At 35.7% G+C, this 72,089-nt stretch overlaps 2 protein-coding genes across 2 annotated transcripts; both read left to right on the top strand.

The window, feature by feature from the left end:
• Window positions 1-19,041: 19,041 nt before the first annotated feature.
• Window positions 19,042-22,555, top strand: LOC111916856 (RNA polymerase II C-terminal domain phosphatase-like 4). The gene is made up of 9 exons (XM_023912512.3): window positions 19,042-19,262; window positions 19,660-19,913; window positions 20,139-20,224; window positions 20,309-20,427; window positions 20,518-20,698; window positions 20,812-21,101; window positions 21,170-21,355; window positions 21,899-21,937; window positions 22,034-22,555. Exons 2-9 carry the CDS (start codon window positions 19,672-19,674, stop codon window positions 22,349-22,351), a joined length of 1,461 nt encoding a protein of 486 aa, XP_023768280.1. The 5' UTR covers window positions 19,042-19,262; window positions 19,660-19,671; the 3' UTR covers window positions 22,352-22,555.
• Window positions 22,556-45,350: 22,795 nt separating this feature from the next.
• On the top strand, window positions 45,351-48,191 carry LOC111916858 (GDT1-like protein 4). Its single transcript, XM_023912513.2, has 13 exons — window positions 45,351-45,697; window positions 45,782-45,850; window positions 46,101-46,160; window positions 46,414-46,461; window positions 46,603-46,688; window positions 46,773-46,809; window positions 47,035-47,079; window positions 47,166-47,234; window positions 47,310-47,354; window positions 47,447-47,508; window positions 47,602-47,674; window positions 47,784-47,861; window positions 47,972-48,191. Exons 1-12 carry the CDS (start codon window positions 45,677-45,679, stop codon window positions 47,853-47,855), a joined length of 687 nt encoding a protein of 228 aa, XP_023768281.1. The 5' UTR covers window positions 45,351-45,676; the 3' UTR covers window positions 47,856-47,861; window positions 47,972-48,191.
• The last annotated feature ends 23,898 nt before the right edge of the window (window positions 48,192-72,089 follow it).

Below are 72,089 nucleotides of genomic sequence, written 5' to 3'. Positions count from 1 at the left end.
TTATATACCAGGATACAGATCTAACAGATCACTACATCATAACAACATATACTAAACCAAGATATCAATCCAATGGGCTGGCCTTGGTGCCGACCTGTAAATACAACGAGGAAAACTAATCTCTCAATTTGAACACAGTCTGAATGAATCTCTGCTCCAACAACTGGCATTACTTGACTCCTAGTAATCAAAACATTTCCAATTCTAGATTAATAACAATTCCCAAAATACCCTTGGTTAAACTTGGTCAAAGGTCAAAAGTCAAGTCAACACCCATCCGAGTCAACTCAGCCGAGTTGACCCAGCCGAGTACGTTGGGCGTACTCTTCAGTACGCGGGGCGTACTCGCTAGTTGACCAGGCGACGGGGCTCTGACCGCGTACACGCAGCTTACCACCTGGTATGCCTAGCGTACGCACCTGGTCAACTCTTTTCCCATTAAGAGCTTATTACAGCAAGTCCTTATGTCGAAAGTCAGATCCAAGCCCCAAATAACGTTCTTGACCATAAAGTTTCCAACTTTATGGTATTGCATGGCCAAAAAGTGCTTAATACTAAAGATCTCAACTACTTAACCCATTAAGACCCAATAGCACTTGCATGGAAGGAAATAAGCGATCAAGTCCATATTTTTATGCCTCTAGGCACCTCAAAACGTCTGAAAGGACAAGTTAAATGGACTGGAGTAACTTATACTCAAAATACCCAAATAAGGGGACCAAAAAGGACACAAACTCCATTGCTAACTTATATTTATGCATAGAATCATCAAGTTCATAACTTTATACCTTAAAATGGATTTTGAAGGTGAGATGTTCCTGGATCTTGAGGGTCTTGATCTTCCAATATGATGCTTCTTTCTTCAACTTGCTTTAAAGGCACCTCAAACATACACTTTTGAGCTCAAAGGATCACACATAATGGATTAGGGTTGCAAAGGACAAAATGAAGGTTAGAGGCTGGAGAGGGAATGAGAAATGAGGAGTTAATGATGCTTAAATATGGACTAAACCCTACAAATTAGGGTTTGAGGATTCTTCACGTATGTCCTGCGTACTGGGTGTACACACAACATACCTAGTCCCGTGCATGTACGCTCAGCGTACACAACGTACGCCCATCGTACTAAGCCTCAACCCAAAATTACAAAAATGCCACTATGGGCCATTTTGCTAACTTTCTCATATACAAGGGCTAAATACTATAAGGTAGTGTTTGTTTTTTGTCTGCGGATCTGCGTGGCCTCTTCTATCTGCGCCGCGCAGACCACGCGCAGACATTAGCCTTTGCAGACTGTTTGTTTTTTTGAAGACTGCAGACCTAAAAATGTTTGCGTGCCCTCTTCTTGGCGCAGATGTGGACCAGAGTCTTCTAACATCTTCAGACATCTTCTAGCCTAAAAAAACATATATATCTTTATTTTTTTCAAGTTTTTTTTAGTTTATATTTTCTCCAACTTTGTTAATGATAACAATTTGAAAAAAAAATACAAAACTTAAAAAAAAAACTTTTGACGATACAAACATTAAATTTTTGACAAATTTATAAATAAAGATTTAATACAACAATAGTCGTTGAACTTGTTTATATAAATATGAAAAAAAAAAATCATAATAGATTCTTATATTTTTTTGCCAAATTTTGTAAAACATTATTTAATACAGCATCGTCAATTTCTCGAGAAAATATTTATGCTACGTTTTTAATGGATTTAATTGAAAAAATCGAAGTTTATTTCCATCCATTTATGTATCAAATTTTTTGATCACTAATTATAATGTTTAGTTATAATTTTGCAACAAAAGTTGTTGTTTTTTATCAAATATATACGTTAATTCATACCATTTTTATTTTTATTTTTTATACAATAATACATAAAAGTTGATCTAGATTCGTTAATTATTTATAACAAGATCATAAAAATATTAAAAAATCACTTTGAAGTTTAAAAAAATCAGTTTATTTGGATTTCAGTTTATTCTAGTAGCCCGCAGATGTTAAAAAAAAAACAATCTTCTTTTTTCAAACTGCAGACGTTTGGTCCACCTCTTCTACTGCAGAGGTCTACAGATTGTAGATATTTTGCCTCAGAAAAAACAAACAACACCTAAGTCTTGATAATAAAGGGGGAAATTTGACAATACCTCAACGCGGGGATGTTACAATTCTTCCCCACTTGAAAAGCGGGGATGTTACCCACATTCTTTATGAACAACGATAACTTTACGTCTGATGTTGTTTATTTGTGTTTCCACTAATTTATCGAATTCGGGCTTAAAGACACAATTACTTTTCTTTTCTTCGTAAAATTAGATTGATGTTTACATATTAATATTACATAGCCCAAATTTTTTTGGGCCCCATGGAATAATGATCCTTAGGTGGTCGCTCCTATCGTCTACCGTTTAGGCTGAGCTTGCTTGAAGGTGGAAAATGTTCATGTGTTTGTAAGAGGTTGGGTAGTCTTTAGATTAATTATTTCCATGTGATTGTTTCACCGACAGGGTTTAAAATCCAGGTGCATGAGGTGCTTCTAAACCTAACATCTCAAAACCTAATGCTTCAAAATCAATAGAAAATGAAAGGGGTGGTGTGGTCTAATCCTATGCAAGTTTTTTATTGAAGGGGAAAGGGAAGAAGGGTGTGGGGATGTCTTCTAAAGTTGGCTTGGATGAAGGAGTGATAAGGTTGCCGTGTGACGATTTTCTAATCAAACATATGGACAAATACAATCAAACCTTAGAACACTTGATAACAGTTACCCTATAAAACATTCCCCAAGTTATTTACGACCTTGTTACATATGAAGTCCACAAATTAAAATCAAGCCCAAAAAATGACATAAAAAATATTAGCCAGTATATTCCATTAAAAAAAGAATGGCTACACCATATATAGACATCATTCGAAGGCCCTTGTACTAGAAATTATTTAACATAAAAAATCTATTAATCTTATATATAACGTCAATAATCAAAAAATGAATTCTTTCTAAATTTCTATACTTAACCATGTATCTTTTGTCCGACAACTGAAAACATTCTTCCTCTATCATTACTCTTCCTTGCTTTATTATTATACCTTCTCCTACCGGACTTCTTTCCACCACCACCGTAGGCGGCAACACCATTCGGTATGAAAACTCCGGTGCCACCACCACCATTAGCCCACAAATTTTCCATCCAACTAGGGACCGGACTTCTTACGGTCTCCGACCAACTACAGTAGTTCCTAGCCACCGGTCTTGATTCAACACCACCATAAACCACCGGTCTCCGCCGTATCACCGCCACACCCTTCGTATACATACCCGTGTCATCATCATCTTCATCTGTAAGCGTCAATATCTGTCGCGTGAGTTCTTGATAAAACGCATTGTCTTCTGCATCAACCGAACTTGAAGAACCCGAATATAAATCCATGTATTTGTGGCGAAAAAAAGATGTATATAATTAAGTTATAAGTGTAGTTTAGATGGTTTAAGAGGGGGTGTATATATAGTCAAAATTAATGGGAATAAATGAATTATCGGTTTGGATATGGTCAACGTGAGTGGGTTCATGGAAGGTTGGATATGGGTTAACGTAAGTTTCCAAGTGGCGTCATTGCTTTATTTAATGATATCAAAGTTTGTTGAACCAAATAACAAGTCCACGAGACTTGGGCACGATGAAGGTAACATTTGTGTCATCATATAATATTTTTGAATTAATAATTAAAGTCAACGAAAAAAACACAATCTGTCCATACATTTTAAATAAAAAAATATATATGATATCATAGAATGAGTGTTAAGGGTATAACGAACGTCTTTTTGTAGGTAGAATTAGTAGATATTTGGAGATATCAAATCCCGAAAAATATCTTTTAGAATGTGAGTTGTGGACATTTCTGATGTGATGTGCAATAAAAATGAAATACGATAAAAACCGAAGTTTCTTGAAGATTTCAGTAACTCTTCCAGGTAGACTCTTACCAGAATCATTGCATAATATAGTTGCCTATTTGTCTTCAAGATTTCTACCGTTGTATAATGTGAGTTGTGAAATTTCTACCGTTGTATGAGTGAGCTGATTTCCATCTTTCATGAAATTTAATTACGTAGGTATATTAAGTTTGCTATTCTTATGTCATTATTTTATTATTATTACTACTATGAGTTTAGAGGTCATCCGATTTCTGTTAGGATTCTTGAACACTGCATTATAAATATAAACATTTTAGTCTTTAAAATAAATAATTAGTTTTTGCTCTTCTCCACTCTCCTATTGTCAAGTAAGAACCTTGGTACTTGCACATCATATTTTTTTTTTCCTACTATGGGTTTCCATTTATATTTTGCGTTCTCTAACGTTCTTATTTTTCTTCTTGTGTTTATCGTTGTTTATAAGAAACAATATCAATGTTGGAATAGTGTCTAAGGCTACAACTATATTAGGCAAGTATTTGACCCGGTTGTGCATAGTCCTTTTGGGTTGCCTTCACCATAGCAACTTGATAGGATGATTTACTAAGAGAGAATAAATATTATTAATATATTATGAGAATAATATAAAGAATAATAATATTGTTATTTGATTAATATAAGTCATAGAATTAATTAGAATTAATTTGGTGACTTAAAGAGATTAATTAAATAAGAGGGTATAAACTGTCAATTGTTTGATAGTTAAACTTTAGACTGTAAATCCATATTGGATAGGGGTTGGACGGATTCTAGAAGCTAAGGATAACTTAAAATCGTCCAAGGCTATCTAAGGAATGGATTAGGATTGCTTTAAGAGAAGATTATCCAATTGGGGTTTAAGATGTAACCCTTAAGGAGTCTACAAGTATAAATAGACCCTATGGCAAAGGGAAATCGGCACTTGATCTAAAGTAGAGAACCCATGGCCGAATTCCTCCCCTCTCCTCTCTCTCAAATCATCCTCCTTGCTATTTGGTGTTTGTAAGCCATTAGATGAGTGACAATTGTGACTCTAGAGCTCCAAGACAACAAGATCAAACAAGAGATTCAAAGGTATGATTCTAGATCTGATTTAGTATTGTTATTATTGCTAATTAGTCATTAGAAGTCTTGGATTCAAAGCATGTTTAATTAGAAAGCCTAGATCCAAACATTAGGGTTTTGCATGCGCACATAGGAAAGTTCATATGGCTAAAACCCATCAGTGGTATCAGAGCCTAACTTGGTTTCTATTAAATTGTTTCTTATTTGTTTGAAACTTGTGTGCAAAATTCGAATTTTGGGTTTCTATGTCATGAACTCGACGAGTCCCATGGTGGACTCGACGAGTTGGCCTGACTCGACGAGTCCAATTGGGAACTCGACGAGTTCGAGCGTCAGGAAGGGCCAGATTCGAGATTTTCTCATGATTATCTTATGGAAACTTACTTTAATCATATTAGATCAACCCTAATCCGATTTTTTGATATATATGACTATAATCTTGATCTAGTTAAAGATATTTATCAACTAATAAAGTATTTAATTTCCTTATATGATAATTAATTAATTATTTTGATTAAATTGGTAATTATCTTGCAAGAAATCTTGAATAAATCAAATATAGATAATTAGGAAATTAATTGTTAATTAGAATTATTTGTTATTTGATCCTCCATGTTTTAAATGTTTAAAACTTGTCCTCAAGTTTTGAAATTTGTATTTTGTGATTAAAAGTTTTAATTTAGACAATTTAAATTTCAAACCCTAGATTTTTAAAATGTTTAAAATACAACCCTATACTAATATAATATTACAAGAATAGTATATATACATGTATAACTAAAATGCTAGTCTTACCGTTAGTAGGCCTCATTCACGAAGCCGATCTATAAGGTGGGTATAAGGTTGCGGCCTATAAAATGGCGCTTAATGGGTGTACACTCACACCCACCGCTTGCTTGATCGGTGGAGGGTCGTTAGCCGAACGGGTAGGATAGGGCAACCTCATCCTCTCATTAAAAGTATAATAGGAAATACAAAGTAACTACACATATTTTAAATTTCCCAATCTTAGTTACTTTAGGAAAAGTGAATTGATGCAATCCCATGAAATTACACTTTGCACCCTTGCTAAGAAGTTAGTGGAGCGTGTGTGGTTTACCGGCACACTAATTGGTTCTAAGCAAAGGTGGCAAAGGGTGATTCATTGTTTATCATAGTTCGATGGAGCGTGTGTGGTTTACCGGCACGTCGAATAGGTGATCGTTACAATGAAGGCACCATGTGAATTTGCATGGTAATTCACACCCGCTTTGTGATCCTCGGTATCCCAGTCACAAACAAGAGGGGCATATCGAGATTTAAACATGCCATTGAATAGTTTCAATGAATCTCATCCGAACCTAGGAATTCTCAATACATTTAGGACTTAAAGTTATGTTTATATGGTGGAGAATTAGTGAATCGTCATTCACTTACCTTCATATTATTTGCATGTTAGATTACGGTATCCCTTTTCTAATATGTAAATATTGTTGTTGGATCCTAGCCCTAATTTTTCTTATTGGGTGATAATTAGGGATTCATAATCTAATCTATCTTTGTTTCTATTTGTAGATGTCGAACGCAAACAACGCTGTTGCTAGTTCTTTCACATTGATGAGCCTTTGTCAAAAGGTCACTTTCGATGGAACGAACTTTAGCGAATGGATAAGATACATTCGCACCATTGCTCGCTATGAGGATAAGGAGTATGTCCTCGATGAGAAGCTCGAGAAGATCAACCCTAAAATCGCTACTCCGGCTGAAATTACCGCTTTTGAAACTCATGAGCGCGATGCAACGAAGGTACATTGCATCATGATAGCCACCATGAACTCCGAATTCCAAAAGTCCTATGAGGACATGTATCTGTACGAGATGCATCAAGACTTATTGGAGAGATACCACCAAAACGCGAGACAAGAGCGTTATGAGATTTTCACTAACATGATTTCCGCTAAGATGGGTCATGGAGAGTCTCTTACCGTGCACCTGCAAAAGATGCAAAGGTATGTCGACCGCCATCGCAAGTTAAATGTTGACTTTGGGGAAGACTTGGCGATCGACATGGTGCTTCACTCTTTGCCTCCGATGTACAATCAATTTAGGATGACCTACCACATGAACAAAGAAGAGGTCACCCTAAGCAAACTCCAAGGTCTCTTGAGGGTCGCTGAGAGCAACTTCAAGGACAAGTCTGTTGCACCAACTCCCAATCCACTCGCTGCTCCTGTCTTGGCTATTGGTCAAGGAAAGGGAAAGAAGAGGAAGGCCTCGTCTAAGAACTATCGCAAGGTTAAAGCCCGAGATGGTGCCTCTTCTAGTGGGACCAAAGTTGATCCTGCTAAGCCCTGCCCTAACCCGAAAGAGGCAGAGTGCCACCACTGCCATAAGATAGGACATTGGAAGAGAAGTTGCCCAGAGTACCTGCAAGCCATCAAAGAAGGAAAGATCAAGCCATCTTTCGCAGGTATATACACAATTAAATCTAACGATTCTAGTCATGCTATTTCTTGGGTTCTTGATACCGGTTGTGGTTATCACATTTGTTCTAGTGTGCAGGGACTAAGAAGAAGTAGGGATGTGGAGCAAGGAAGGATCAATCTAATCATGAGGAACAGAAGATCATCGCCTGTGACCAAGATTGGAGTGTATTCTTTAGTGCTTAGGAATAATTTATGTTTAGATTTGAACAATTGTTGCTATTCGCCAGAAATGGCTAGAAACATCATTTCATTTCATGGTTTGTTTAGACTAGGTTTTAGATTTTCTTTTAATAATGAGAATGGTTCTATTTTAGCTTATCTAAATGGTGTCTTTTATTTTGAAGCTATACCATGTAATGGAATATATGAAACTATTATGATTGTTGATAACTTAGGAAATGATGTTTTGAACATAGATTCTTCCAATAGTATGGATAAAGCATCCATGTGGCATTGTCGTCTTGGACATGTCAACAAGAAACGCATAGCCCAACTCCAAAAGGATGGAGTGTTGGAGTCATTCGACCTTAGGGAAGATGACACGTGCGAGTCTTGTTAACTTGGAAAGATGACCAAGTCACCCTTCACAAGTACTTGCGAGAGGGGTGAGGGTGTAACAACTCAAATTTTCAAACAAATTTTTCTTTTTTAAAAATATATTTATTTCCATTCATTTCAAGACATAATTAGTGTAAATATTCTGTCAAATACAAATAGTCAAAATCCCAAGATCATAAAAGCAGTCTTCAGTGTGTATCGATCATGCCGGCGCCTTCCCACGGTCCTCGCTAGTACCTGAAATACATGCACAACAACTGTAAGCATAAATGCTTAGTGAGTTCCCCAATATACAACTTACGCACATACGCCTTTCCAGGCCCGACCTTCCGGTCCATGTGTCTCAGGGGACTTCCGTCCCTGCTGGGTAAACCTTCTGGTCCTACCCACGCCGACCTTCCGGTCCATCACACAACATATCGCCTTCCGGCCCATAACATATTGCCTTCCGGCCCATAACATATTGCCTTCCGGCCCATAACATGCATAGCACATATAACAAATAACTTACCACATATAGCATACATATCACATATCATATCCGACCTTCCGGTCACACAGTCAAACCCTTCCGGGTACAGTATAGTGAGAAGACTCACCTCGTAAAAGCTGAACGCTAGCAAATCCCGAAATGACTCGTGCACAACCGACGAGCTACAACCTCCCTGGAATATCACATATCTCATTAATACTTATATCTTCTAAGTGTGACTATCCCTAAGAAGTCAGACTTAGGTCAACTCTGGTCAACGGTCAACGGTCAACTCGACCGGACTCGGCGAGTACCATGGCGACTCGGCGAGTCTAGACGTCCTCCATCCTTCTGGGATTCCTTATCTACTCGTTGAGTATCCTCCTCGACCCGACGAGTTACTCCTGGGAGAATCGCGGGGCCACCCCGACTCCACTCGCCGAGTCTGAAGAACAACTCGGCGAGTCCCAGTAAATCTTCAAGCTACTCGCCGAGTCTGAAGAACAACTCGGCGAGTCCATGCCATGCAGACGAGCAACTGCTTCCTGAATTACGTATGGTCCCGAGATATACAACCATGGGACTTTCTGGACTTCTAAACATCTCATTACTGTGGGTATAAACGTCTGGGTAATAACATAATAACCCATCTAATCACTAAATGGGTTTCATAAACCCTAGATTCGTAAACACATCAAATAACAGAAGGGAATCCGAAATATTACCTGGAATATGCCCTCTCTGTGTCTCCAAACCGCAGAACTCGAATCCCTTGCTGTTCCTTTAGCCAAAACCCTTCTCCTCCTTGCCCAACAATTTCTTCAAGCCCTAATATCCTCCAATCTTGCTCTAGATGCCCACAGCCGTTTAGGGTTCCTCTCAATCGACTAAAGACGGACAATGACGGCCTATAAGAGCATTATATACGATCCAAAACCGAACGGTTAGGGTTTCTGCTGAACAGCGTCGACTCGCCGAGTCCATATCTGGACTCGTCGAGTCCAGTCGCGGACCCGCGACCAAGTCTGCGATCCTACTCGGCGAGTCTAGGCTCCAACTCGCCGAGTCCCCTCTCAACTCACCCCAAAAACATAATTAAACAATACCTGAGATTTCGGGCTGTTACAGAGGGTCTATTGGACCTAATACATACCGATGTATGTGGACCATTTAGATCAACCACGAAGGATGGGAACCACTTCTACGTGACTTTTACCGATGACTACAGTAGATATGGGTATATCTATTTGATCAAGCAAAAGTCAGAAACTTTTGAAAAGTTCAAAGAGTTCAAGAATGAAGTCGAGAATCAATTGGGCAGGAAAATCAAGATGCTTCGATCCGATCGAGGAGGAGAGTACCTAAGTCTTGAATTCCACGATTATCTCAAGGAGTGTGGAATAGTTTCACAATTGACGCCACCTAGGACACCATAATTGAATGGTGTGGCAGAAAGGCGTAATCGAACCTTATTGGATATGGTTTGCTCTATGATGAGTTGTGCTTCACTACCTATCTCTTTTTGGGGGTATGCCTTAGAGACTGCCGCCCATATCCTTAACCGAGTCCCTACTAAGAAGGTTGCCAAAACACCTCACGAGATGTGGACAGGGAAAGCTCCCTCGTTGGCACATATCAAGGTTTGGGGTTGCGAGGCTTTCGTTAGACGAGATACTCACGACAAGCTCGAACCTCGAAGTGAGCGATGTATTTTCATCGGCTACCCGCAGAAATCCTTTGGGTATCTCTTCTATTGACCGAAGGACAATGTTGTCTTTGTTGCGAGGAGAGGAGTTTTCCGAGAGCGAGAACTCATAGGCCAAGGAGACAGTGGGAGGCAAATCGAGCTTGAAGAGATTCAAGAGTTGATAGATGAAGGAACCTCTACCGCTGGCACTCAACCCGAGGAGGAAACTCCGGTTGAACCGATTGACGAATCCTTACCTCTTAGACGTTCCGATAGAGTTAGAGTTCAACCCCAGTTTTATGGTTTTCATATTACTACCGAAGGGGACACATATATTAGTGATGGTACACTAATAAATCTTGATGAACCTAATAGCTATAAGGAAGCCATAGCAGGCCCGAAGTCTGAAAAGTGGAAAGAGGCAATGGATAGCGAGATCCAGTCCATGTATGATAACCAAGTTTGGAATTTGGTTGATAATGTGCCTGGACATAAGACTGTTGGGTGCAAATGGATCTTCAAGAAGAAGACCGACGTGGATGGAAACGTACACACGTATAAGGCGTGATTGGTTGCGAAGGGCTTTACTCAAACTCCCGGAGTTGACTATGATGAGACCTTCTCACCAGTTGCGAAGATAAAATCTATTAGAGTGATGCTAGCGATTGCCGCATTTCATGATTATGAGATTTGGCAAATGGATGTCAAGACCGCTTTCCTTAACGCAAAGTTGGCTGAGGATGTTTACATGGCTCAGCCAGAGGGGTTTGTGGATCCGAAACATCCGAATAGAGTGTGTAAGCTTGAGAAGTCCATTTATGGACTCAAGCAAGCATCTCACAGATGGAATTTTTGCTTCAATGAGAAAGTCAAAGAGTTTGGATTTGTACGAAGCAAAGATGAATCGTGTGTATATGTCAACGCCAGTGGGAGTATAGTAAGCTTCCTCGTTCTATATGTCGATGACATATTTCTCATAGGAAAAGACATCCCGACTCTACATGAAGTTAAGTCCTGGCTCGGGAAGTGCTTCGCTATGAAGGACCTCAGAGAGGCTTCTTACATTTTGGGAATAAGGATAGTGAGAGAAAGAAGTAAGAGACTAATAGGACTTAGTCAGAACACTTACTTAGAGAAGGTACTAAAACGTTTTAGTATGGAAAACTCAAAGAAGGGAGAATTACCGATACAAAGTAATGCCAAGTTGAGTAAGACTCAAAGTCCGAGTACCGAAGCTGAAATAGCATAAATGAGCCGAGTACCATACGCTTCCGCAGTTGGCTCAATCATGTACACTATGACTTGTACTCGCCCTGATGTAGCCTTCGCTTTGAGCATGGTTAGCAGATATCAAGGGAATCCTGACAGAGCCCATTGGATTGCGGTGAAGAATATCCTTAAGTACCTTCGGAGGACGAAGGAATGGTTCTTAGTCCTCGGAGGGAGTGATAACTTGAAGGTGCGAGGGTATAGTGACGCCAGCTTTCAGACCGACAGGGACAACTACCGTTCGCAGTCAGGCTGGGTCTTTACCCTGAATGGAGGAGCAGTGACTTGGAAAAGTTCCAAGCAGGAAACCGTAGCTGATTCAACGTGCAAATCAGAGTACATTGCAGCGAGCGAAGCGTCGAAGGAGGCAATATGGCTTAAGAACTTCATCGGTGATCTTGGAGTTATACCTGCCATAAAGGAGCCCATAGAGATTTTCTGTGATAATGAAGGAGCGGTTGCCTTGACCAAGGAACCGAGAGATAATGGTAGATCAAGACATATCGACAGAAAATATCACTTTATTAGACATCGTGTAAAAGAAGGACAACTCGTAGTGAAGAGGATATCATCAGAAGATAACCCAGCAGATCCACTTACGAAGGGACTAAGTAGGGTTAAGCACTTGCAGCATGCTAGGAGTATTGGGCTGAAGGATGATATTAGCATAGATTAGATAGTAGCAGAAACGTGTAATAGGTAAATGTAATTAACATTTGATGATTAAATAAATGAGTTTTATTTATGAGTAATGTTACTATCTTATGTTGATTGTTTAACTATTGTTTCATTTTGCATGTTTTGACTTCCAGAATAATTGAGTTTATTAAGAATAATCGAATTATTCAAATTGTCCACAATCGTTCATATGTTGGAAGTAGATATGAATGAAGATTGTCGTGAATTGGTGCGTAGATTGTCTAAATGGTATTAGACATAGCAAAAGATTGATGCGACGTTCATGAGTGCTTATGAACTGGTTTTGAGCATTGGAATAAACCCGTGCTTGCTGGAATCACCTTATGGAATATGATATAAAAGGGTGATCGCAAGACGATAATATCATATAGTCTTAAAACCTAGATATATGGTTTGTTATTTGTTAATTGATTGTACATTGATAATGCGAAAACGCATCAGTAACTCGGTGTTATAAAACGCATTGTTGTGTATAATTGGTTAATGAATAAGTAAATGCATATAAGTCGAAGTTTATCTGTAACTTTTATCCGAAAAAGGTAAAAGTGATATCTCAGCCGCTCGATGATTTGATTTGATTTATGTGCCGGGCCCGGTCAGAACTAAATTGATGTGTTCGATTAAGTTCTATGTTGAATAAATCAGAGATCGAGAAACCTAAATGCTTGACTGATCATTCCATAAAATTGTCAGCATGATATCTAATAGAGGACTGTACGATCCCTTATCTAAAGGACAAGATTGATTAGATCAGAGTTTGACAGCGTCTTTGAGAGCTAGGATTGCAAATCGAATTGTACTTGTGCATATAGTTACTAGACTTATCCAAGTGGGAAACTGTTGGAATAGTGTCTAAGGCTACAACTATATTAGGCAAGTATTTGACCCGGTTGTGCATAGTCCTTTTGGGTTGCCTTCACCATAGCAACTTGATAGGATGATTTACTAAGAGAGAATAAATATTATTAATATATTATGAGAATAATATAAAGAATAATAATATTGTTATTTGATTAATATAAGTCATAGAATTAATTAGAATTAATTTGGTGACTTAAAGAGATTAATTAAATAAGAGGGTATAAACTGTCAATTGTTTGATAGTTAAACTTTAGACTGTAAATCCATATTGGATAGGGGTTGGACGGATTCTAGAAGCTAAGGATAACTTAAAATCGTCCAAGGCTATCTAAGGAATGGATTAGGATTGCTTTAAGAGAAGATTATCCAATTGGGGTTTAAGATGTAACCCTTAAGGAGTCTACAAGTATAAATAGACCCTATGGCAAAGGGAAATCGACACTTGATCTAAAGTACAGAACCCATGGCCGAATTCCTCCCCTCTCCTCTCTCTCAAATCATCCTCCTTGCTATTTGGTGTTTGTAAGCCATTAGAGGAGTGACAATTGTGACTCTAGAGCTCCAAGACAACAAGATCAAACAAGAGATTCAAAGGTATGATTCTAGATCTGATTTAGTATTGTTATTATTGCTAATTAGTCATTAGAAGTCTTGGATTCAAAGCATGTTTAATTAGAAAGCCTAGATCCAAACATTAGGGTTTTGCATGCGCACATAAGAAAGTTCTTATGGCTAAAACCCATCAATCAATACATTCTCTCCTAAAAACCATTAAACCTGATCGATATTTTCTAAACCGTTCACAATGTTTTTTCTAATCAAATTTAATCTTACTCTTTCATCTTATATTTTCCTCCCCTTTAATCGATTCATTCTTGGACTTCCCTAAGTCCTAATCGGATTTCATCCCTTTATGTATCCATAAATCGATTTTATCCTGAACTTGCTTCCATGAATCGATTTTCATCTTAAACCTACAACTTGTTATATTGAGTTTCTTCTATGTATTCTATGAAGTATAGTATTTCATTTTTGGGTCGTGACACAAGGTTTTCCCTATGACAAGATGAGAACTTTAATGGCTTAAGTTGATTGTGATAATGCACTCCATGCTTTTAGAAGCAAGAGACAAATTGATTATCTTGGAGGAGATGGAGTTTTTGAATCAACTATAATCCATAAGAATTCACTAAATAAGGAATTCTATTGGAGTTTTGGTCCATTTGTCCCGTCTATTTGTAACACTCGTTTATTTATTAAATAAATAAATAAATAAATGAAGGACTCGTGGCCCTAAAATAAATAATTATGTATAAAAAGGATGGTCTCAATGAGCTAATCGTCATCGTTTTAGAAGTTGAGGGTTAAAAGAGTAAGTTCCGGACCCAATTCGTAAGTATTAATGAGGGCGGGGACTAAATATTAACTTATGGGACTTAAATTGAAGAGATTTTAGAGGCTTAGGGGTTGAATGGTAATATATGGATTTCTGTTGCAAAGAATTTGTAGAGGAGGGGCTGCATAGTAATTATCGAGACTTAATTTGTAAGGGATTTCCATGGATTGGGGTGAAAAGGTAAATTTTGGATTAGTCTTGTAAAGATTTTAGAATGCAAGGGTTGTTTAGTAAAATTCGGAGTTATCTTGTTAAGATTTTCAAAAGGAGGGGTTAAATGGTAATTTATTGGCTTTGCTTTGAAAGAAAATAGGAGGGGAGGGACTAAAGGCGTCATTATGGGAATAAGTTTGGGATGGTATCGGGTATAAAGCTTTTCCATAACCCTAAACCTAGCTAAACCCTTCCAGCCGCCACCCCATGATGCTGCCGACCTTGTATCCCCATTGCCGGTTGCTGCCACCTTGACGAGTTCGAACACCAACCACCGACGTTGCCACCACGTCGGAGATGGAACACCATCGTCAACTGCCGATGACAGCGACCACCAGAAATCGCTGCCCTTCTCCTATTTGTTCCGCCGATGTGTCGCTGCCGGCGAGACCTTGCACTGCCGTGTTTTCCTTGGACTTAGAACGCCGCCACCACTTCAGTCACCAAACGTCGCAGCCTGCCCCCACGACGAGCGTTGTTGCCGCTGTTGACGTCCTTCTTCTGCCTTCCGTCGTTACCGTTGTCGTTCGCGACCACCACGGCTGTTGTAGTTGTTTCTAATCGCTACTACCCTTCTTCTTATTCTATTTATTCCGTCGCCATGTCCGCCGCTATGTGTTGTTGCTGCCGGAAAAACGCAAGGAAGAACCACCATGGCTGCCGGCCATGGTGGCTGCCACCTCAAGGACCGCCATAGCGGTAGTGTATGCTGATGTATGGGTTAATTTCGTGTGTGTGTGTTTATTTCCTTAGTGTGTGTTTGGCCGGAATTCTAGGTTCAAGGCACCACCACCACCGTGAGGTGGTGGCTGCCACCGTGTACCACCACCGACCACCACAAGGGTGGTTGCGGGTGTGTGTTCATTTAGTATAGTGTGTGTGTTTTTCGTGAGTTCATTGTAAATTGTAAAATTGGAATAATGAAAGGAAAATCAAACCACCACCTTAGGGTGGTGGCTGCCGCCACCGGCCGCCGTGTCGGGTGGTGGTGTGCTTAGTTGTGTTGTGATTTGGTTGGGTTGTTTGGACAAGGGACTGAAACCCTAATGGGCTCAAAGGAGCTCTAATGGGCCCAATGAAGCTTAATGGACTCTAATGGATCCAATAAAACCCTAATGAGCTTATTAAGATTTTAGTGGGCTTAATAGGCCCAATAAAGCCCTAATTGACATAAATTTAAGGCCAACAAATTGATAAGTGGGCTAATATTTGGATTGAAAAACCCTAATGCCAATGAAAACCTAACTTTAAGAATTAATCGGGTCATACACACGAGAATTATTTAATAACTTGAGATATTAAATAATAATCATTGGCAGGAATTAATCTAAGCAATATTGGACTTAATGAATTAAGTCCTTAATGGGTTAAGTAGGGAACTTAACCCTAATCATCTTTTTATGTGAAACCCTAATTTCACTTTGGTATATTATTGGGCCTTTATGTTGGGCCTAAATGATTGAGATAATACTGGACCATTCAAAGTCAAGCCAATGAACTAGAATAATTTAATGGGCCTGGGGTAAGGCCCATGTAAGGGGCTTGGGCCCAATTTGGAAAATTGGGTCTTAGATGGGCCATAGTTTGGGCTTTAATGATTATATGGTGTTGGGCCTTAGAATGAGACCATGTTTAGGCCTAGGCCCAATTTGGAAAATCGGGCCATGCGTTGGGCTTTGATTTCTAATTGACTTTGGGCCTATAGATTCGGCCTTGGGCTTGAATAACCCAAGCTAGGTGTAATGTAGTAAATACCCAAAGAATATACCTATGGTTATGTATTGGGACCCAATTATTAATTGGGTGTTATTTTGGTGTTGACAGTTCGGGAATCTGTCAACTAGCAACTAAGGTCGAGTCCGCGGGACTTCAGCAAGTGTGGGGTTGTGTCTTCGTGACTTTAGCAATGTGAGGTGAGTTACCTTCCAGTAGCGGTGGGTCTAAGGCCACAATGTCGGCCCACCAGTAGGAGACGTATGATAGATGATTGTCTCTGTGATATCATCTAGGTTTGTTACTACCTGATATGTTATATGCTAGCATGATATGTTATATGTGATAGTAGTAGAGTTCGGTTGTTAGGACCGGAGGGTAGTCAGACACCCCAGATACGTCTGACAGTATGTGATGTTATGTTTATATGCTAGCATGATCTGCTATATGAGTTAGAGGTAGTAGGAGGGGAGCAGTCCCCGAGTTTGGTTGTTAGGACCGAAGGGTAGTTCAGACACCCAGATATGTCTGATAATCTGTTATGTTATGATATGTGATAGTAGTAGTAGTAGGGAGTGAAATAGTCCCCGAGGTTTGGTCGTTAGGACCGAAGGGTAGTCAGCACCCCAAAATGGCTTGACATGGGTAGTCAGCACCCCAGAATGGCTTAACGTGGGTAGTCAGCACCCTAGAATGGCTTGACACGGGTAGGTCGGCACCCCAGATAGGCCGTACCAGGTAGGTCGGGCACCCCAGAAATGTCTGGCACTATGTATGTTATGTGATTGTGTGGTATGTGGTATGATGGGGGAACTCACTAAGTTTCGTGCTTACGGTTTTCAGTTTTGGTTTCAGGTACTTCGTGTTTAAAGGAAAGGAGCCGGCTTGATTGTAGCGCATCACACTATGGTTTTCCGTACATGAGATCTTTGGGATTACACTCTGATATTGTTTTATGATAACATGTTTGATTATTTCTACTTTGGTTTTGACATGACATAATATTACAAATGTTTTATTTCACTGTTGGTTTTAAAATGACGTAATTAAAAATGAAATTTTTGGCCGGTATTTTTTGGATGTTACACTATTGCTTATTATGGACCTTGCTCATGTTAGACCACCTTTGAATGATGATCAATGTTTGGAAGCTACATACTTTTTAGAGCCGGTCCAATCATTTTTAGTACATTGGGCAAAAGGAAAAAAATCCCTCAAAGACACAAGTATTACTTTTAGAGGCTTCCAATTTTAGGAGTGTTGGATCCTGTGCTCGCATCACATGTTCTTTGAAGAAAATCAATTCGAGACCATGGCTTGTTCTAGCATTAAATGCCGCAAAGCCATTTTGACACATTTGATGCCATCATGTATTTTGGTGTATTTGATACCATAAGGTATTTGGGTTGCTAACATTTTTTTTGTTGAAAGACATTTAAGTTGCATGCCATTCAATTTGAAGATTTTTACTTCTTTTAATGTCACGTATGTATTTCAGATAAAATCTTATTTGAGTAAGATATCAATGTATGAGTATGTATTTCTGATAAAGTCTTATTTGAATAAGATATCAATGTATGAGTGCACTCACGATACTTTAAAAATATTTTTTTAGGTACTTACATAAAACATAAGTTTAAAGTTTCATATACGGTGGAGTTTGAGTTATTTGGTTTTATCATCATTTTTCCACTTATGTTGTTCAAGAAAGAATAGGTGGAAACCCTTGTTGGGAAAAACCACAAGAGACTAGGCATCTTGTATATAAAGTTGATGGTGCCAATGATTTACAATGTATATAATAAAAATATATGAGAAGGATAAGAAATGATGAAATAATTTATTAACTAAAGGTTTATGTTTATAATGATTTACATAAATCCTAATAAGAACTATATAATTTTTAACCTTTTAAAAGTTAAAAAAAGAAAAATAATATCATGAAAAATACTAATTTGAAAATCAAGTAACTATTACCAAAGCAAGATGAAAATTGGTTTATACAACATGTTTAACCATTCAAAGTTTCTTTTATTTTAATAGTTTAACCATTGAAACTTTTACACCATGCTTAACCATTCAAAGTTTTTATCTTTTTATTTTAATAGTTTATTCTTTTATTAGAGATTTAGAGGTGTACAAATGTAGGATTCGATCCGATCCGTTTTTGCTTAGGTGTAGCCTCAATTCGATCCAATCAAAATTAGTGTCATAATCCAATCCCAACTCCCGCCAAATTCCGAATCAAATTCTTATCCGATTTCAAATCAGTTCCAACCAATTTTTGTTGAGTTTTATCATATTTATGCCGATTTTGGATCCATTTTTTAGCAAATCCGGTTTATAATCTGGTATAAAATCCAATTTTACCCATAGGATTACGATCCAATTGTAAACCGATGGATCGGATCTGATCCGATTTTGTAAAATTGATCGGATCGGATCTAATCCGGTCTTGTAAAAACTAGTTTTGAGACCGGATCGGTTTCAAAATCAGGGATCCGGTTTTCGTGTGGAACTCTACTTTTTTATTTATTTTTTGCTAAAACACACATTGGTATTTTTTTTAAATAAACTTTCCATAGTTAAAAAAATTCTTCTAATGGCCGAAACAAAAAAAACTGAAATATATCGATTTTTATGGAATTTAGACTTTAGAGTCTGTTTGGTTATTTGGTTGCCTTAATGGCTCCAAACTTATTTGGTTATGTGAGAAAGTATCTGGAAAAGAAAAACGTATTTCCCTAACCAGTTTTCCCTCTTCTCAATCTCGCCTCCATCAAACTTCACTGCCCTCTCCGACCTCGCACACTGCCTTCTACCATCGTCCCTCTGCTCCGACTTCGGCGGCGTTAGGGACAACCTCTGTTGTGCATCGTAGAACACTAGTATTTCAAAGACAGCTGCATCCTTCTCTCGTAAGTTTCCGTATACTGAAATCTATTTGTGAGATAAATATATCGAAGAATCACACCGTTAGTTGATTTGTTGAATGTGATGCTGAAGTTCCTAACTAATGTGCGAGTTATTTCATGTATTTGATAGAGTGTATGTATTGATGTACATTGAAATGCGAAGTGTGGTTTTGTGGTTTCGATAAAAGCCCTAAGAGAACGTTAATTGATGAAATAAGTTAAACTCAAACTATTAATGACGAAGAGACTGAAATCAGATTAGGAACCCTTTCTTAGGAAAATTAGCAGTGTAAAATAGATTGTTGAAACGATTTAGGGTTTTTTTAGTATTTGTATTCTCCTAATTCTATCGCCGATTGTGGCAATTTCTGATTTATGTTTCTTAATCTTAATTGGATAGGCTGGGGTTTAGATGAGTCTCATTGACGATGCTTCGGTGAACTCATCAAGCAGCGATGATTTTGCATCTTTTCTGGATGCAGAGTTGGATTCTGTCTCTGATACATCTCCTCAATCAGAAAAAGAAGAAGAAGAACAAGAAGATGATGATGAAGATGAAGATGAAGATGATGGCGACAACAATGATGGTGATGATGACGAAGATGACGACGATGATGATGATGATGATGAGAATTATAAGTACCTTGATGAAAGGTACCTACTGACATTGTTTTCCTCATCTAATCTTGCACCAAACATATATACCTAAAGATATGTAATATGTTTTCTGAGAGAGAAGGTATCAAGAGGCTTACTATCAACCTAGTGAAGCTCAAGTTTTCCATGGCTTATGATGCTTACTGAGACTCATGGAGTTATTAATTTATGTTCAGAATTTCAATCATTTGGGTTGATTTTAAAGATTTTGATCTTCCACAGGACAAAGAGGAGGAAGATTAGTGAATCAGAAACTACTGAAGAACCCAATGGTTCAACATCTCATACAGAACAAGAAATCATCTTAGGTATCCTATTGCTTATACATCTGTTTGAATTATGTTTCATCTACAAAATTTCTAACTCTTGTTAATTATTATTATGTTCCGAAGAATCAGTGAAGGAGGGAGCATGCACACATCCTGGTTTTATTGGAGGAATGTGCATAAAGTGTGGAGAGAAAAGGGATAGTGATGATCAGTCTGGTGTTGCATTTGGGTATATACACAAGGTTATTCTTCTTTCATAAATCACACATATCATTATCTCTTGTCATGAAGTTGTTGAATGTTTGTAACCAAGAAATCTTATAATATTGCAGGATCTTAGACTTGCTAATGATGAAATTGATCGATTGCGTGATAGAGATATGAAGAATTTGTTACGCCACAAAAAGCTTTACTTGGTTCTTGATTTAGATCACACCTTACTAAACTCAACCAGGTTTTCTGATATAACTCAAGAAGAAGGATACTTATTAAACCAAAATGATCCCATGCAAGGTATGATGACTCATTGACACTTCATATCCTATATTGACTTTTCTGTTTTCTTCAGTACAATACCGATATTTGTTAGAAACAATGTTTTGACTTTTGATACTTTATAATGACAGATGCACTGAAAGGTACTTTATTCAAATTACCCTCAATGCACATGGTAACAAAGTTGAGGCCTTATGTCCACACTTTCTTAAAAGAAGCAAGCAAGTTGTTTGAAATGTCTATTTACACCATGGGTGAGCGTTCTTATGCATTAGAAATGGCAAATCTTCTTGACCCTGGTAGGGTTTACTTTGACTCTAGAGTAATTGCACAAGGTGATTGCACCCAAAGACATCAAAAAGGACTTGATGTGGTTCTTGGGAAAGAAAGTGCTGTTTTGATCCTTGATGATACAGAAGTGGTAAGCAAACATATTAAAATTACCTTTTTGCCCCTACGACATAAAGTTGATTATATATTTTTTTTAAGGTATGGAAGCACAAGGATAATTTGATTGTGATGGAAAGATATCATTTCTTTGCATCAAGTTGTAGACAATTTGGGTACAGATCCAAATCACTTTCTGAATTAAGAAGTGATGAAAGTGATGTTGATGGTGCTCTTGCTACTGTTCTTAAAGTGCTTAAACGAGTCCACACTATGTTCTTTGATCCGGTATGTTGTCCTCAATTTTTGCAAATCATAATGTGTTTTGATAGAGTAAATTACTGCAATCGTCCCTATGGTTTGGTCAAAATTGCACTTTTGGTCCCTGTGGTTTGATTTTGTTATCTTTTTCGTCCCTTACATTAGCATACATAAAGTTAGGGACCAAACGTGCAATTTTGACCAAACCATAGGGATGAAAAACGCGACAAAATCAAACCACAGGGACGATCCGAGTCCAAAAAAAAGTTAGGGACCAAATGTGCAATTTTGATAAAACCATAGGGACGAAAAACGCAACAGAATCAAAGCATAGGGACGATCTAAGTGCAAAAAAAAAGTTAGGGACCAAATGTGCAATTTTGATAAAACCATAGGGACGAAAAACGCAACAAAATAAACCACAGGGACGATTCGAGTGCAAAAAAAAGTTGGGGACCAAAGTTGTAATTTTGACCAAACCATAGGGATGATTTCAGTAATTCACTTGTTTTGATATTTGAGAATTCGGTGTTCAAGTTTTAATGATTTTATTCTAACTTCACACAATAGGAACTTGGGGAGAATTTTGATGGGCGTGATGCAAGGCAGGTGAGATACTCATTATATTCAGTTATTTACTATTTTACCCCCATCACTATTTCCTATTTTTATTATTAATTTGTAAAATTGTTATTATTATGTCAGATGCTGAGAGCTGTTCGGAGTGAAATATTAAAGGGGTGTAAAATAGTGTTCAGTAGGGTTTTTCCGACACAGTTTCAGGCGGAAAACCACCAGCTATGGGTGGTGGCTGAGCGGCTAGGCGCCACCTGTACAGCTGAGGTTGACTCGTCAGTGACACATGTCATCTCCACAGACATTGGAACCGAAAAGTCAAGGTGGGCTGTTCAAGAAAAGAAGTTTCTAGTGGAACCACGGTGGTTGGAAGCTGCAAATCTCAGATGGGAGAGACAACCTGAGGAGAAGTTTCCGGTTGTCAAAGAAGTAAAAGAAAAACACTGATCTTTTTGTTTCTCTCTCATTTGACCAGATGTTGTTGACTTGATAGAGAGTTGTGGTTTTTGTTGGTATAGTAGTATAGGTGGTGGTTACTGGTTAGGTTAGAAGAACAAGATTAGAAATATCACAGTATCTCATACATTTTGCACCTGATTTGTCTGATTAAGATGTACAGGATTTTTGCTTGTCAAAAATGTTTTGACTCAATGGGCTTAATGGGTTCAGCACTTAATCTAGATAGCTATATATAGCTATTTTTGTTTGACTTAGTATGGACATAATGACTTAATGGGTCAAGCCAAAAAACTTGCTGTTTTTTCCTCACAATTCCTCTAATGTTAGAACTGATGAATATTGTAAAATTTGTTTTTTTTGGAATGTAATGGTAAACTAGTGCTTAGATGTTTTATTCATTTGGTCTAGAAAATTGATTAATGTTGTTAAAGTGATAAATTTTGTGAGTTTTATTTGTGAAATTTGTTTTTTAGAATGTAAAGGTAAAATAGTAATTTAGATATCTATATTAGTAGCATTACCCATTCAATTAATTTATGCATGGCTTAACGGGGGGGACAAAGACAGATTAAACAAAATTGGTATTATTAAATAATTGGAAAAATATATTAGTATATTATTCGTAATAATTATTGTTTGATTACATAAGTAAAGAAAATATAAAAATAGTGGCAAGTCTATAGAAAATTTGAAATACATCAGATACAATCGGAATTTAAGTCTATTAAAATACTTTAAGATTCCATCATAAATTTTATCAAACATTATATTAATATAAAAAATATTAATATCTTTAGTTGGGAATGTTGTCAGAGCACCTAACTTTTTTATAATGGAACAACTTTTTTTTTTTAATGGAACAACATACTTTGGAATTAGATTTCTAGTTATTCTTGAGATAGTAAGTTCCACTAATTATTGAAGACCCCTTTTTAAGGCACATAATACATACCCTATGGAAGGATTTTAATCTTGATCTTGATTTTGGAGTTTAGTTTTAATTATCTTTCAAAGTCATTACTGATTTTTTTCATAGGAAGAGTTTGAGAACTTTTGGTCTGAATGCCATGAGAAGAGGATTTGAAGTATACATATAACAAAAGTTACGACTTAATTGGATTTGAAGGCGCAAAACAACATATGTGCTATTTCTCTTAGCTTCTTCTGAAGAGCCCACATACCCCCAATCATCATTCTCAATAACCTTTACATCTTCAAACATACTTATATCTACATCACCACCTACATTATGTTAATTTGTTGGAAACCCGTCCATTTTGCATCCATTTCATCTATACATTGGAAATCAACCATATTTAATTCTATTTCATCTATGAGGTTTGACTCATCAAGTCATCAACCATGAGATCACTATCCTTACTCGAGTCATCATTGTCTTGTTCGGTTGTTCCATTTGTACAAATACATACCCTTCTCTCATGTTACTTTTACATGAGTTCTTCCCAAATAACACATTAAAATCTTGAAAACATTGTGCAAATTCTTCATCAAATCTCTCTTTATCTACCACTTGCTCAATCTTATCAAACATAGGGTCACTTCAACTGGATTAGGTTCAATTGCCTCATTAACAACTGGTTGATCTTCCGCTTCCAGTTGCATTGGTTCAGCTTGCTCAATTTATTCATATGTATATTGAGCATCTTTATTTGTGGCTTCTTGTCTATTAACATCTTTTCATGTACCTTCTTGTGTATCAATATCATCAATACCAATTTTTTGCTACAAGATGATGTTCATCGCCTAGACATTGTCCTTCTACACCTTTTTAATTTATCCCTCAACACCCGTGGAAAATTATCATGCTTAGTCACTCTCCTCAACTACCATCTCATTGTCATACTCTACTTGTAGACCTTCAAAAAAAGGAATTTCCTTACTCTCATCTAACTCTCTAATAATCATATGAGAGGAGTCATTAGGAGACATGAAATAGGTTAGTAAACAGGTTCTCCCATGCTCTATATAAACTTTTATATGCTTATTTGCAACAACATATTTAGATATGATACAAACATCATCATCATTTCCTAGTTCTCCTATCCCAAAATCCATATTAGCTCTATGTATCCTAAAATAATAGAAGTAGATGGCTAGGGGTATGTGATAACCTATTTCTTCCATTATATTGTCCATTTCATGGACTAAAAATTTATCGACGTATAATAGGTCAATGATGTGAAACTTATTCTTGTACATATTTCCTTCCAAGGAATGTGGTGAACTTACCTCTGTGATGTAGTTCTATGGAGGACATTATGGGATGACAATCTATCGAAGAACAAAAAGAAAAGGGTTTCAAAAGATTTATGTATTGATTCAAAGGTCTTAAACTCCAAATATATGTTAGTTTCTAACCCAAGAAATCATGAATGTATAAAATAAAGAAAAATAGAGGCATTACCATATATGTTCTCAACCTCGATGTATTGATTCATAGGTCTTAAGCTCCACATTGCTACTACCATCAGCCTTCCATAAAAGTTTACTGAAAAGCTTTGAAGTCAATTGGTTCGAAAATAGAAACGATAACTAGGGTTTGAAAAGGCAGAAGATGAAAAGACTTGAGATGAAATTTTAAGTGACAACTAGTTAATATAGGTGATCACCTTACATATCGGCCTCATAATCAATTTAGTCCATAAATTTTTTTTATTCAATTAAGTCCTAAAAACCGATAATAATATTAAATTTATCCATTTTACCTGGTCAGCAGGTCATCCAACTTTCAAAAATTACACTTTTGGCCATTTCAAATTTTATTACAAATTTGGACCAAAATTTATACTTTTAACCCAGTGTTTAAATTTTATTACAAATTTGGTAAAATATTTAATTTTTTGGTCTAGATTTTAGAATTTTGTTATGAATTCATCATAACTTTAGTTTTTTTATAACTTTTTTTTCTCAAAAAAAAATCGAATATGTTTTTTCTTAAAAAATCATATTTATATAAAAACGTATTTTCACATAAAAAATCTTATATTTTCTATATAAAAACTTTTTTTTTTAATTTTTTTTTATAAGAAATACCTATTTTTATTAATAGGTATTTATTAAGTACATAAATACATACAAATTCGTTTTTATAAAAAAAATATATACAAACACATATTTTACAAAAAAAATCTATACAAACACCTATTTTATAGTAAACGTGTCTGTGTGTGTGTGTATATATATATATATATATATATATATATATATATATATATATATATATATATATATATATATATATAAGGATAATTTAATTGTCTATAATTTACTTCTCAAATGATGCTTTTTTAATAAAATAAATGTTTGTATACATTTTTCTTGTAAAATACGTGTTTGTATAAATATAATTTTTTTAAAAATATATATAGAAAATATAATTCTTATGTGAAAATATGTCTTTTTTTATATAAATATGATTTTATAAAGAAAAATGTATTCGATTTTTTTTAAGAAAAAATGTTGCAAAAAAAACTAAGTTAGGATGAATTTATAACAAAATTCTAAAATTTTGGCCAAAAGGGTAAATTTTAGACCAAATTTGTAATAAAATTCAAGATCTTTGCCAAAAGCAAAAAAATTTTGGACCAAATTTATAAAGAAATTTGAAATCTAGGCCAAAAGTGTAATTTTTAAAAGTTGAATGACCTGTTGACCGGATAAAATGATCAAATTGACTATGATTATCAGTTTTTGGAACTTAATTGAATATATATATATATATATATATATATATATATATATATATATATATATATATATATATATATATATATATATATATATATATATATATATATATATATATATAAAAGAACTAAATCAATCATGAGTATATATAAATATTTTTTTAGGGTTTAACCTTATAAATATGGAAAAGTTTTGGAACATAGATTTCCCTATTTAAATAAATCATCAATTTTTAACCACATTTAACAAAAATCAAAATAAAAAGTTTGAATTTTATAAAACAATGACACGATCAACGATCAAATGATCGTGACCTTTTGTTTTCTTTATCTTTTTGACAAAAAAACAAGAATTAAAATAGATAAATTCATAAAAGATCTTCTTTCTATTTTCATTAGGTCAATGGTTTTTTGTACTATTAAAAGAAATTTTGATATAGAATCCAAGTTGCCTGCTAGTTGACAAAAAAGCCCCCTTTCTTTTGTTATAACAAATTCGACACTTCAAACCACACAACGAACAGTGTACTTTAGTATGATATTTTTCTCAACTGAGCCAAGTCACTTTTTATATGTTTCACTAAAACAATGAATTTAAGTACAGGTTCATTGTTTAATATGATCTCTCTCTTTATATATATATATATATATATATATATATATATATATATATATATATATATATATATATATATATATATATATATATATATATATATATATATATATATATATATATATATATATATATATATATATATATATAGGTTCTATGGTAAATAAAAAACCCTGAAAATAAAAAAAAATGCATAAAAAAAATACTTAGAGACCACAATATTTTTTTTTGAATTTTCTTATGAAAAAATAGCAACTTTTACTTTAAATTCGCTGATTTTTTTTTTGAAAAAAACCAAATTTAAAAAAAAATGATTTTTTTCAACGATTTTATTAAAAAACTTGCGATTTTTCTATAAAAAAATTAAAAAAAAAGTTTTTTTATCTCTAAGTATTTTTTTATGCATTTTTATGATTTTTAGGGTTTTTTTGTTTTCAAAATAACCCTTCCCTATATATATATATATATATATATATATATATATATATATATATATATATATATATATATATATATATATATATATATATATATATATATATATATATATATGGGTTAGGTTCATGCCTAATTTTGTGAGACTGTGAGACACAATCCTAACAATTCATTTGGTAGATAAAACAAAAAACATTTTTAAAATGCAAAATAATTGAAAATTTTCGAATTTTTTTTTCAAATATTATTTTCAAAATTTATATTTTCCAAAAAAAAATAAAAAAATACCAAAAAAAATAATAAAATATCTTTTTTTATATATTCTAGTAGAATAATAAAATATTGTACATATCTGACAAATCTAGTATAATATTTTAACATTTTAAAAATCACATTAGAATATTTACAGTGTAATATTCTATTAAAATATTTCACGTATTAAAAAAAACGGTATTTTTTTAGGTAATTAAAGTTCCGAAAATAATAAATAAAAAAAGAATTTTTGTATTTTTTTTTATTTTTCATTTTAAAATTATTTTCAGATTTGGTCTCACGGTCTCACAAAATTAGCATGGTCTCAAATGAATCTGAACCTATATATATATAGGCACGATCGGTAGATAACTAAATTGAGGGAGACAACCAATAAACTTTTTATCTATACTAAATTTAGATACCAAATTTCATATATATATATATATATATATATATATATATATATATATATATATATATATATATATATATATATATATATATATATGTTAAACAAGGGATTTATCTGGCCGGATAGCTCACCTTGGGTGTAACGATCCTGTTTGTGAAGAAAAATGACGAGTCGCAACGGATGTGTATCTTTTGACTGCTAGACTCACCCACTTTCTTTCCTTTCTTCTTTCCAAAAACCGATTTAAGGTCCTTGAAATGTGACTTCTTTGGCGGGTTTGTTTCTTCAACAGTTTTATCCTTGTTCTTTCTCAAAGTTGATTCCGGATCTTCAAGAGGTGGGACCAAAGATGTATTTGATCCCCGGGTCATAAAATACCTGAAAAAAAAAACAGAAAAACACATGTTAAAAAAACAAAACTAAAATAAAAGCGCGATGGACTCGTTGAGTTGCTTCGATTGGACTCGACGAGTTCAAGGCTAAAACAGAAAGCTAAAAACTAAATTTTTAAAACTAACTAGAACTTAAACTTAATAACTAATTCACGAAAATAGTAACTTTGTGCAAGATAAATCTTACATAAAGGATCGATAACACTAGCAATTAAAATAACTATTTAAAACCGTTCCCCGACAACGACGCCAAAAACTTGATGTGTGTAAAATGCATTAGTTTTTAATCCTACTACTTCAAACACAAATAAACACACGAAAGTGTACCTATCGTTTAGTAATATAGTTCAAGCAAGCAGGGTATCGAAAACAGGGAATGGTAATAATTAAACTAACTACTAGAATTATCTAATTAAAAAACAAACAATAAAAGAAAGGTCTTCTCTAGTTTTACAAGACTAGAAACTTAAACAATTAACTAACACTCAGCCTAAGATAACTAACAACTAAACCAAATAAGAAGTAATTAGATTCAATAATAAAAGAGACTTCTATTTAGGTTCGACTCACTTGTTTCTATGGTTGATTTTATGGTAAATGCAATGGATTATTTTATCATTGACTACCGATTAATGTGATTAGATTCATATTCACTATTACTAATCCTTAGAAAACAAATTAATTTAAACAGTGGCCAATTGGTTAAATTGATGAATTTCCTAGTATTTTGATTCGACTTAAGTAAGACTTGTAGTTGTAGCTAATTAAATTAGTAATTCAATCAACATCTTGTATGGTTGTTCATCACACAAGCTCACACATTAACTTACCTATTTTCTAATTTATCCTAGGTTCATATTCACTAATACTAGACATATAATATTGTTTTCACATAAATCATATGAAACAAACAATTAAGAGGATGTTCATGCAACTTAATAGACTTGATAATTAACATAAAATAGTTATTGTCAACACATAAGGATTTTTAACAAGCTTAACAAAACAATTTTACCAAATCAAATAATTCATACCATAAAATCAATCCATATTAACAAGCTAATCTACCCTAAACAGAAGTGATGAGTTTTTAGCTCATATCTATAGCAACTAACATCTCAAAAACGAAATCCAATGATAAATACATAATGTAAACAATAGATTAAGAAAGGAGAATGTGCTTTGCCTTTTGATCTCTTCCAAATTGGTCTCTAAGGTTGATCTTCGAATTCCAGAGCTTCAACAACACCTCCAATCGCAAATAAGTCGCCAAAAGATCCAGAAAACTTCTTTGTCTCGGGAATTAGTGCCCTTTACATGGTTTTCCGAAAACAGGGGCAACTCGTCGAGTCCATAGAACGCCTCTACGAGTTCATCACTTAAAACCCGTGTACGACAAGTCTTGATTTGTTCACGAATATTCCTATCTACTCGACGGGTTGAGGACCAACTCGCTGAGTCCTTCACCTTTTTAGCTTAATTTCTTCTTTCTTCAATTCCCGAGCTTTCGATTGCTAATCCCGCTTCCTTTTTAGCTCGAGCATGTCTTTTAGGCTGAAAATACAAAGTAAACATAAATAAGCACCTTTTGTTCAATAACTGAGACAAAATAGCCAAAAAAAAATTAAGATATTAGACAAAATATATGACCAAATATGCACATATCAACCTTGTGCATTTATGGTGTTATTTGGTGGTATTGAAGAAGAAGGTGTTTAGAGAAGAAGCAAGGACGTGAAGATGTCTTGTAGATCTAGAAGTTTGGCATCATTTTTGAGCTATTTGAGGTATAAATCTTAAACCTTGACCATTACATGCTTAGATCTAGTTTTGGGGTGTTTTATTTTATATTTTGGTCCCATAGTTGAGGTTCTTTGAGTTAAAAGTGTTTCAGTCCATATGAGCTGTCCTTTTAGGCTCTTGGATGTGTTAGGAGCCATAAAAATTAGACCTTGACAGTTTAGCCTCAACCATGCAAGTGCTAGGTACCAACTAAGTGTGTTTATGGACTTAATCTATGTCTTAATCCCCATCCATGCATGCAAAAGCATAAATTTTATAACTTTATGGCTTAGGACTTTATTAAGGACCTATACCTATGTTTTGGATGTTAGGACTTAATGGATTAAGTCATAAGAGAGTTCTTGGGTTGGCTGGCCAGTACGTTAGGCGTACTTCCTGGTACGCTGCACGTATTGGGTTAACCACCCGAATTAGGTCAAGACTAGCATACGCTGGGCATACATGCATAGTACGTCGTGCGTACACATGCAATGAGCAAAAGTGATAGTTAGGCCTTTATTTATTGGGCCTTGGTTTGTTGGGCCCCAAGCCCACCTGTGGGTGAAGACCTATGGGCCTAAGGTTATGATGGATTGTAACGCCCCGATTCTCAGGTATTGTTTAAATAAGAATTATTGGGTTAAGCTCTACTCGACGAGTTGGTTGACCTACTCGTCGAGTAGCAGCGGGGTGAGATCGCGTGTTAAGTGACCTACTCGACGAGTCCATATTGGGACTCGACAAGTAGGAGCTGGCAGATGAAACCCTAAATCCTGGGGTTTGCACCTCTATTTAAAGGAGCCTCAGCCTCCTTTGGCCCCTTTGCAGTCTTTGAGAGCCCCTCAAAACCCTAATACGCGTGTGTGTGTGCCCATTGTGTGTTTGAAGCTTGAAAAAAGGATCTTTTGAGGGGGAAGGCTTGGAGGAGAAGGAGATTGGAGCAAGTAGAGTGTTGGAATCAACTCCTATCTCAGTTATCATCTTTTGGAGGTAACCTCATCGCCTTTTCTTGTGAATCTCTTCTTTTTGTTGAGTTTTAGGGTTTTTGGTGAAATATTAAGTTGGAAAGATGAGCTAAGGGGTAGATCTGAGGTTGTAACTTCAGATCTGGACCATCCTTGGATTCTAGAAAAATAAGCTTTCAGTTTTGGTCATGATTAAGGTCCCTCTTGAGCATGAAGTTCCATTAAGAACTTAAAATAGGCATTTAGAGCCTTTAAAGCCATGCATGCACATAAACTTTGCAACTTTACGTTATAAGCATGCCCTAGAAGCTTGGATCTGTGATTTAGAGCCGCTGCATGGCTCAAAACAAGTCTGTATGGAAAGAGGACTGAATGGACATGGCGAGTCACAAGGTTGACTCGACGAGTCACATGAAGATGGCCGTGAACTCGACAAGTTGGATGAACAACTCAGCGAGTCCGATGAAGATTACCATAAGACTCGACAAGTTGAAGAACAACTCGGTGAGTCGGATGAGTTTTCTCTGGATTATGTATGTGTGTGTATCCGTCGAGTTGCAAGGCGAGAACTCGACGGGTGGCCTTAAAGTTTGAACGAGGATCAAAGGAACTCGACGAGCACCCCGATGACTCGGCGAGTTGGATTGTACTTCAAGGAACTCAGCGAGTAACCGAGGGTACTCAAAGAGTTGGGGTCAACGTGGACTGTTGACCTTGACTAAGGACTTTGAATTTGACTAGGGGTTGACTGGTGGGTTATGGAGTACCTTATAAGGTTAAGGACTTATGAGTATATTGTACTATGATCATAGGTGGTGGAGCCTGTGTCAAGTTATTCGAGAGTTGGAGTTTATCTTCCGAGTCGACATTTGCAAGGTGAGTTATCCTTACTATATCGATAGGGTCTACGACACCAAGGCCGACCCTTTAGTTGTTATTGTTATGGTATGCTGCATGTGGTTATGATCTGTTAGATCGGAATCAGGGTAGACAGTATGTTATGCTCTTATGATCCGTTAGGATTGGTACCTTAGTGACCTGCTAGGTCGGTACTCTAGTTACAAGAGAATTCTATGATTGATGATCAGTGTGATAGATATGTTTGATGTTTTTCTATATACCAGTATATGATAGTTATGCGCACATGGTTATTTGCTTGTCGGTTGGGTTGAGGCGGTCCTGCTTTGTGCTGAAGGCCAACATACCCTATGAGCGGTCCGGGGAGACTGCAGGCCCATGAGGCGGACCAGTCATGCCGAAGGCTCGGGATAGACTCAGATAGACTGTAGTCCCAGTAGAGCGGTCCAGTCAGGCCGATGGCCAGTATGGATGTTGATTGATTGATTGTTACTGAGTTGGCGTTGTCAGTGTGGTATTGGTATTTTGGGGGTAGCTCACTAAGCCCTCGGGCTTATAGTTTCAGTTTATTGTTTCAGGTACTTCATGGGATCATGGCAAGGCTAAGGCGTGACCATACCGTTCCTCATCCTTATGTTATGATTTTGGGACACTCTGATGGATATTGATTTGAAAACATTTTTGTAAACAATACTATTTGATTTTTATTTATGATCGAAAAAAAGTTTAATTTTGGTGTAAAATTTATGGATGTTACATGGATGATATTTGGGCCTTAGAATTTATTTGATTGGGCTTGGGTACTTTGGGCTGTGCGAAATTGGGTCGTGGGAGGAAGAGGCCCAATAAGGCAAGGATTAGGGAATCTTTTGCCATAAAACATGAATTAGGGTTAGAGTCATCATATGATAGCTAATTGGAAATTTATGTTGTGCGATAGGGGGAGGAGTTCATGGGTCATTCGTCGAGTATGTTATTACACCCATAGTTTGAGGTGAGTCTCATTTCCTAGAATTCATGGGTCGAAGGCACCACGGCTGGCCCACTAGTTATGATATGGCATGATGGTTGTCTCTGTGATAATTATCGGTTGTGCATGTATTATTTGATAATTCTATGAATTATGTGTGATATTATATAGTAGCGGTAGGGTGTGAAATAGACCCGGTATTCAGTTGAAATAGACCGACAGGGCAGGTCGAGCACCCATATATGCTCGGCAGTACCCGATTGAAATAGACCGAAGGGGGTAGGCCAACACCCGAATATGCTTAACAGTATGTTTAATTAGTATGTGGTATGGTGGGGGAACTCATTAATCATTGTGCTTACAGTTTTAGTTTGTGTTTCAGGTACTTCTAGCTCGAAGGGTAAAGGGCCGACATGATCGCATCACATTACACTATGATTTTCTGTAGTAGAGATTTTGGGACTTATGCTTTGATAATACCTTTCTATGTCTTGTTTTGTTAAAAAAAATACTATAATCACCATATGTTTACATTGCTTTTGAAACTGATGATGTTTTGGGATATGGATTTAGTAACCGTAAAAATGAAACTTTTGGGTCGTATATTTGGGATGTTACAACCGGGCGGGGCCTGATGAGTATATTGTATGTTTTTACCTTTAGGTGTTTATATGTATACCGGACGGGGCTTGATTACTATCTTGTATGCTATTTATCTTTGTGATTCTTTCATGTGTTTATATGTATACCAGACGGGGCTTGATGACTGACATATCTGTTCCGAGCGGGGCCCAATGCCAGGCGGGGTCCGATGGCAGGTGGGGCCCATTATATGTTTGATATGTATGGTCTGTGGTGTTTTGGGGGAAAATCACTAAGATTTGTGCTTACGAATTTTATTTTATGTTTTAGGTACATCTCGATCAAAAGGGAAGAGCTTGGGGTGATCACATCGCACACACCATGCTTGTTCTGCATTTATTTGACTCTAATGTACTTCGATGTTTGATTAAATTTTGATTCTATTATGGTCCCATGAACATGTTTTTGAAATTTGGTTTTATTAAACAAAAAATAAAATTTTTGGTTTTAAATTTTAGGACATTTCAAGTTGGTATCAGAGCCTTGGTATGAGGGATTCATGCATACTCTCGGGTTTTTCTAAACTCAAACTGAGGATTTGGTAGAGTTTTAAAAAAATGTTTTATGAAAAGAGTTTTCTAATAAAAGAAAGGGGTGTGGTGCGTGGTGCATACTATCAACCGAGCTCAAGTAAGTTTTCCTAAAATACCCATATATGTAGGGATGAGCAACGGGCCAAACCCGGACCAGACCGGCCCGAAGACCGAAAACCCGAAGACCAAAAATTGTGAATTTTCTTACCCGAAAACCGGACTGTTTTTGGATGTACGGGTTCGGGTTCGGTCCGGTCCGGTCTCGGGTACTAAACCGGGTTTCGGGTTTTGGACCGAACTAGGCTTTGAAATTGGTACAATGTGGGACTTTACTTAGATCACGTGCAAATGAGGTGTCTACAAAAAAATACAAACCTTATTAACATTTGGAACAAATAAAAATTACACTATTTAGCACAAAAACTACACTTTTTATAAAAAAAATGCATGTTTTAACAAAAAAGAAACAACATTGTTAATAAAAAAAAACTGCATTTTAACAGCTTTTTTGTGTAAAAAACAACAAAAACCAACATTATTTATAAAAAACTGCATGTTTTTATAAAAAAATTTGCATGCTTTTATAAATTTTTTTTTCCATGTTTGAACAAAAAATAGCATGCTAGATACATTTTTTCTTGTAAAGTGATAGGAACAAACGTTGATCAAGATCTATAAATAATGTTACAATAAAAACATCAAGTTTTATACATAATGTTATATATAACATTAACTAATAATTCAATATCCTTATCTATATATTTTAAGGAGAAATTTTTTTTCGGTCCGGTCCGGGTTAAATCCCGTATTCCGGGTACGGTCCGGTCCAAACCCGAAACCCGATTAGCGGTAAAAACAAAACCCGAAAACCGGCCCATTAATATGTATATCCGGTCCGGTCCGGTCCGGTCCAACGGGTCATATGCTCATCCCTACATATATGTCCATATTATGCTTTGATTTGTGAATATGTGAATTGCATGCTAGACTAGGGATAAGGATCTGCTCAGGATTGCATGATAGAATTCTAAGAGATTTGCCTTTGTATGCCTGCTATATAATCTTGTAGACTTGCATGCTAGTACTGATCAATCAGTGATTGGATGGCCTGTTTAGGTTATGCTTTATTCCGATTACTCAATGCTTGAATGTTGTTTGCTTTGTGCTTTTTAGGAGTCCTCCCTAACTTCGGCTAACTAGTAAGCGTATATGCTAAGTTACATATCATTGAGACTAAATAATTTTAGAAGGTTAGGTTTTAACCCTATTGCACAACTCTTGTCTGAGTCCAACCGTTGTTGTGTAAGACCTTTCATTCGAAAAATTATTTGTGTCGGTGATATATAATTGTATTCGTTAGCTAGTTAGAGGGTGTTAGAGGGAGTTCCTTCTGCAGCTGGTGGCGGAGAGTGGTGTGGTGATTACCCTAGGAAAGACTAGGAAGAGATTTAGTGTTGGGAGCCTTGTCTTGGTAATGGTTGTATGTATGGATAAGGGTGTGACTTGAAGGATTTAGAGAGATCCTTAAGGAAAGTACGAATATATGTGGAAGGTAGTATGGGCCCGTACTACTGGAAGCAGAGGATCCGTATTTGAGTCAAGGAACGTTATGATGATACTAGGAAGCTTGTAGAATATGGGATTCCTCGACGTATATATTTGTGTGTGTTCTGGTGGTTTGAATGGTCTATTTTCAATATGGTGATCACTCGAGGATGACCTAGTAGTGGTTCTGGTACTAGTGAGGGTTCAAACTTTGGAGCAGGACAGTTAGATGAGTAGATGTGGGAGTTCATTTCATCTGAGATTACCCGCAACATACTTGAGAAGACTCATGTGATCTTTGATATGGTCAAGGAGGGCATTCTGGAGATTTTGGATGAGCGCTTGAGCACTTTTTGTTCTGAGATGGTGGCATTGATGGGAGCTCGCACGTTGAATTTCAGGGAGTTCCGAGCATATGGGGCTACATAGTACTTTGGGGAGAAGGACCCGATCACGAGCAGACGTTGGTTAGCGGATGTCGCTAATACCTTCCGCACTAGCATTTGTCCCAAAGGGGGAGGGGGGAGGTTAGACTTGATGATATGAGATGAATTTGTGATGAGATTTTCGAGCTGGGTTTTGTAACGCCCGTAGATCCATGCTAGTAAATTTAGAGATAATAGGGTTGAAAATGAAATTTCAACAAAAGATTATTTAGAATAAATATAATTAACCAAGTTTTAGAATACATCTCAAGGGTTCCGTACATATAAAGAACGCCAAAATCTGAGTTATAACGAAGAAGTTATGGTCCGTTGAAGTTTTATGGCAAAACCGGCACGACACCGGGAGAAGTAAATAGAGAATTTATGATCGAGGACTTTTTAGCCTTAGAAATATAAACAAAAGTTTTAGTATACGTTAAACCAAGAAGATACAAAAAAAGAACGCCCAAATCTAACTTCGAGTGGTTTTTGGCCTACGCGACCTAAATGAAAATTGAAGATCTCATTAATAGGAACTCAACGGTAAAAAGACATACGAAAACAGAGTCCGTATGTAGAAGTTATGAATTTTACACGGACATTTAACAGTTTAATCTTCTCATACTGTTAAATTTAAGATCGATCGAGAATTAGCCAACGGAGTCAAAATAAAAGTTTTATATCTTATTTTTACCTACGCGTGGATATAAAGAACGTCAAAACAGAGCTCGTATGTGAAAGTTACGGATTTTAGAAGTCGGAAATGTGCTGTGCGAAAATGGGTGACGTGGCACAATCTTGGCCATTGCTTTCTCCCCAAGTCTTGCCACCAGATGGTGACATGTGGCACCAAGTTCAACCATATTTCACCTTATAAATAGAACCTCTTCCACCCTCATTTTTTTCACACCTTTCCCATTCTTTCTTCTCTTTACTCTCTCTCTAGAACCTCTCTTTAACCCCGAAATCCCCGAAAAGCCTAGGGAACCTCCCTAGCACGAGGCGGAAGCCCTGAAGTGTTTGACGGCTCCAAGAAGAAGAGCTTTTCGGCTTGGGAACACTGCTCCAAGCAAAGCCTGGTTTTCTATAAAACCCGTTGTAAGTTAGCTATGCCTACACTATTTTTAATATAGCTTTTATTTAATTATATTAACGTTATTAGGAATTTATAATAAGTACTTGGGCTATTATTATGGGTTATATAAGTATTGTCTAATGCATATATAATAGTAATAATAGCTAGACTATTAATTAGTCTCGGCGAATAATAGACTAAACTCTAGTGGTAATAATACTAGGTTTCGTCGAAGGAAATTATTTTTAAGAAGCGAAGCGCTGTCGGAGTTTAGAATCACCACCTTTTCAAGTGAGTGCATGGTCCCTTTCATCTTACACAGATATGAAGTATTTTATATAAACTACATGTTATGTGTGCATATTATCTGTATACTTGCTATCTATGCTGGATGAACAATTTTATACAAGTTTTATATGATTTAAACTATATATGTATTTATATTTACGTAATATGTTGGGTAAAACATGGGTAGATGAAATATGAGTTGGATGATGAGTTGAGATGTGATATAGACCATGAGGTAAGGGTGAGAGGTGGACGATGTGAGAAGCCTTGTTCCCAAATGCTGGCCCCCTCATCTAGTAGAGTATGGATGACAACCACTGACTATTCTAGACAGTCCAGTGGAACACTAGCAGGCTCGCAACCTGTAGGTGTTGTGCACGAAGTGTTCACCGGTGTACTCTAAAAACCCATTGACATTTATTGCGAGTGGACTCTCGAAAACGATACTGTCAGTAAACGAGATAACCCTAGCAGCTGTGCTTGAAGGACAATACTGGCAGCTGCGCCTCACATAGAATGTCACAGTTCTGACAGCTGCGCCTAAGTGATAGAACTAGCAGCTGTGCTTGACAGCTGTGTCATTGACAACGATGGACTTCGTACCTATTCCTTAGGATAGTCCTTAGGAATGAATGAATGAGAAATAGATGATTCTTAGGGTAGATCCTTAAGAGTAAAGAAGATAATGGGGATGGGTAATTGGGTTAACTGTTTGATGATTAAACATAATAATTATATTATTGTGGGTTGAAAACCCTATGTACTCACCAGGTTTCCCAACCTGACCCACCCAGTTTATTTATATCACAGGTGTTGATATGAAGTCACATTACACTGAGAGATTAAGGAGATATAAATCACTAGTGATAATGAATGTAAGTTTTGTTTATGCTTATGTTTCTGTATTGACGATGACATCCCAAATGTTTTAAAATGAATAAAAATACTTTTCTTCGGAAATGCCCTGATAACGTATTTATCATGTTTCACTGGGAACAAATTTCGCACATTTTTATTAAAAAGAGGTACTCTGATTTTTATAAAACATAAGCAAAATCGGTCTTTTCTGACCGTGAAAATGGGGATGTCACAGGTTTGCATCGGTGATTGCGGTGCAATAATTGTCAAGGGAGTTTCAAGACCTTCGCCAGACTACTGAGACGATGGTTGAGATCACCGCTATGTTCCGCGATAGGGTGTTGTTGGTTCCGCAGTATGTGGCAGATGAGGAGATGAAGAAGGCGAGATACCATGAGATGTTGAGGAGCGATATCCAATAGTTTGTGAGCCGATTTGGTTGCAAGACACTGGATGATATGATAGCGAGGTCCAGAGCAGAATCAGGTCACAGTGGGAGGTCCCATGAGGGAAAATGTTAGGAAGCAGGTGGGGGATGTTTCAGTTGTGGTCAGATGGGTCATTTAAGTCGAAATTGCCCCATGGGTCGGTTGCAATATGTTTTCACTACAACCAGGTGGGCTACAAAAAGGTCGACTGTTTGATGATGAGGGGGGTGGAGTAGTAAGTGCACCTGCTCCAGTTACTTTGAGGATCACTGATGGTCGTGAGGGCAGGGCAGGAGCCCCATCAGCAAGGAGCCAAGCATTGCAGTTTTAGATAGGGGATGCTAAAGTTTTATCGGACGCTGTCGCGGGTATATTATCTTTTGTTTTCCTTATGCCATGTCTGCATGCCGCAAGTTGGGAGTGGGGCACATCTTATGGAGTTGAATTTAGATTGTCAATTAATTATTGTGGGCCATTGTCAAAAGCAATTTAGGGGTACCGCTTAGAATATCAGCAGTTGGATGAGAATGATTCGTTCAACTATCAAGTCAAAGTTCAGAAGTGTTGCGTTGCACAATAGGTATGTCAGATGTTTATGGAAGGACTTTGGGGTCTGATCGCTATCATTACTAGGCAAGGGGCAGTAGCCAGTGGATAATGACAGAGGCTGCGTGGATCTGTTCAGACGCCAAAATTAACAAGGGAATTTCAGAACCGTGTAGGTTAGAGATTGTGGCATCCCCATTTTCACGGCCAGAAAAGACCGATTTTGTTTATGCTTTATAAAAATCAGAGTACCTCTTTTAATAAAAATGTTGCAGAATTTGTTCTCAGTAAAACATGATAAATACGTTATCAAAGCATTTCCGAAGAAAAGTATTTTTATTCATTTTAAAACATTTGGGATGTCATCGTCAATACAGAAACATAAGCATAAACAGAACTTACATTCATTATCACTACTGATTTATGTCTCCTTAATCTCTCAGTGTAATGTGACTTCATATCAACACCTGTGATATAAATAAACTGAGTGGGTCAGGTTGGGAAACCTGGTGAGTACATAGGGTTTTCAACCCACAATAAATAAGTTTATTAACTTATCAAACCAAACAAACCCGATTACACGTTCCCGTTATCCTCACTTTATGTCCCTAAAACATCTAACACAACGGACCTAGTCTAAGGACTTTCATCGGGGTGACAACACATGCTTCGGGGGTTCCTCAGCAATTCATGTCAAATAAGGCAACCATGTGGGGGATGGAGTACTGCTGGTGAGCACACAATTCAAATAAACACCTATAGGTTACGAGCCTGCTAGCGTTCCACTGGAGTGTCTAGAATAGTCCATGGTCGTCATCTATACTCCGCTAGATGACTGAATCATCAATAACATCTATATCGAGGCCTCTCATTATTTTATTTGGTCACACAACAACTATTACATCTACCCATGTTTTACCCAACATGTTTTGTAGATATAAAATACATATACAGTTTAAATCATTTCAAACGTGTATAAAAACATAGACAGCAAGTATTCAAACAATATGCACACATAGCACGTAATTTATATTAAATACTTCATATCTATGTGTAAGATGAAAGGGACCATGCACTCACTTGAAAAGGTGGTGATTCCGAACTCAGACAGCGCTTCGATTCTTAAAAATAATTTCCTTCGACGAAACCTAGTATTAATACCACTAGAGTTTAGTATATTATTCGCCGAGACTAATTAATAGTCTAGCTATTATTACTATTATATAAGCGTTAAACAATACTTATATAACCCATAATAATAGCCCAAGTACTTATTATAAGTTCCTAATAACGTTACTATAATTAAATAAAAGCTATATTAAAAATAGCGTAGGCGTAGCTCACTTACAACTGGTTTTATAGAAAACCGGGCTTTGCTTGGAGCAGCGTTCCCAAGCTGAAAAGCTCTTCTTGTCGGAGCCGTCGAGCACTCCAAGGCTTCCGCCTCGTGCTAGGGAGGTTCCCTAGGCTTTTTGGGGGGTTTCGGGGCTAGAGAGAGAGGTTCTAGAGAGAGTAAAGAGAAGAAAGAATGAGAAAGGTGTGAAGAAAATGAGGGTGAGAGAGGTTCTATTTATAGGGTGAAAAATGGCTGAACTTGGTGCCACATGTCACCATCTAGTGGCAAGACTTGGGAAGAAAGCAATGGCCAAGATTGTGACACATCACCCATTTTCGCACAGCACACTTCCGACTTCTAAAATCCGTAACTTTACATACGACCTCCGTTTTTGATGTTCTTTATATCCACGTGTAGGTAAAAATAAGATCTACAACTTTCATTTTGACTCTGTCAGCTATTTCTCGACCGATCTTAAATTTAATAGTAAGAGGAGATTATATTGTTAAATGTCCGCGTAAAATTCATAACTTCTACATACGGACTCTGTTTCCGTATGTTTTTTTTACCGTTGAGTTCCTATTAATGATATCTTCAATTCTCATTTAGGTCGCGTAGGCCAAAAACCACTCGATCTAAAATTCGAGTTTCGGGCTGTGCACTGTTAAGCCAAATCTTAGAAAATTCATAACTTCCTCATACAAAGTCAGATTTGGGCGTTCTTTTTTATTTTGTTCTCGGTTCAACGTATACTACAACTTTTGTTTAGATTTATAAGGCTAAAAATTCCTCCATCGTAAATTCACTATTTACGTCTCTCGGTGTCGTGTCGGTTTTGCCGTAAAACTTCGACGGATCATAACTTCTTCGTTATAACTTGGATTTCAACATTCTTTATATGTATGGAACCCTTGAGAAGTATTCTAAAACTTGTTTAAGATTATTTATTCTAATTAATATTTTGTCAAAAAGTCGTTTTCGACCCCTATTATCTCTAAATTGACTAGCCCGGATCTACGGGCATTACATAGATGGTTAGAATACAAAGATCCTATGGTGAGTGGGTATTTGGATTTGTGATCTGTTGGTTCCAATCAAGGGTTATAGTTCTTTGTCGCGAGTTAGAATAACTTTAAGATTTAGAGTTGTATCATGGAAAGTGCTTGGGATTATTGAACTTGTTGAGAATTCGGAAAGTAATCATCTGGGTTTGGAATGTGTGTGTGATCGTTAAGTTTGGCTAGTAATGGAATGCTAGTTCTTGTAAGCTCAGGTTGGCGATAATTGGATTGTAAGGATGTGAGATGGGTTGGGAGCCCATCATTTTTTGGTGGACTGGAAGAGCGCAGTCAAATCTAAGTGGGGGAGAACCGTGTGGGTTTCCAAGAATAGAATCAGGTGTGAACTAGGAAGAGTTCCACATCTTAGTGGAAAGGGAAGCTAGTTCAAATGGCAGTCTGGATGGAGGTTTCTCAAGATAAGGGTTGTGTTAGAGTCTCTCTACCTGTTCTTGTCTGATTAAGGCTTTTGGGTTCGAAACATGACTCGAACACCTGATTGGGGCGTAGTCGAGTGCGGGTTGGACTCATGATGATTATGGTTCGTTGGGTTTGATAGATGTATCGGGCGGGGCCCGATGCTAAACAGGGTCTAATGGATATACCGAGCGGGGCCCGATGTATGTATATATGCAGGATGTGTATGGTATGAGGATCATTGGATCCGAGGAGAAGTTAGGCATGTATAGCATTCAACTAGGTGAGACCCGTAGGCGATGACCGTACGGTTATGATAGTGTGGCTGAGACCCGATGGAATAGGTTGGAGTATGGCGTTGGATCACGTTAGAGTGGGATGACTTTGTGGTCAGTGATTGGTATCCGTGTAATGTATAGGCTAGGGTAGCCTTTACCAGCAGGCACTCAGTAGGAGCCTAGTAGTTAGACTAGGTATGAGATTGTTAGTCTCAGTGGTGGATTGGGGATTTTTATCCCAGTTTAGTGGTAGGTCACCATGGATGCATGAGATATTGGACGGATCGGAAATGCGAATTTTTGGTTATTAGGATGTGAGTTTTTAGATTGGTCTGGTACTTTGGGTGAGACTTGCGTTGGGAGTCACCCTTGATGTCAATTGAAGGATTCAGTTGTGATTAATGGTTGGTTATGTTATCCTTGGTTGGATCAGGAGGTCTGTTGGAACCATTATGGAAAGCAAGCTAGGGCAACTCTTGTCAGATAGACCCTCATTCAAGAGTCGCGTGGTACGATTGTGTGAGGCTATTAACCTTAACAACCAGTTAAAAATCTACTATATCGGTAAATTGGTAGGTATGTATGAGACCCCGGGAGGGGGAGGGGTCTTGGCTGCATCAGGAATGTAAGTATCGGACACCAAGATGAACCTGATGTGGTACTAGTGATTGATACTCATGTTAGGACATTAGAGAGCACCTTGTGAACATCATTGTGTTAAGCTTCAATTTGATGCTTTTATCTAACTTCATCATCCAGAAAATCTTTTCAAAACTTAAAAACTTAAAAGATGATCTTAATATCCAATCTCGTAAATACTAGAGCTCAAATTGACAGGAAGAACTCTTTCAAAAAATATTGACAGGAAGATGAAAACTAAGGTTTGAAAAATAAAAAATCATAACTATATTTAGGTTTATCATAATAAATTTCATATCATTCACATATTACATTCAATATACACATATAAACTTACCTACCAATAACAAATCAAAGAAAAAACATCTAACATAACTAATATCGAACCCAATGAAGCTAACAACATTAGAAATTAAAAACAAAGCATTACTTGCTTCCACACCTTTAAATCGAATCAAAATGAGGCTAAAACATAAACATTAAAAAATGATTACGAGATCAAATGATGGATTACACCAACAAAAATGTTATAGAATTTGAGGTTTCTAGGATATAGTTTATTTGAGGCATTATATCGAACACCTTAAAAGCATCATTGGATTCAACTTCATTTATGAGCACACACATGAGTTTAGAAAGCACTAATCATTAGAAACTATTTTTAAATTTAAATAACAAAAAAATCAATACTAAAGTAACAAGAGACCAATACATTTATGAAACTAGGGTTCTAAAACAAAAAAAGCCAAAGAACAACAAGAAAATCTTCGAGAATTCAAATTTTCAATGAAATTGTTTCTTTTAGACATTTCATTGAACGCCTTGTAAGCATCCTTACAGTCAACTTCATTTATGAACACTTACATGAGTTTAGAAAACACTAATCATCAACATGAGTTTATGAAAACAAAATACGTTTCTAGAACTCGAGCTTCAAAACGAAAAATCAAAGAGCACCATTAAGAAAACAATAAATTACCTGATTCCATTTGAGTTGAAAATACAACAAGTCATCTTCAAATCAATAAAGAATTTGGAAAATTGAGCGTACAAAAGCAGAAATACAACGAATCAGATAGATGTCCACACCGTACAGTGATTTCCAAAGAAAAATCAAGTGATAAACATCAAAAATAGATCAGATCGAACCAAAAGAAGCTCAAAATAGTAGAAATTAAAAGCAAACATTTACCTGCGTTCATAAGTTGAAATTGAACCAAAATGAAACCTAAACATGAAGAATAAAAAATGATTACGAGATCATATGGGGGATTATAACAATGATTTGTAGTTACCATACATAATTATTGATGATATTAAAGGAACAAGAAAGAACTTACACTTTATTTCTTGTCCAAGATTTTAGAAAAGAAACATGACCATCCTACCTTTCAAAATTTTGCCCTTAAAGATGAAAAAGCACAAAAAATTTGTGTTATTTATAAAAATGACACCGCCCTCTAATAAAAAAAATACAAAACTTTGGAAAAAAACAATAGCAACTTATTTTTATAGATGAAAGGTTCAGATTTGTCCTTACGGTCCTCACCGAAATTGGAATCCTCATCCGATCACACACACACGCATATATATATATATATATATATATATATATATATATATATATATATATTACGTTTTTCAGTTTAAAACTTCGTTTTATCAATATTATCTTTTTATTTTCTATGAAAATGGTCTTTACGAATTTGTAACACATAAAACTTAAAACAAAATACATTATTGATAAAAAATTATGATTTTCATAAAAATATGAATAATTTACAATACCAAATTCAGTTTTAGTTTTACAGTATACAAGAAGAATTTTGTAGTACTAGAAAATTTTGTAATGGTTTCACACAGGGGCGATTTTAGGGTGGGTTTATGGTTGGACCGACAACCTTTGATTTTTTCAAGATGCAGTGGAAAATTTTTCAAAATTTTATTTTTTCTATTATCATGCAACATCTGAATTTCCAATGACACCTCTACCGCGAAATCCTGCATCCGCTCCTAGTTTTGCATTGAACAATGAATTTTACAATAATATTTTAGTTTTTAGATATCAAAATGTCATCGTAGTTTAATTGGATTCGCGTGCCAAACCCATTTCACAATATCTATAATTTATACAAAATTGGTATGTATTAGTTTGACAAAAATAAACTAATTTATTTTAATTTAAAGTTTGGCAAGCTATAAAAATAGCTTATAAAACTTATAAGCTAATTTGACAAATGAGCTTATCGGATGATTTTCTTAAATTCTTTTTAACTTTTTAAAATAAAAACTTAATAATTTTTTATCTTTTTATTTTAAAAAAGAGAAATTAAATATCCTCATATTTTTTATTCGTGCATATCATCCTACCAAATTAAATAGTGACATATATAACATTTAATGTTCATTTAAAAATATTTTAGGATACTAATATGACACATGTTATTCTTTAAATGGATAAGAAGATTTATAAAAAAAAAAATAGAAGGTCTTAAAAACTAAAAATTATCGTCTAGGGCTTTGCGGATCAAAAATTGTTCGAGTTTGACCCAGCAATGGCAGCCAATAGTCTTGCACAAGGCGTCCCTTTCTTTAATCCTACTTACTTTCATTAACACCAGAACACCATTCTCCAAGAATCTCTCTTTCTCCTATTTCTAGTGCTACAAGCATTCAGTTGGCGATTGCCATTATCACCATCACAACCTACTTCTGCATCCAACCAACAACATCCGAATCATATTTCAGTCTCTGATCCTAACCACAACCAGTTTTCTTTCTGTAATTAACAGTTGAGCTTCTCGATTCTTCACAAAAGGGGTTCTCCCTTCCTTGTTCTTCCCCAAACCAATCATGAGTCTATCAGTTGTTCAAGTAAGCTTCTTAATTAATTTCTTCTTATGCATACTGATTCGAATTCGTGTTGTAATTGTAATTGTATGTATGTGGTGAAATCAGGGGTTTAGCAAGTCTCTTGCGATGACTGTTCTCTCAGAAATTGGTGACAAGACATTTTTCGCAGCTGCGGTGAGCTCAATTGCTACTGATTTCGTGTCCTTTCTTTGTCTTATTTTTTTTTTTTTTGGTTATCTGTTACTTTTCGAGATTCGATTTTAGTAGCTTATTCGATTGATTTGATTGATGATGTTTCGTTTATCTATTTCGCATAAAGTATGCTCTAGATTGGGCAAAGGCGTTCAAAAAATTAAAACGTTGACTATATGAATCTCAGTTTTTTTTTTTTTTTTAAGATTAAATGTTATGATCCTGATTTTAGATTCTGGCGATGCGTCACCCCAGGCGATATGTTTTAGCAGGCTGCCTTTCAGCTTTGATTGTAAGTTCTTTCTCTCTTGGCGATATCAACTCCAAAAATTGTATAAAGCTTTGATTTGATTAAAAGCATCAACAATAGAGCCTTTTTGGAGCTTTTTTTTACCCCAAAAGCTCACTGAAAAAGCTTTCTCTTATAGCTCTTTCAGTTTTTAAGAGCTTTTTCAATTTTTCGGTTGAAAAAGCTCTTGAACAAGCTCCAATTGTGGATGCTCTTAAAAAGTTACTATTATAAAGATGATTCAACTGATTTCTAGGTCATGACTGTTCTTTCTGCTGCTGTTGGCTGGGCTGCTCCAAACCTGGTATATTTCTTCCATTTTTTTATAATTTTTTTTTATTATCAGAGGCATTTGAAAGGAATGGAATCTGTCAAAATATAAAGGAATTGTAATCTGTCACTGATTTGATGAGTGTTTTTATGACTTATGATTGTGATAATGCAGATCTCTAGAACATTGACTAAGCATATAGCCACTATATTGTTTTTAGGGTTTGGATTTTGGTCATTATGGGATGCATTTCATGAAGGGTAACAACCTTCTTCATTCACAATCATTATTCACATCAAATTTTTATAGGAATTTATGGAATCTAATTTTGTTTATTTTAACAGGGACTCTGAAGAATTAGCTGAAGTTGAAGCTGAATTGGTTAGTTCCTTTTGCCTACTGGGTCCCCCCTTTTGTTACATAGGACAAGACAATTTTGTGTTTGACACGCATTGGACTCAGACTGATGTGATGTCAATGGACAAAATTTTTAATCTTTGGTGACACCCAAAAAAGTGGAAAACACTCGGCATATATCATTTTCTGAAAAGACGTAAATGCCCTTATCATTGAAAATAGTTTGGAAATGTTATGATTTTCTTGTAGGATGCTGATTTGCAAGATAATGGAAAACCTAAAGCAAATGGAAAGGTAATGCAAGAATTGTTTTTTCATTTATTAATATCCAAATAACATTTATGAATCTACACAACAATTTTTCATATATATTTTTGTAGGATGATGATGACACTAAAAAGAAGAACAGACCGATTTTCTCTCAATTCTTCTCACCAATTTTTTTAAAAGTATGAAAATTCTTAAACTCTCACATTTATATTAAAAAAAAAAATACGATAAATAATTAAAAGTTATTTCAACAGGCATTCACCATAACCTTCTTTGGCGAATGGGGTGACAAAAGCCAGGTCAGCATCAGTATTGAAATATTATATATTTATTTATTTACACTCCACGTCAGCATCACTCTTATTAAATATAAAATTTACTAAACTTTCAGATAGCCACCATTGGTTTAGCTGCTGCTGAGAATCCACTTGGTGTTGTTCTCGGAGGAATTTTGTACGTTAAAATAATTATAAATTATTTTAATCTTTACTCTATTTTTATGCCAAATAGTTAAATAAATTATCGTCTTTTATATCTTGATTTTAGAGGGCAAGCTTTGTGTCAAACTGCTGCTGTCTTTGGAGGGAAAAGCTTGGCAAAACAAATATCTGAAAAATTCGTAATAATTACACACATTAATTAATTAATTAATTTTATTTATTTTTTTATTTCTTGCTCTTAAATCTTGTTTATGTAATGAAATAAACTTTACTAATTTTCTCATGCAGATTGCGTTATCGGGTGGAGTTCTATTCATAGTCTTTGGAATCCAATCATACTTTTCAACGGTTGATTCATGATTCAGGGTATTTATTTATTTATTTTTGTCAGAATAAAGTGTTGTGTGGATAAATGATATTTATCAGTCTGTGACTGTGACTGTGATTGTGACTGTGTGCATTGCTATTGTGGACAGATAAGGATGGGGAGGGGTGTGTTGAAGTCTTGAAGAAGACACATTGTTATGACATGCTATAAGTTTTGTAATTTGTAAATTCAAAAGATCGAAATGAAAGTCGTGCTTTGATATAATTCAAAACTATGAATTAATTATTGACATCCTTGTGCATGGCATATGTTATGTAGCTTTAGACAATTTGTTTAAATAGACAATCTTAAATCTAACCTTATTCCAATCTCCTTTTACCTATATATATATATATATATATATATATATATATATATATATATATATATATATATATATATATATATATATATATATATATATATATATATATATATATATATATATTGTTCTTGAATAGATGCAAAATTCATTTGTGCATGTATAGATGTTTAGGTCATAGGCCAATGTAGTTAGTTAGGGGATTGTATATTTGTAGGAATGGTTAAGGGTCATAGTCTAGTAGACACAATGTTGGTTTGGGGATTGCATATATCAGAAATAGTTAAGAGTTGCTATCTCAATAAACGACATGTGGAATGATAAACCAAAGGTTAAATCAAAGAAAAAATGCGACATTTTCTTAAAAAGTTCCTAACGTTATTTTGTAATCCTCTCTAGTAGATGGTACCCATAATCCTTTGTGTTGTAGGCATGTATTCCGAGTGTCCTCCCATAACATTCACATGAAATAAGCCAAGGTAACAATAATTTTTTTAAATACTTTTGATTAGAAGAAGAATCCTCTTTAATACATCAATAATCCCTTATAATCTACCCTCCCTTGGCGCCACAAGAAAATTTTAATTTAGCTATGGAAAAATTCCATAGTTAAAGCTGAATAACTATAGAATTTGCTAGAAAAAATTTTAATTAGTCTTTGTTGCTTTATTATTGTAGCAAAATGTTTAGCTAGAGACGGTAGTAATTTTGCTATGACAGTTTCTAGAACATCTGTTTTGTTGCAATTTGAGTTTCATAATATTTTTATAGCAAATTCCATAACAATTTTGTAGCAATATTTCTGTAGCAAATTCCATAGGGATATTTCCATGGAAAATTCCGTAGCAATTTTCCCGTAACCAATTCCGTTGCAAATTTTATAGCAATTTTTCTGTAGCAAATTCCACAGCGATTTTTTCATAGCCAATTCCGTAAAATTTTTTCTATAGCTAATTTCGTAGCAATTTTTCCATGGCTAATTCCATAGCAATTTTTCCATTAGCTAATTCCATAGCAATTTTTCCATGGCTAATTCCATAGCTAATTTCGTAGCAATTTTTCCATAGTAAATTCCGTAGCCAATTTTTCAGTAGCAATTTTTCACTAGTAAATTCTGTTGCAATTGTTCCGTACCATTAGCCGATAAAATTCGATTATTCAATTCGACGATTTATACCAATTTATAAAAATATAATTAATATAAAACCAAAAGTAAGAGAGTGTTTCTATAGAAACTAAAAGAAATATCCAATACATCAAAAGATACATGTTTCAAAATCAAAAGTCGCTACAAATTATACATGAAACAATATTCAATACATAATATTCTATCATTGATTAATAAAAGTTTTGACTTGTTCACTCAAAGTGTTAATCACATTCATTGCTTGTGCAAGTTGTTCAAACTTTGCTTAAACATCCACATTTTTCTATTGAAACCCTACATTCTTTTGTTGAGCATCCTCATATTTTTGTTAAATATCCTCATATTGTTCGCGTTGTGTCTTAACTAACTTTTTCAATTTTTCAATCTCGACTTTTGTCTCAACATGCTCTTTATTGACATTATTATCCGACAAATCATAAGTTTCAGAAGATCCCTTACTAGAACGAATGCGCTTGACATATGAGCCAAATCCATATATGATAAAACTAAATCAAAGTACATTGTTATTTTATGCATTTAGGCCTATTCCTTTTAAAAATCAAAATGGAATTAGAATGTTATGATAAAAAATAAACAAATGTAGATTACTATGATACAAAACTAAATGAATGTAGATTGATATGATACAAAACTAAATGAATCTAGATTGCTATTTTTAGGCTTAGTCTGTAACATCCCAAAAATTCAGATAAAATATTTATTTTTAAACTGATTCTGATCAATACGATAATCATATCAAAACAGTCGAGGGTATATTGTAATAAAATAATATCTGAGTACAAAATCCCAAAATCACGTGATGCGGAAAAACATATGTGGATGCAGTGCGATCAGGCCGGGCGCTTCCCTTTCGAGCTGGAAGTACCTGAAACATAAACTTAGAATAGTAAGAACAAAGCTTAGTGAGTTCCCCCAAAATACCCCATACCATACATACATAACAGTTAAACATATATGGGTATTTTCCAACCCTTCGGTCTATTTCAACTGGTACTGGGTATATTTCAATCCCTTTGGTACTAGGTATATTTCAACCCCTTCAGTCTCTTTCAACCAGTATCGGGTCTATTTCACCTCTACCACTACCACATATAATCATAACAAAAGATTCATAGAGACATCAAACAAATCCAGGCATAACATGCAACTATCACGAAGATAATCCTTATACTACAAACATAATATAGTGGACCGACATTGGTGCCTTCGACCCACAGATATAGTGAAGGAAACTCACCTCAGATAGAAGGTATCAAATCACACTCAAGCCGTTGACTCGCAAAATCTTCTCACTCTAAGTCTGTAACATCCCAATGATGAGGCACTTCTAATTTGGACCCTATAATTGAATTATATTGCATTTTGGTCTCTAAGCTTAAGAAAGAGTGCAAAAAGGGCCCATAGTGGCATTTTGGTAAATTAGGACTTGAGGAGTACACTGTGCGTATGTATGTACGCTAAGCGTACTAGGGTGTGCCTTAGTACGATGGGCCTACACCTCATACACAGGGCGTACGTGGAAAACATGCAACCCTAATTTTTAGGGTTTTGGCTCATATATAAGCATCATTAAGGCCTCATATCTTTTTCTTACCTAGCCTCCTTCTATGAAATCGACCCACAAGCGACCCTAAGAGCACGAAATAGATTTTGGAGCCTTTAAGAGAGTTTTGAAGTGGTTTTAAAGAAAGAAGAAGATGGTGAGAAGATCTTGGAGTTGAGAGCACCTTGGATATGTGATTTCTACCTTGTATGCAACCTCTAGAAGGTATAAAGATTGCAACTTTACCACTCTATCTTGTAGATCTAGGTTTTTGCTCTTTTAAGTCACTTTTTGGTCCCAAAATGGTGATCTTTGAGCATGGCCTGTTCTTGACCCATTAATCCATCTTTTCAGACCTTACGAAGGGTCTTGAATCATAAAAATGGGGTCTTAATGGTTGGTTTTGCTCCATGCACTCTCTAGAAGGTCTTAATGTATCAAGATCTTGAGTTAAGTACTTAATAGACATGCAAGGTCATAAAGCTGGAAACTTTATGACTATTGAGGATGATTTAGCCTTGAATCTAGAAATAGGATGTAAGAGCTGAAGGTATTAAACTCTTAATGAGAGTTTGGAAAGACTAGACGTACATCTCGCGTAATCTGAGGACGCAACAGATACGTGGTCAACCTCCACGATGGTGGTCAGAGCTTGAGTACGCCCCACGTACATTTAGAGTACGCCCTGCATACGTGTTCTATGTCGACTCGACTGAGTTGACTCAGTTGACTTATGGATTTTGACCAGTTTGACTTTGACCAAGTATGACCAAAGGGTACTTTGTGTATTTTGAATAGTGTTTGAGAATTGGTCATTTGGATGAATATTTGTCGGTTAGAGTTGAGATTCGGAGTCAGGACCTCATCAGCTATTATTCAGACCGTGAGGTGAGTTTTCCTCGCTGTACCCGTGGGTTGAAGGCACCAATTCCAGCCCACTAGATTATATATCCTAGTTATAGGATAATTTTATGCTGGTATTGGCTGAGTAGTAGATCTGCATGATTATCTGGTTCTGTGTTTATGTTTATCTGTTACATATGTCGACATATTGTGTTGGGTTGAGGTTATACTGCTTTGTGCTGTAGCCAACAAACCCGAGAGCATTCTAGATATGAGCATAGGGATGGTTGGCATGCCAAACTCATACTGAGGGCTCTGGGTCATTCCAGATACGAGCTGAGGGCCAGTTGGCATGCCCATTATACATTGGCATTCCAACATCGGGTAATCCATCCCGAGGATGATTGGACCCGAAGATTGATTGGGCCTGGGGTATTCCTGCCCGATGGTTGATTGGACCCGACATGCTGTTATGTTTATGTGTACAAAAAGCATTGTATCTTATACCTCTTAAAATTCAAGATATAACTAATATGTTTTATAATATGGAACATAAATAACATCTTTTAAGACAAATAGATGATCTATTTTAATGTCACCAACAAGATTAACTGGAAGAGTGAGTTTGCTAGGTAAAGTAATTGTATAATGATTGTCCCTCCTTTTATTGTAGAACATAGTGTTCTCATGACATACATGTTGAGTAGCACCAGAATCAATAATCTACTTTTGAGATTTTTTCCCCAGATTTAAAAGATAACGAGTAACATTTACCTGTAGTTTTTCTTCATTTGGGATTAACAGTAATCATGTGATTGGACAATGCATACATGACTTGTTGACACTATTTTTTAGAGAATCCCTTGAACATGTAACATATATCATTATCGATAGAAGAAATTTATGGATATGGATCATCGTTTGAATTGACAACAACCATTCTGTTCGTTGACATATAATAGAGGATACCCATGTAATTTGTAACATTTGTCCACATTGTGACCTTGAAACTTGCAGTTTGTACAGAAAGGTTAGTCACAATTGTTGGATCTTAAATTGTTCTAAGGTTTACGACTTTGATTGGAAGCTTTTTCAGTAAATACCATGGGATGTTGAATATCATTATGAATGGACTTTTGTTTTTCTTCTTGAAAGATGTCACACCCCCAACCGGCGGCGGAAACATCGGGCGGTGAGACGACATCATGGATCATAGTTATTTGCATACACTGAATAATACAACAATAATATATGAAATATACATTTTTATTACTTAAAAAGGGTAGATTAAAATATCCCTTAGTCTAGGGTACAAGAATTTGGAAAGTACTGAAATAGGCCCTAACAGTAGTCAAATAAGAAAGTACTCTAATGCGAAAGATAGGCTGTAGTCCGATGATAATTATGAGAATATGTCTTCCAACTGTTTAGTTCCCTGAGAGTACATATGTTTTAAAAGAGTATCAACTTTAAAGTTGGTGAGTTCACAAGTTTGTAATATCTAAAGAATGTACCTTTATACTGAAAGTATGATTATTATGTATATAGGTAGTTTCCTAGCATATATATATATATATATATATATATATATATATATATATATATATATATATATATATATATATATATATATATAACCAAGCTCCTAACTGATATGCTCCTCCCATCGCTTCATAAAATCTCGTAGTAGTGTAGAAAAATATCACATGGTATGACTGGACGGTAAAAGTTGTAGCTAGAAACCACAGGTGGGGGTGTTAACTCGTATAGATCTATACATATTGTTCTCGTTCTTCAATGGTTAATGCTTATAAGTTAGGGATCTTCCTAAGTAAATGACACTTAGGTGATGAATGTCTCTCAACATAAATTATTGCTATTGTCTTAGTTTGTAAGCCCTAACTTTAAATGTCAAAGTTTTTATGGTAGAGTTCCTACGTTATAAACCTACCGTATATGTTCTATGAGCAGAGGTTCTACAATAGATTTCTACTGTATTTGTTTGTGAACATAGGTCCTACAGTACATTCCTACTTAATTTGTTTTGTGAATAGAGGTTCGACAATGTTTAAATATTATTTTGTATGGAATATGAATATATAACAATATTATAACAGTTAATGCATGATTTCTCCCCCAAAAAATAGTAAAATGGCTTAAAAGTGTGGCCATAAACTCACTTGGTAAGTAGCGTATAATCCAAAGATATCGAGAAAATCTGAAAAATAGCAGTTCAACGCTTCGCTTGCTCGATGAATAGTAACTTTGTTGGATAAGTCGTACCTTGTCGGAGTTTGGCCAGAATCTGGCCAAAAAAATTGTTGGCGTTCGATGAAAGCTATCGATGGCATACGGTGGTGACTGGCGGATATCGGTGTGGCTTGGCCTGTCGAAGGTTGCTAATCGATGGAGGGAGGCTGGTTGGAGCCGTGCCGGTGGTTGGTCGTAGAAAAGGGCCGAGATAAGCCAAATATCAGAGATGTTCTTGGTTTTTCGGCGTGACAGACTTCAACGGGGGGTAGTAGTCAACATACAGTGGTTTCATCGGTAGCCGAGAGGCGAGGGAGAAAGATTATGTGAAAAGGAGAGATGTGAGAGAAAAAGAGGTGTGACGAGAGAGATATAAAGGTGCTCCTATTTATAGTTTTCCAAGAGTTGATCCGCCGGTCTGTGTCGATTTCAATCTGACGGTCCATGTCAATTGATGTGACATTGATCTTATCTAAAAAGGGTGATATGTATTTCATGAAATTTTAGTTTTATCGATTCCGTCAACTAAATCAAATACTAAGATCTCTTAAGATTCGAAATATGTGTTTATTAGTGTACAAGTCATCATGCAATTGTCCTTAAAAACTAGTTAAAGGTTGGTTTTCTATAAAAATTGTTGGATTAAGTGTCTAAGCCCATAACTATAATTGATATATGCTTGAATTGATAGTAACATAATCCTTTTGGGTTGCCTTCACTCTTATAACTTGACAGGATGACTTTTGGAGAGCAGTTGAATTTATTATTTGGAATAATAAATTGATATAAATGATTTATTAATATGTTATGAAAATAATATATTAATTAGAAATCATGTTATTTAATTAATATTTAATTAGAAACTAATTTGGAATTAATTTTGGGATTAAAGGAATTAATTAAAAGTATAGGGGCTGTTTTGCAATTAATTGATAGTTGTGAAATAGGGCTCTTGGACTCCTTAGAAAGGGGTGGACAAAAATTGTAGGGAGGGCCCTATAAGTTTTCGTCCAAGGCACCTTGATGGGAAGTCCATGGGCTGCTTAGGACTTAAGCAGAAAATTGGGGTTTCCATCTGCAAACCCTAGCTTTGGGACTAAACCACCTCAAGTATAAAAGGGATCTAACCCCTTGGATTTTTGGCATCATGCTTTTAACCCTAGAAGACCTGAATTTCTAAGAGCACTCCCTCCTCTCTCCTCTCATCCTCTTGCAAAGAGTGTTTATAAGCCATTAGAGGTGTCACATTTGAAGCACTTGCTTTCAAGAGTTCAAGAATTAACAAGGATTAATTGTTATTACTATATAAAAATTGAGGTATGTATCTAAACCCTATATTTAGGTTAATTTTGATTTACATAGATACATATCAGGGTTTCTCTTTTGTATTCAAGTTTGCAATTTCAACTAGTGAAAACTTAGATCCAAAGTTTATAGGGCATGAACACATAGGATTTGTAGTTATGATCAAAATCCATCAGTGGTATCAGTGCCTAGGATGTTTTTCAGTTGAATATGACGCAATTGTGAATTGTTCAAAGGAGATGGGAACATAATCGTCATTCTGTTCATAGAACTCGACGAGTTCATCTTGGAACTCGACGAGTTCATCTTGGAATTTGACGAGTAGGCTCAACTCGATGAGTGCACTGCTCAGACTTGACGAGTTGGCCTGTCAGATCCCTGTTTTTCGATTTTGATAATTATTATCTTGGCTTGATTAAGATTATTACCTCAATTCATTTTTCTGCCTAAAATTGAATTTTTATTAAAAGGTAATTGTATATCCTTATCAAAATTCATGATTTGGTTAAATTTTTTGGATAAAGATCAAATTAATCTGTTAATTTAATTATTTAAAATTTAACCTAGTATTTTTGAAAAGTTTTAAAAATACACCCTTTGGTTTTATAATTTAAATTTAATTAAATAGTTTAATTTTGAAATCTTAAATTTTAGAACCCTAGTGTGTTAAAAGTTTAAATTACACCCTTATATATATATATATATATATATATATATATATATATATATATATATATATATATATATATAAAAGAAAAAGTCAGTTAGTAGGCCTTATTCACAAAGCTGGTCTATAAGAGGAGTCTAAGGAAACGGCCTATAAAATGACCGCCAGTGGGTATCCACTCTTACCCACCACTCTCTTGACTAGCGGATGGTGTTAAGCCGAACGGGTTTGATAGGACACTTAACTTTCATTAATAAGTATAATGAAATAAATAAAGTAAATGAATGTTTTTATAAAATTCTCAATCTTAGTTACTTTAGGAGCGTTTGTGATTAACCGACACACTAATATGGACTAATAAAGGGTGACAATGGGTGGCTTGTAAATTATCATTGATAAATGGAACGTGTGTGGTTAACCGACACATTAATTAGGTGATAAATGACATCGAGAGTGCAAGTTAATTTGCATGGTTATTCACACCTAGTTTGTGATCCTCAGTATCCCAGTCACGAATGGAAAGGGCATAATTGAGATTAAACATGTCATTGAATAGTTCAATGAATCTCAAAAGATCTAGGAATTTCATTTAAAAACCTAATTCGTTTAAATTTCGTTTTTCGTGGTGAAATTGTTAAATCGTCATTTACCTACCTTTAAATAATTTGCAATTGGATTACGACATCCCTCTTCTGAATTGTGAATTATTTAGTTGGATCCTAGCCTTAAATTTTCATTTGGGGTGCTATATTAAGGATTTCATTATCTAATAAAAAAAATTTCTTTCTTCTTTAGATGTCAACTTCCAACAACACTTCTGGCTCCAACAACAACAACTCCTCGAACACCTTCTCGCTGTTGAGCATTTGTGCCAAGGTTACATTCGATGGCTCCAACTTTAGTGATTGGATGCACAACATTAGGATGGCCTTGTGATTCGAGAACAAGAAATATGTCATCGAAAAAGAGCTGAATGAGATAGATGAATCTAAAGCTACTCCTGAAGAAATAGCTGAGTATAAAGCCCACTGCAAAGACGCAACCAAAGTGTCGTGTATCATGGTGGAAACTATGACTCCAGAGCTACAACGGTTTTATGCGGACTATTGGACTTATGAGATGTGCAAGGACTTGATGAAGAAGTACCATCAAAGAGCACACCAAGAAAGGTATGAGATAGCCAAGTCACTCATAACCACCAAGATGAAGGACGAAGAGTCCATCACGACCCACCTGCAACGCATGCAACGCTATGTGGATCGTTTACTGAAACTTAATGTGAATTTTGAGAACGAATTGGCTATCGATATAGTCTTGCACTCAGTGAATATTTGTTATGATCAGTTCAAAATGGCTTATCATTTGAAAAAAGAGGAAGTCACGTTGAGTCAACTTCAATGTAACGCCCGTAGATCCGGGCTAGTCAATTTGGAGATAATAAGGGTCGAAAAAGACTTTTTGGAAAAATATTATTTCGAATAAATAATCTTAACCAAGTTGTAGGATACTTTACAAGGTTTCCGTACATATAAAGAACGCCAAAATCCGAGTTATATCGAATAAGTTATGACTCGTCGAAGTTTCGCGATGGAACCGACACGACACCGGGAGACGTAAATAGTGAATTTTTGATAAAGGAATTTTTAGCCTTAGTGATCTAGACAAAATTTGTAGTATTCATTAAACAGATAACGTACAAAAAAAGAACGCCCAAATCTGACTTCGTATGAGGAAGTTATGAATTTTCTAAGATTTGGCTTAGCAGTGCACAGCCCGAAACTCGAATTTTAGATGGAGCCGTTTGTGGCCTATGCGACCTAAATGATAATTGAAGATCTCATTAATAGGAAATCAACGGTAAAAAGATAGACGAAAACAGAGTCCGTATGTAGAAGTTATGAATTTTACGCGGACATTTAACAGTATAATCTCCTCGTACTGTTAAATTTAAGATCGGTCGAGAATTAGCCAACGAAGTCAAAATGAAAGTTGTAGATGTTATTTTTACCTATGCGTGGATATAAATAATGTCAAAAACTGAGGTTGTATGTGAAAGTTACAGATTTTAGAAGTCGGAAGTGTGCTGTGTGAAAATGGGTGATGTGGCACAATCTTGGCCATTGCTTTCTCCCCAAGTCTTGCCACTAGATGGTGACATGTGGCACCAAGTTCAGTCATTTTCACTCTATAAATAGAACCTCTCACCCTCATTTTCTTCACACCTCTCCTATTCTATCTTCTTTTTACTCTCTCTAGCCCCGAAACCCCCCGAAAAGCCTAGGGAACCTCCCTAGCACGAGGCGGAAGCCCCGGAGTGCTTGACGGCTCCGAGAAGAAGAGCTTTTCCGCACGGGAATGTTTCTCCAAGCAAAGCCCAGTTTTCTATAAAACCCGCTGTAAGTGAGCTACGCCTACACTATTTTTAATATAGCTTTTATTTATTTATATTAACGTTATTAAGAACTAATAATAAGTAATTGGGCTATTATTATGGGTTATATAAGTATTGTTTAACGCTTATATAATAGTAATAATAGCTAGACTATTAATTAGTCTCGGCGAATAATAGACTAAACTCTAGTGGTAATAATACTAGGTTTCTTCGAAGGAAAATAGAATCGTTAAAAGCAAAGCGCTGCCCGAGTTTGGAATCATCACTTTAACAAGTGAGTGCATAGTTACTTTAATCTTACACATAGATATGAAGTATTTTAATATAAATTACGTGCTATATGTGTATATTGTCTGAATACTTGCTGTCTATGCTGGTGAAAGATTTTTATAAATGTTTTAAATGATTTAAACTATATACGTATTTTATATATACGAATATGTTGGGTATGACATGGGTAGATGAATGATGAAAGATAAAAGATGATGTGAGTAAACATTGGCAGCTATAGACTTAGTATCTAATAAACATCGACAGCTATGGACTTAGTGCCTATTGGACAAATACTGGTAGCTATGGACTTAGTACCTGATAGGAATTGGTAGCTATGGACTTAGTACCTATTAGATAAACACTGGTAGCTATGGATTTAGTACTCGATGAATAAACTATAGCAGATATGGAATTAGTGCTTTACGAACGAGTATTGGCAGCTATGGATTTAGTTCCAGTCCTATAACCCTGGAAGCAAGGGACTTTAGAATAAACGAATAGATGACTCTTAGGATAGATCCTTAAGAGTAAAGAATATAATGGGGATGGGTAATTGGGTTGATTGTTTGATTGTTTAAACATAATAATTATATTATTGTGGGTTGAAAACCCTATGTACTCACCAGGTTTCCCAACCTGACCCACTCAATTTATTTATATCATATGTGTTGATATGAAGTCACATTACACTGAGAGATTAAAGAGATGTAGATCACTAGTGTAAATAAATGTAAGTTCCGTCTTTGATAACGTATTTATCATGTTTTACTGGGAACAAATTCCACAATAATTTTATTAAAAGAGGTACTCTGATTTTTATAAAGCATAAACAAAATCGGTCTTTTCTGGATGTGAAAATGTGGATGTCACAGTTGGTATCAGAGCATTTGTTTAAGCGAACTAGGAATATGGATTTATTTCTAGACTTAAACTTAGAATGCTAAGCAATGATTGTGAGGAGTGTGTTTAATAGATTTAGGTAATACACCTGAATAGACACAAGCACTAGCTTATTTTAGGAATAATGCCTAAATTGCTTTTACGTGCTAAATGATTTGTTATGCTATAGTTTGATCGGATCTGTGGTCTGTTGCCGACCGGATCTGGAAACCTTATGTGTTTAGGATTCTAAACATACGAATACGATATTAGAACTAGCATATAAACGTTTCGGAGTGATAAGGATGATTTTAACGTCAATGCTAAATAAAGATCTGAATTCACCTTATTCGGTGTATAGATCAAGATGGCAAGGACGCGTAGCGGAAACGTGAATGCAAATGAGAATAGGAATCAACCCCCGGTGATTCAGCAAATACCTGTCGTAGTAGAAGATTTACCCGAGCCAATCACCATGGCTGGAGTACATGCCATGATTCGGACTTTGTTAGCTAAACAAAGGGAAGAAATGAGGCGGACGTCGAATAGGGACGGACCTACTATGCCCATTGAGCAACTTGAGCTGATTCCCGAGCAATCGGAGGAAGGGAACTACAGCCGCCAAGTGAGTCAAGTGGGGACTCAAGGTGAACGAAGGGATGGCCCGGAGAGGAGAAACGACAAGGATGGGTGAATGTACAAGAATTTCTTGGGTGCGAAACCACCGAGTCTCTCAGGAAGCCCGAAGCCGGTTGAGATTATGGAGTGGATCTCTGAGATGGAGATGGTGTTTGAGAGCTGCAGCTGTAGCGAAAAACAGAAGACTGTCTTCGTAGTAAGGCAGCTGAAAACTGGAGTGTTGAGCTGGTGGAATCTATTAGCAGATACGATTCCACGAGGAAAGCCCTAAGGATGTCATGGGAAGAGTTCTTGGAACAGTTGAAAATGCAGTACTGCTCAGAGATAGATCTGATAGACCTAAACAACGGGTTTCAGAACCTGAAGAAAGGGAAGATGAGTGTTGATGAGTATGCCACCGCATTCACCAAGAGGATGAAGCTATATCCTTACTTGGTTCCTACTGAACTCTCCAAGATCGATAGGTTTGCCAACGGATTGCCCACTGACTTTGGCCCAATGGTCAAAATGGCAACTACCTTGAAAACAGCTGTTAGGGCAGCTAAGAACGTAGAGACCCAGCTAAGAGAAAAGGGTCTAGAAAAAGATAAGGCAGGAGAGAAGCGGAAGTTTGAAGGATCTTCAAAATCCAACAAAGAAAGGAAATTCTCAAAGACTGAAGGAGGAGTAGGAGGTGAAACTAAGTGGTGCGAGAAGTGTAAAAAGAAACACTTCGGGAAGTGCAACGAAGAAGTGACTTGTTACAAGTGTGGAAGGACTGATAACTATTCCAAGGATTGTACACATAATTATAAGGTATGCTACAGATGTGGAGGCAAGGGGCACTTGTCTAGAAATTTCCCAAAGAAAAACGAGGCACCAAGGCCAAGGGCATTCCACATGATCCTCGACGAAGCAGAAAACAACGCGAGGAACCAAGGATGAGGAACCCATACCCGAAGATCGAGTTATGAGGTAGCCAAAGAGATAGAATCATATGATGTAGCCTATTAGAGGCATAGTCTAGGGTGAACTTGAACATATATGTAATAGTTTCAAGAAATAATAAAGCCTTCATTTTGTTATCTGATGTGTTAAACTGTTATGTGATTTTCTTGCATGGTGACTTGGAAAACTGCGAGACAATACTTGGGACAAGTATGAGTAGGTGTGAAAGGCAGTAGATGCATATACTACTGGAAGCACATGACTCAGGCTTGGATCAGGGAAAGTCACAAGGTTACCAAGAAGCTAGTAATTGATACCGTTTTATTCAAGAATGTCGTTACCATCGTTTTGGTAATGACTAAGAAGATTGTTGTTATTCCGACCCTAAAGGTCATATCAAGTTGAGTCCGACTACGATGAGTATGTTACGTGGTTCAGAGAACCAAGTTCGATGTAACATTCGAATTAAGCCAGAAGATTGAAGATAGTCAAAGCGATTGTGATCGTTGTTAAAGTAAGAAACTTGTAGTTAGAAGTACTATGACGTGACTAAATCACATAAGAACATGAAGATCATGATTGGAAGTCTAACATGAGATAAAGAGCGGATGCAAGATCGAGCACCGCCTGTAGTTAAGGAGTCTAAGAGTTAGATACTCGTTCGAAGAAACATCAAATTTATGACTTAGGATGAAGAGATAACGTATGGAGTCACCATGAGAGCACTGTTTCGTTGATGATTCCGAGACATAATCATCCTAAGGGGGAGATAATTGTAATGCCCGTAGATCCGGGCTAGTCAATTTGGAGATAATAAGGGTCGAAAATGACTTTTTGGCAAAATATTAGTTAGAATAAATAACCTTAACCAAGTTGTAGGATACTTTACAAGGTTTCCGTACATATAAAGAACGCCGAAATCCGATTTATAACGAAGAAGTTATGACTCGTCGAAGTTTCGCGATGGAACCGACACGACACCGGGAGACGTAAATAGTGAATTTTTGATAAATGGCTTTTTAGCCTTAGTGATCTAAACAAAAGTTGTAGTATTCGTTAAACCGAGAAAGTACAAAAAAAGAACGCCCAAATCTGACTTCGTATGAGGAAGTTATGAATTTTCTAAGATTTGGCTTAGCAGTGCACAACCCGAAACTCGAATTTTAGATGGAGCCGTTTGTGGCCTATGCGACCTAAATGATAATGGAAGATCTCATTAATAGGAAATCAACGGTAAAAAGATAGACGAAAACAGAGTCCGTATGTAGAAGTTATGAATTTTACGCGGACATTTAACAGTATAATCTCCTCGTACTGTTAAATTTAAGATCGGTCGAGAATTAGCCAACGAAGTCAAAATGAAAGTTGTAGATGTTAATTTTACCTACGCGTGGATATAAATAATGTCAAAAATTGAGGTTGTATGTGAAAGTTACAGATTTTAGAAGTCGGAAGTGTGCTGTGTGAAAATGGGTGATGTGGCACAATCTTGGCCATTGCTTTCTCCCAAAGTCTTGCCACTAGATGGTGACATGTGGCACCAAGTTCAGTGATTTTCACCCTATAAATAGAACCTCTCTCACCCTCATTTTCTTCACACCTTTCCTATTCTTTCTTCCTTCTACTCTCTCTCTAGAACCTCTCTCTAGCCCCGAAGCCCCTGAAAAGCCTAGGGAACCTCCCTAGCACGAGGCGGAAGCCCCGGAGTGCTCGACGGCTCCGAGAAGAAGAGCTTTTCTGCACGGGAATGCTATGTTGAGTTTTGAGCATTCTAACACTCCTAAGTGTACATGCAACCCTAAATACCTTGGATCTATGTTTTCTCTATTATACATGCAAATATGAATATTCCAAGGTATTACCTTAACTAGCATACAATCTTTTGATACTTGAATAATAAACTAGATAGAAATACATACCTTGTTGATGTAGCTTAACTCCATGAAGCTCGAGAGCCTAGTTCCCTATGTGTGACACCTCAAATGGTTCACACAACATCATCAACACTTGGAATAACTATGAAAAGAAGACACTTCATGCTCAAATTGGCTAGCCCTCATATAAGTATCTCTAGTGCCAATTTCTTGAGCTAAAGGGGTCTTTATATAGTGTGGCTATTAGGGTTACACCATGTAACTCATGAATTTACCCATTCCTTATGCTCCATGGGTTTTAACCTCCATGGAGTATCCATGGGTCACCATATGGGTTAAATCCAACATAAGGAATCTTGGATCATAAGCCCACATATATAAGAATTAACGATTTTCACAATCAATCCCCATATATTTAATTAGTCTCTTTTGATGACTAAATTAAGTCCAAATTAACTCTTGATCAATACTAATTAAATAACATGATTTCATATTAATATATTAGAACTTATAATATATTAATATGTTACAAATGTCCTCTTCTCACAAACGGTCTATCCAAATCTTCCGATGCCATGCAACCCAAATGGACCATGTCGAGTCGGGTCAAGTACATACCAATTATAGTTATGGACTTAGACACTAATCCAACAGTCTCCCACTTGGATAAGTCTAAAACTATTATTGAGAATGACTTCAAAACCTAACTGGCAATCGTAGCACTCAAAAGTCGTTGTCGAACTCTGACCTTGTCGATGAACTCTGACCTTTGTCAATGACTTGTCCATTAGATAAGGGATCATATATTCCTCCATTCTAGATGTCATATGGACTGAGACATGGTATATAATCATTCTCTCTGTCGATTTGTTGTTTCCCGATTTCCTATTTATGATGACTGACTGATTGAACATATCAAATCAGTCCTGGCTTGGCCAAGTACTCACACGTTTCATCACTAAATCATCAAGGGGCCCACAAATATCGCTTTTATCCCGAAGGTAAAAGGAATGGATAAACTTTGACTCATATGGCTTGTTCTACTACTTGTTGAGTCATACACAAAGGCACATTTTATAACATCGAGTTACCAATGCGTTTTCGTGCAATCAATATACTATCAACTCATAGTAACAACTCATATCTCTAGGTTTGAAGAATATAAGATATTATCGTCTCATGATCACTCGTGATAAAATCCATGAAGTGATTCAAATGAGCGCGGGTTGAATCCAATACTCAAAACTTATGAGCACTCATGAGTGTTGTAGCACCACTTTGTCCACCAACTTGGACCTCTACAAGCTAACCCATGACAGTCTCGATTCATATCTACTTCCAACATATGACCGACTGTGGATGGTTTGAATAACTTAGTCATTCAGGACGAATAACCTACTTTATTCTGGAAGTCAAAACATGCAAAATGAAACACAAGAATAAATGAATCTAATATGGTATCAAAACTATGGATATAAATAAAACACTTTTTATTTATCACCATACTGATTACTCATTATTCATTGTTTCGGTTTTATCAACTTTATACTTGAATTTAAAAAATACTGGTTGTCCCATGCTCCAAGCATGTACCCTATGTTTTCTAAACAATAGCTTTGCAATACATCAAGTATGCACTCTATGTTTGTATATTATCCTTACTTTATGAAATAGATCGATTGAACGTACTTTCAATGATTCTCTTTTCACACTCCCAAATCCTTATCGAAAAATGTAAGAATTCCAAATTCCTAACATTTACCAAAATCTGTTTAGATTTTAAACTTATATGCACAGACCCTATTATAATGAATATGCACAAAGTCACAAAGACTTGTCAACAGTCATTACAGGTTATTCCAATGGAGATCAATTCCAGGGAGACGAAGTCTTAAAGCACATTGCTTTGAATATCCTTCTTGCATTAAGTTTTTTAGTCTTATACATATAACTACCACCTATTTTGACTACTAATTCTAAACAAGAGTTGTCTCTTTTCCAGAATATGTCAATATGGTGCTTCCAATATTAACAGTATACTTCCAACTGTCCTTGAGCAACCAATCTTTTGTAAAACCTTAGATTGTCCTCGACAATTGCTTAATCACTTTAGTTATATCCAGTTCTAGACCTTTTTCCCCTTAATGTCCCAAGGCATTTGGAAAATTTAGAAAGCATAGATATTGTAGCACATGCAATCGATCTTGTACCCAAAGCAAATGGGACATGATTCATGATGTCTCACATAAAGACATGATTCTAGACCAGTATTTTGCTACAATAATTTTTTGTTTGCCATGTTTTTCAAAATTTAACTATGAAGAGGGATGCCGTAATCATAACCAAATTTTGAGAACGCAATATATAGAATTTCCTTAAGTTGAACCAATCTAAGATGAAATTCATATATATATATATATATATATATATATATATATATATATATATATATTCTTGACTAAAATGATTAAAATCTCAATCTAAGCCTTTTAGAATTGAAACGAAGTATAATTTCCTCTCCCTTAATTATAGCAAAACAACTTTTTCAACCCTTGCAACCTCATGAGTTAAACTTTTGTTTTCTATAATTAACATTGCTAACTTACAATACTTATCATAATTATCATGATCCCACTAATATGATGATTATTAGCATAACACTTATGCTCCCACTAGCTTTGACATGTACTCAGAAATCAGCTGGACTTCTAGAAATCAATACTTTATTGACTTTCTTACCAAAGTTCAATTTTTTGATACTAGATTGCTTTGATAAGACTTTATCAAAATCATACACCTTTCATTAGATAGCTCACAGGTGTGTCTACACAATTTCAGAACTATCAAAAGGGATGCCGTAATCATAGTCTCAATTGTTTAGACCTTTGCCACTTCTCACAAGTCTATGATAGTGTGTCGGTAAACCACACACGCTCCACTAACGACTTTGAGAATGCAAATATCACAATTTCTATCTACTTAAATCTACTTAAATCTACTTAGTGAAAGTGTTTCCTCGCCATCATTTTCATGAATCGGAGGGAAACCTTATGAAACTTAGATTTTTATGGTGTATGAGTTCCTACCTATATGAATGTGTCAAAACCATAATCACAAGACAAGGTTAGTGACAAATCCAAACTCATATGGATTGAACTTGTGCAATCTTAAGTTCTTGCCACCTAGCAGCACAAGGGCCTGCCATAGCTTCCAAGTATCTGTGCAACCAATTGAGAACTCTCAGAACTACTATGCAAAGTCAACTTGAATAGGCACATAAATGTCAACACGATAGGTTATACACCTCAAGTCATGTGCTAGTGAATAATTTCAGGTTTTATTCTTGATTAGGTCTTGAAACTTTCAAGAGCTTTAGGACTCCCACTGTCCTCTTGACATATAAGACTCACTTGCCAAATATACAAGAGATAGTATGAATTCTTTATCAAGACAAACACATCACACAATTGATCTAAGTTGGTCTCTGTTTTATCCAAAACATCACAACTTACCAATTTCAAATGTACAAGAGTAGAAAACTTTTACTCTTACATTTGACTAGTGTTTTAAACCTTTCTTTAAGATATTTCACTCAACTTACAGTCTTGGAGTATGACCTTAAGACTAGTTTTGGAACGAAGTATGACTCATCTTCTTGATTTGACCACTTCAACAATTCATAGCTCCTCTTCTTAGCTATCAGAAAGCACTTAAGGAATGAATTGAGATAAGGTCTCTTAATCGTTAAGATGATCATATGACATGATACTAAAGTACTCTCCCATCTTTTCAGATTTTAGAAACTTTTATCCTTCTGCCTAATTTGACTCTTCTTATTCGCTCTGCCATACATTGGAACCTTTTCCATTGTCTCAGAATTACACTTAAGCTTGTAAGTGTAACCATATTTACTGAGCTTTAGTAAATTATGAAGAATAATCTTATCGATCTTTTGTGGTGGACTTGACCAGTGCACAAGAATGTGTACTCAATCCTTTAGTCCTTCACTTGACTTCACATATACATGTGAACAAGGAACTAGTCTTAATTTTCTAAAGATGAAAAATTCTCATTCATCATGCTGTACAACTTGCATGATTCCAAGTTTCGGTCCAATTGAAACTTGGGTGATGTGGATCTTTCTTTATTTGGTAAATTTAGACATTACCATAAATGAAAGAACCAATTTCATATTTCCACTCTTGTTATTAATGGAATCATATAAGCAACAATTTTTTCCCTCAAATGCCATTTTAAGGATATTTTAAAATAAATAAAATCATCATTTTTTCCTTTTATTTTAAAAACTTTGTGGAAAAACTATCCTTACAATGCAAAAGAGCATGAAAACTATGTTGTTATCTGTTCCTAGGCAATATATCATAACTCCTAAGAAGTAGCTCAAGAATCCGACCTTCAAACTATGTGATAGAAATTTGATTCTTAAAACATCAACATGTGACCCAGTCATATCATGTATCAAGAATCTCAGAATAGAAACTTAGCAGAGTTAGATAGTGGAATTTACATGAAGTAGAGTCGAACTTATTGACTTTAACATCCTTGGGTAAAATTTGGCAGCTTCGCAACTATTGCCCCTTCCTTTGGCAATATAAACATATGGACCCTTTGGTAATGGTACCGGTACTATCACAAATTTAGCTTTTCTCTTTACCATTTGGTCAACCGAGTTGACTATGGCCGATCCCTTTCCATTGGGAAGAGAATGGTTTTTCTGGATTTCCAGTGTCATCATTGTCAATGTCCGTAAATTTTTAGGAAGTTGATCTTAGCAAATAGATAAGATCATTAAGGGTCCTGTCATAGTCTGTTTCATAGGGGTCCCAAAGGAACTCACTATGTGACTTAGAAAGTGATTGAACATCCAAATTTCTCAAGACTTTGACACCCAACTCTCCCGGGTTGTCAATATGTGACTTCATCTCCAAGATGTGATCACACCTAAACCTTGCCTTGCCAATAGGGCATGAGTGACCTTGAACTTGTGTGTTAGGGAGAATAATTGGAGGAGGTGGAGAAAGTGAAGTTCCAAGAGATTTTGGAAGATCATAGATGTCTGAACTAGACATCTTTTGGGAGATATTCAAGATAGTTGATCTAAAGTCCTTAATATAACACCCAATATGAAATATTAAGGCTAGGACCCAACACAATATTTTATAACTCGGAAGAGGGATGCCGTAATCCAAGCTATAAAATATTTGAAGGTATGTGAATGACGATTCACCAATTTCCACCATGAAAAATGAAATAATTATTAGGTTTTTAATTGGATTTAAAACTCCTAGATCTTTTGAGATTCGTTGAATTGTTTAATGGCATGTTTCAATCTCGAGTGTGCCCTTCAGGTTTTGTGACTGGGATGCCGAGGATCACAAAACAAGGTGTGAATAACCATGCAAATATACTTGGTACCCTTAATATTTACCCCTCAATCGATGTGCCGGTTAACCACACATGCTCCGTCGATACTATGATAAATATTAAGTTACCCTTTGCCTACCTTGTTAAATACGAGTTAGTGTGCCGGTTAACCACAAACGCTCCACTAACCGACTTAAACAAAGTGCAAAGTGTAATTTCATGGATTAGCACCTTATTCACATTTTCCTAAAGTAACTAAGATTGAGAATTATAAAAAACATTTAGTTACTTTATATTTATCATTAATACTTTTAATAAAGGGAGAATTATAGTCCTTGTCCTACCCGTTCGGCTAACGACCCTCTACCGGTCAAGGAAGCGGTGGGTGAGAGTGGACACCCATTAAACTGCCATTTTATAGGCAGTAACCTTATACCCACCTTATAGACCGGCTTCGTGAATGAGGCCTACTAACGGTAAGACTAACTTGCTCTTATACATATATAAATATTATTAACTTATAATATTATAAAGTATAAGGGTTGAATTTGAACTCTTTAAAATTCTAAGGGCTTAACTTGGAATTAAAGTTTTCATAAAAGAAAACTTTTCAAAGTCCAAAACTTGAGGGAAAGTTTTGAAACTATTCAAAACTCTTTGATTTTTATAACTTATGAGTTTTAGTTAAAGCTTTAAAACTTTTAATGAAGAGACTCTTGGACATCCATAACTTGAGGACAAGTTATGGAGCAATAAAAACTATTTATAAGGAAAGACTCTTCATTTTTTTTGTAACCTAAGGCATTTTTATGAGTTTTTAAGATTCATAAATGTGACTTTTCATATAACTTGAGGACAAGTTACAAAAATACATTTTATGAACAACTTTTAGATTAATTTGGATTGAAAACTACTCACACATATTTTTCATTAATCTAAAAAATAACTCATAAAACAAGGTAACACAACAAACTTTTGGTGATCCATAACTTATGGAGTTAAATGCTTGTTTTATGATGTAACTTTTCATGTTCCATAACTTAAGAATAAGTTATGGAATTTTTTAAAACATTAACACCAAATTTTGTAACTACATAAAACTTTGAATAATTTTTTTTAAAACCTTTTCATATCCATAACTTATGGAGGTTTCAAAAAACTCTTTAGATCAAACTTTAAATCTAATAAAATAATCATATCATTTTATCTTTTACTAAATTTGACCTAATTCAACTCATATAGCAAATGATTCAAATTTTACAAATAATTATTTTTTTCACAAAAACAAGTAATTATCTTAAAATTTGACAAACGTCATATTTTTTTTTCCTTTTTTTTTTCAACGTTGAAAATAAGACATTTGCATCAATATAAAAGAAAACAACCCATGGCTCTGATACAACTGTTAGGTTTTGAGTATTCTAACACTCCTAAGTGTACATGCAACCCTAAATACCTTGGATATATGTATTGTCTATTATACATGCAAATATGAATATTCCAAGGTATTACCCTAACTAGCATACAATCTTTTGATACTTGAATAATATACTAGATAGAAATACATACCTTGTTGATGTAACTTAACTCCATGAAGCTCGAGAGCCTAGTGCCCCAAGTGTGACACCTCAAATGGTTCACACAACATCATCAACACTTGGAATAACTATGAAAAGAAGACACTTCATGCTCAAATTGGCTAGCCCTCATATAAGTATCACTAGTGCCAATTTCTTGAGCTAAAGGGGTCTTTATATAGTGTGGCTATTAGAGTTACACCATGTAACTCATGAATTTACCCATTCCTTATGTTCCATGGGTTTTAACCTCCATGGAGTATCCATGGGTCACCACATGGGTTAAACCCAACATAAGGAATCTTGGATCATAAGCCCATATACATAAAAATTAACGATTTTCACAATCAATCTCCATATATTTAATTAGTCTCTTTTGATCACTAAATTAAGTCCAAATTAATTCTTGATCAATACTAATTAAATAACATGATTTCATATTAATATATTAGAACTTATAATATATTAATATGTCACAAATGTCCTCTTCTCACAAACGGTCTATCCAAATGTTCCGATGCCATGCAACCCAAATGGATCATGCCGAGTCGGGTCAAGTACATACCAATTATAGTTATGGACTTAGACACTAATCCAACATGCTACTCCAAGCAAAACCCGATTTTCTATAAAACCCGCTTTAAGTGAGCTACGCCTACACTATTTTTAATATAGCTTTTATTTAATTATAGTAACGTTATTAAGAACTAATAATATGTAATTGGGCTATTATTATGGGTTATATAAGTATTGTTTAACGCTTATATAATAGTAATAATAACAAGTGAGTGCATAGTTAATTTCATCTTACACATAGATATGAAGTATTTTAATATAAATTACATGCTATATGTGTATATTGTCTGAATACTTGCTGTCTATGCTGGTGAAAGATTTTTATACATGTTTTAAATGATTTAAACTGTATACGTATTTTATATATACGAATATCTTGGTTATGACATGGGTAGATGAATGATGAAAGATAAAAGATGATGTGAGTAAACATTGGCAGCTATAGACTTAGTGCCTAATAAACATCGACAATTATGAACTTAGTGCCTATTGGACAAATACTGGTAGCTATGGACTTAGTACCTGATAGGAATTGGTAGCTATGGACTTAGTACCTATTAGATAAACACTGGTAGCTATGGATTTAGTACTCGATGAATAAACTATAGCAGATATAGAATTAGTGCTTTACGAATGAGTATTGGCAGCTATGGATTTAGTGCCAGTCCTATAACCCTGGAAGCAAGGGACTTCGGAATAAACGAATAGATGACTCTTAGGATAGATCCTTAAGAGTAAAGAAGATAATGAGGATGGGTAATTGGGTTGATTGTTTGATTGTTTAAACATAATAATTATATTATTGTGGGTTGAAAACCCTATGTACTCACCAGGTTTCCCAACCTGACCCACTCAGTTTATTTATATCATAGGTGTTGATATGAAGTCACATTACACTGAGAGATTAAAGAGATGTAGATCACTAGTGTAAATAAATGTAAGTTCCGTTTATGCTTATGTTTCTGTATTGACGATGACATCCCAATGTTTTAAAATTAATAAAAATATTTTTCTTCGGAAATGCTTTGATAACGTATTTATCATGTTTTACTGGGAACAAATTCCGCAACAATTTTATTAAAATACGTACTCTGATTTTTATAAAGCATAAACAAAATCGGTCTTTTTCTGGCCGTGAAAATGGGGATGTCACATTCAAGGCTTGCTGAGAACCGCTGAGAGTGGATTGAAGACAAAGGGTATTGACTCCACTCCTACTGCTGTTGCTGCTCCCGTCTTGGCCATTGGGCAAGGGAAAGGGAAGAAGTGGAAAGCTCTATCAACGCATAACTAGAAGGGAAAGTCTCAAGCCGGGTTGTCTAGCAATGACGCTAAAGGTAAATCTAGTTTTGAAGCTCCCGCTGCCTCTGATACTAAAGCGCCTACCTGCTTCTACTGCCATGTCAAGGGGCATTGGAAGAGAAGCTATCCCAAATACTTGCAAGATATAAAGGATGTCAAGATCAAGCCAACCTCGGCAGGTATTTACACTATTTAATCTAAAAACTCTTTTAATTATTGGGTGCTTGATTCAGGATGTGGTTTTCACATTTGTTTTGACTTGCAGGGGCTAAGAAGAAGTGAGGATGTGGAGCATGGGAAGATAC

This window comes from Lactuca sativa, chromosome 8 (genome assembly GCF_002870075.4).
Source record: "Lactuca sativa cultivar Salinas chromosome 8, Lsat_Salinas_v11, whole genome shotgun sequence".
Classification (NCBI taxonomy): Eukaryota; Viridiplantae; Streptophyta; class Magnoliopsida; order Asterales; family Asteraceae; genus Lactuca; species Lactuca sativa.
Note: the sequence above shows the minus strand (reverse complement) of the source record. Positions and strands in the feature narration are given on the sequence as shown.

Coding starts and splice junctions, on each gene's coding strand:
- LOC111916856 (XM_023912512.3), top strand. CDS start 19,672: ATGAGTCTCATTGACGATGCTTCGGTGAACTCATCAAGCAGCGATGAT. Junction 21,102..21,169: donor TCCTTGATGATACAGAAGTG/GTAAGCAAACAT, acceptor ATTTTTTTTAAG/GTATGGAAGCACAAGGATAA. Junction 21,938..22,033: donor ATGGGCGTGATGCAAGGCAG/GTGAGATACTCA, acceptor TTATTATGTCAG/ATGCTGAGAGCTGTTCGGAG.
- LOC111916858 (XM_023912513.2), top strand. CDS start 45,677: ATGAGTCTATCAGTTGTTCAA. Junction 45,851..46,100: donor AGACATTTTTCGCAGCTGCG/GTGAGCTCAATT, acceptor TCCTGATTTTAG/ATTCTGGCGATGCGTCACCC. Junction 47,080..47,165: donor AACCTAAAGCAAATGGAAAG/GTAATGCAAGAA, acceptor ATATTTTTGTAG/GATGATGATGACACTAAAAA.